General features: G+C 28.2%; 4 protein-coding genes across 4 annotated transcripts; 1 reads left to right on the forward strand and 3 right to left on the reverse strand.

Moving 5' to 3' along the window:
* Nucleotides 1-13,007: 13,007 nt before the first annotated feature.
* Nucleotides 13,008-49,860, forward strand: LOC132932351 (nuclear pore complex protein Nup88). The gene is made up of 10 exons (XM_060998675.1): nucleotides 13,008-13,331; nucleotides 34,042-34,223; nucleotides 44,676-44,995; nucleotides 45,562-45,779; nucleotides 47,023-47,269; nucleotides 48,029-48,294; nucleotides 48,516-48,629; nucleotides 48,724-48,947; nucleotides 49,149-49,400; nucleotides 49,490-49,860. The coding sequence occupies exons 1-10, from the start codon at nucleotides 13,128-13,130 to the stop codon at nucleotides 49,560-49,562; spliced, it is 2,100 nt and encodes a 699-aa protein (XP_060854658.1). The 5' UTR covers nucleotides 13,008-13,127; the 3' UTR covers nucleotides 49,563-49,860.
* A 2,575-nt stretch (nucleotides 49,861-52,435) lies between these two features.
* Nucleotides 52,436-56,864, reverse strand: LOC132926981 (uncharacterized). The gene is made up of 2 exons (XM_060991424.1): nucleotides 55,103-56,864; nucleotides 52,436-53,185 (listed from the first exon to the last, which is right to left on the reverse strand). The coding sequence occupies exons 1-2, from the start codon at nucleotides 55,412-55,414 to the stop codon at nucleotides 52,436-52,438; spliced, it is 1,062 nt and encodes a 353-aa protein (XP_060847407.1). The 5' UTR covers nucleotides 55,415-56,864.
* An 82-nt stretch (nucleotides 56,865-56,946) lies between these two features.
* On the reverse strand, nucleotides 56,947-60,597 carry LOC132932177 (protein ABHD11-like). The gene is made up of 4 exons (XM_060998420.1): nucleotides 60,111-60,597; nucleotides 58,718-58,891; nucleotides 58,475-58,645; nucleotides 56,947-57,491 (listed from the first exon to the last, which is right to left on the reverse strand). Exons 1-4 carry the CDS (start codon nucleotides 60,348-60,350, stop codon nucleotides 57,168-57,170), a joined length of 909 nt encoding a protein of 302 aa, XP_060854403.1. The 5' UTR covers nucleotides 60,351-60,597; the 3' UTR covers nucleotides 56,947-57,167.
* Nucleotides 60,598-63,377: 2,780 nt separating this feature from the next.
* LOC132932178 (uncharacterized) lies at nucleotides 63,378-67,043 on the reverse strand. The gene is made up of 4 exons (XM_060998422.1): nucleotides 66,759-67,043; nucleotides 65,722-66,027; nucleotides 64,318-64,461; nucleotides 63,378-64,096 (listed from the first exon to the last, which is right to left on the reverse strand). Exons 1-3 carry the CDS (start codon nucleotides 66,835-66,837, stop codon nucleotides 64,373-64,375), a joined length of 474 nt encoding a protein of 157 aa, XP_060854405.1. The 5' UTR covers nucleotides 66,838-67,043; the 3' UTR covers nucleotides 63,378-64,096; nucleotides 64,318-64,372.
* Nucleotides 67,044-70,889: the final 3,846 nt, after the last annotated feature.

Below are 70,889 nucleotides of genomic sequence, written 5' to 3' on the forward strand. Positions count from 1 at the left end.
CTGTTCAGTAGGTATATAATACCATTAAAATTATACAAGTATAGTTTTTAAACATGTGTTGTTACTCTCGTAGTCAAAATACCGTAAAAATGTTAGCTTATGCTAAATTATTTATGTTTATAAAATTATATTACTAAAAGTATTTTTCAAACATAACACTTTTAAATAATTATAAATTCATGTTTATGATATAGGTATCTACTAATTATTATCCATCAAATATCAAATATATATAAATATATTATTATATTTACATTATATTATAATATTATTATAGTTTAATACGTTTGACTATTTATAGAAGATAATATTATTTAATTTATAGTTAAAATATAATATTAAAGCACATATACTATATTAGTTAATATAGTTAGTATTTAAACGTGTTTAACAATTATTTCAAATAAATGAAATAATTCAACGACGGGCGATGAGAAAAAAATTTGCAATAGATTTACAATATTTGTTTTTTTATTTTAAATCGATAATGGTCGAAAAATTGGCCTAACCCATTATACATCGCATTCATCAGCGGCTTTATGTAACTACATTTTTTCGATCACTACAATGACCAGCATGCTGCTGTGTAATAATTAACGCAGAAATATAGTTTTCAGTTTTGTTAATCTAAGGTGGTACAAAAAAAGCAATATTTTACCTACTTAAACACTTTTATAAATTATTTTTGTCATATAATTGGGCATTTAAGTTTTTTCTCTTATATTGGTGATGTATACTTAAATATTTTAAATAATTGCTCGACAATTTCAATTGCATCATATTCACATGCATAGGTATACCAAACTTTATTATACATCACACGTATTTTTTACATGTGGCGACTGGTTTTTAAAATTTGTTCAAATCGATTCAACTTACTGCGGCAGTAGTCACTACAGCTTCAGCAACTTTGATTAATGATTATACGATGCCAAAGTCCGGTCCCGTATGGTTTCGCTAACTTTTGAAGCCATCGGCTCAATCTTCCCGTTACTGTCCAAGATTGTTCACGGTCTCCAAACTACCATCGTCCTACAGCAGACAGTACTAGTTGTATAATTTAAAAAAAAATACATGCATATATTATATATATATATATAATTACAACTGTCAGTGAATATAGGTTTTCGGTATGTTATAGGTTATACATATATTGATTAATAATAATTATAAAATTAATATATTTTATTTGTGGTTCGATCGTAAATTTGTAATTAATAAATTATATTATTATATATGAGGCGCATTTATAAATCGTCTGGGTATTTCTAATATCGATTTTGAGCGAAATGCGTGGTAGACAGTCGACTTGTTGAAAGTATTACGGACACTGTAATATTTTAACACGACAAAATAAAGATATGAAAACAGTTAGTTACATACAATAATATAATGCGTCGTCGTTAGTTATATACCGCGGACTGTAATATGTATGTACTGCTGAAGTCCGTAAGTCGCGGTTGTCGAGATGCCGAACGAATGAATTCGACGCATATATACGTATATATATATTATATATGTTATATATAAAAGGACGAACGGACGTCTTTAACGTCTCGACCGCCGCCACGCCACGAATCCACGATCGAACGCGGATATATAAATCTTCGGCCCGGTGCACGGCGGCCGGGTGGTCTGTCCGACGTACTATACTCCTCCTCGGCTCCGTTAAACGGATATCCATCACTATGCGGGCGCGCCCTCTTCCCACCACCATCACTGCCACTTTTGGTAGCACGGGCGAACGGAAAAACCGTTGTAGATTTCCCACAAGACAGAAGGAATCTCGAAGGTGTATAGTGTGTGTGTGTGTGTGTGTGTGTGTGTGTATGTCGAAATAGGAGCTAAACATTGTGGTGCGGGGGTGGTGAGGTTGTGCTAGCAGCGCAGGGTGGCCGAACTCCTTTGATAACTAATTAAGAAGGTTTGGCTTCTGCCAAGACAAAAGGAGTAATTAGTTACCGCCGTGCCGCGGCGGTGGCAAGTTCCTTTGGGCGCAAGCTGGCTAAACAATATCTTTTCCGATGCCCCGAGGGCACACAACCAACAGTCCAAATTAATAGCGCACATCGTAATTGCTTTTAATACAAACTGCCCGGTCACCCGGTGGATCGACAAGACGCGCGGCCGAATCCAGTGGTGGTGCAGGCCCAGAGCAATCAAACTTTATGTGTACTTCAAGACGCGAATGAACCAGACTTTTTGAATTTACGATCTACGCCATGACTACACATCGCAATAAATAAATACATTTATATGTGTGTACTGTGTATAATATATACGTATATGAATGAACACTATATAATTGACAGCGGGTAGTGCATTGTAGTGTAAACAAAAATTCGTGAAAAAATAAATCCTTTGTACGCCCCTATACTTTGACCGTCCCCCTAAAAAAAAAAAAACTTAACCACAAGCACACGGCAATGTTTCAGAGGGAAATAAGCCTTTATTTTTTTTATACCTCTGTGGCTTTGTATGCATGTGTAACTGAATATACCAACTCCATCTTGAACCACCCCATCCTCGGTATTTAAGATGACTACTACACTATAAAATAATGTTTATACAAGTGTATATTGTTGTCCATCATTTCATGGGATGTATGATTTTTCCGTATAGGTTTATAGGAGGAATTATTTAATCTAAAAACTGTATTATTAATAATTATATCATACTGATGATCAAGTAAAACCAAAATAAAATTATTCTAATAATAAACACATTAAACGTTTCTATAATAATTATGCTATAATATATACTAAATATAGGTATGTGAAAAATGTATTAGTTGCTTACTAAAAACTCTGGATAATTCAATATTTGTATATATTTTTAATTTCTAATTTTTAGATTAAAAATTAATAACATATACGCCTGATTTATAACATCTTTATAATTTAGAATGTATTGATTATATTAAATTAACTTTTTCTTAAATAGGTAATTGTTTAGGTACCTGATGCATAAAAATACTTAAATCCATATGAAATGAGCAGTTTAATTTAGTATAATTTTTAGGAAGTATAATATTTCTAAAATATTCATTACAAATATAATTTATTGTTAATACACGCCTGCTGTTTAATAATATTAATAACTGTTTCATTTACATACCGTATTTTATGACAATTTAGTATGCAAAAAAATAATATGTGTCTCTACATACGAAAAAAATTATATCCTATTTTAGTGGAGTTAAAGCAACACTTTTATTTTATAAATACACATAAAGTATAATTTAAGTTTAACAAAAGACTGCATTCAAACACAATAGTTGCATGTTAAACGCATTAACTCATTACTAACGAATCGTAGATTTTATCCAAATCATACACTAAAAGTATACAAGTCTATTTTTTATTTGGAGGGTTTTGATTTATACTGACAAGTAAAAATATTAATGTTTCTTTCTTTTAAAATAAACGAGATAAATCAAATTTATGTTGGAATTATACAAATTTTAATTGGTAAATATTTTAACATAATTTTTACGAATCAAATTAATGAAAATAAACTCAAAATTACATTTTAAACAAATATTTCACTTTTTAGTTTAAAATGATTCCATTATATTATGTTAAATAAATTTAAAAAAATTATATTTTAAAATCATTAACCTAACTTAACCTAACCTTTTATAGGTAATCATATCTATATTAATTATTTGAATATTTATTATATTGTATTAGTTATAAATTATAACTTACAAGTTATGTGTTATGTTAAATGCTATATGTGTCTAATTTTAAATACAATGATTTTTAAAAGTTAACAATAAATAATCTAATAAACTAATATTGAGCATTATGGACACCAAAATATTCACAAAAATATCCACTTTTTAAAACTTTTAAAATGTATACTTACTTAGTATATAATATATTATTGCCGTTTTTAACATATTAAGGTAAATTATTGAAAAATGTATTGTCATGATAAAATTTAGCATATTGGAATGATACAAAAAAAAAAATCTTGTTATTTTTAAATATATTTTAGCATTAAATTGATTTATAGAATATTTAGCCCAATAAATTATATCCGTGCTTAAACATGTTTAAGATACTCAAATATATATTATTTTTTATTCAAAAGCTTTTTAGGAATTTGAAAATATAATAATTAAAATTTAAAACTATATATACTTATTCGAAGAAATAGATTTTTATCAATTTAATCATTTGAAAAATAAATTAAAATCATATTTTTTGTGTATAAGAAAAAGTTTTAAGGTTTATTTGTTTTTATGTGTTAAAAAGTTTATAATAGATTTTAGCATTTCGGTCACTCCCCAATTTCTGCCCACTCGAAACGCCTTTATTAATTTTTGTTTCAATTACAGACCACGGAGTCATCCAGTCGGGACACAGGATTCAATTACCCTATGGAAATTTGTAATACATACATGTATAATATAATACATATTAACAAGTGTTTCACGTGTTCTGTCCGCATAACTTTCATGGCCGACAATGAAAAAAGCCACTTATTTGTACTTTTAACGAGCAAATATCATGTTCTAAAACAGTAGACACGATCGGACGCGATTCGCTCAAAACAATAGTATCGAAACATATTTTTTCAATGGTTCTCAGTCATTCTATAGAAACTATTGAAAATTAAAAATGGCCCAAAAATGATATTCCATGCATAAAAATATGAATTTTCAAGTGTATAATTTAAAATAATTTGTAAAATTTTCAAAATATTTAATAAATAATATATCATCCTTTTATAATGGCAAACAGAAATTCTAATTGTTTTGTTACATTACATTTATATCATAACAATATACTATTACATTACTATAAATAAATCTTTTACACGACTAAGCAATTATTTAGAATTAAATTTATATCTATCAGGTATGATACACACTTTTATAAAAACGTATTATTTTTATTGACTGTTAGTTTAGTAATTATTTGATTAGTTTATTATTAACTCGTTATAAATATGTAGCTTTTTTATATGAAAGTAACCAATAAAAAACTTGAAGAATAATATTTTAGTACTTACGCTTTAATGATTATTATTATTTAACGCTTACAATGGTAAAGAATTATTATCACTCTGGTCAAATATTTTATGTAGGTACTAAAATAGTATAATATTATAAAATATTATTCTGCACATGACATTTAAAGTATTAATGTAAATTATAATGGTATCAAATGTACCAATTATCAATAATCGATATTATTTATCTTATGTAAAGCATTTATTTTCGTATAGTTTATCAAGTTTATTAGTGTATTATTGAAATCAATCAAAATTTAATTAAATAAGGTTCATGAATTGCACTAGTAGAAAAAACACTGCTTTTTTATTACTCAATATTATGTTATATTGTTATCTAATATTTAATATTTGTAATTGTATTTCTTTTTTCTTTTTATAAAGACTACACTACAAAAATGTCAATTTATCACTATAACTCTGTATTTTATTTATTTTAATATTAATAGATCAATGCAATGTTATGCCCAATGGCCATGGATGCCGTGGAAGAATTTTTAATAAAAATAATAATAATAAATATTGTTTGTATTATTATTAATAGTTAATGAGATTTGTACATTTCAATGCTTTATTTTTTGTATAGCCTAAAATTCACTTATCTATTTATATCATACTTTAAATAGTGTTCAATAAAAACCATAAAAGAATCAAAGTTTTGGAACTCCTGACCAACGGTCGTTGACGTAAGGGTCGACTTTAACAATATGTAGGTACTTACCTTTTACCCGAAAGAGAATTGGTATAGTATATTGAATCGTAGGGTTGTAAAATAAAAAAGGGGGTTACGATGACCGCCGATGAAGATAAGCTCACAGTTAATTTATACGAATTTCGCATGTAAGGTCACGTGATCGAAGTAAAAGACATGAAACATATTACGAAACGATATATTTCATGCACGGTTGTTCTACCGAATACGTTTTGCATATAAATAGGCCGGAAAATGATCGTCGAATTCAAATTTTTATATTTCTGACGTGAACCCGCCCCTTCCTCATATAAGTAGAACACAAGTGTCTTGTATTACAATACACGGTCATTGTCTGAAAGTTTTTTTTGGAAAACACGAGAAAATGTATCGCCATCAGCGGCGGAACGCTTCCGGTTTTATTCATATGTACTACAAAACGTGGTGGTATTCAAGACAAACGATATTAGCATTATGTGTTTGTAAGCTTTGACATTTCTTTTCTCATGTCTCCGGTTTTTTTTCATGCCCGTCTCCTTCACGCGCACGTGTGTGTGTATATTTTTTTTTTATTGTAGAAAAACGTTTTCCCGCTTTCCCTTTGACAGGACGAAACATTTGATGGATATCAAATCCTGTAAGGAACGAGACTATGACGTCTGGTCGTATATATAAGTATGTATTACATATAGCATACGTAACGATTACTAACCCCCTCACAATAATTTTGTTTCCGCCTCGTTTTCTCATAGCGTTACGATTTTGACGTGGTTTCTTCTTCAGTTGTATAATAATATACATAAATATATTATATATGTATGAAAATTTATATATAGAAATAATTTCAATAGGACCCCTCTGTAAAGTATTTGGTAAATCTTTTTTATAATATACCTAGCTATATGCAACTAAAAAAGAATTTCGATTTTATAACAATAAAAGTCCACTAACAGATAGAGCTATGTAGAAAGTATAACAGCGATTATTTGATATGAAATTTTACTTTTTTGCTACAATGGGAATAAAACGAACTAATTCTATGCATATATTCCAGAAAAAAAAATTACAAAAACTTAATTGTTTGAACCCATAGGTAGATTGCTAAACTTTACAAGTAGTAACTGAAGATTTTATTTTATCTAGTACCATATATATTATATGTATGTAACGTTTTTGTTTTTTTTTTATCATACAAATTTAAATTATGCAACTAACTCCATACATATTATATTCCACATAAATCGAAACATTTTATTATATTAATGTACAATTAGAAATTATCATGATATGTAAATGGTTGTAGTTAAACTTAAAAAATATGTTATGTGAAATTTATTATTATTTGCTTTTAACAATTGAAATAGTTAATTTAAAATTCTATAAACAATAACGGATTAAAATTACTTAACATAATTATTCGTCTATATTATTATAATTAGGTATTTAGGTATACTGATTATAACTACACACATAATATATTCGTAAATGCTTATTTTTATTTTATTTCTAGTCAAATTTATTTCATATATTATAGTAAACTGTTATCAACACCATTAACATGAACACATTTCCACCTAAGTGAGTTAAGATTTTAAGGTGCAGTTAGCGCTAAACAAACAGTAGGTACACAAGTTACACTCGATTTAGAGCCAACTATATAAGTGGTGTGGTGTTGTAGGTATAATTATACATCGGACCATTATAACCGCACACGGAGTGTTATGAAATCATCCGAATCGATTGATAAAGTTTAGGGAACCCTAAAACACAATTATATATACACACACATATATATATACCTACCTATAAAACATATATTATTATATACATGCACAATCGGTATATTATTTCGGATGGAAGGTTCTTCCACCGTGCGCATTTGATCACATCAAGGCCATAAATTGTCAATGTTTACCCGTTCACCACCCTCTCACAACCACCAATCACCGCCCGGCCGCGCTATATCTATTTTGGACAAGGTACTCGGTGGCAAAAACGTCCGATAACTATTAAACCGGGTACGTATTACCTATATACTTTTGACAATCCTATGTTAAGTATATCTATACTGCCTACAGTATTATATACTGCACAGAGGAAGTGGGGTAAATGTTTGAATACAAAACTTGGCCCAAGTGTGCGTTTAAGAGCCCTTTTCTCCATTAAACCCGCACACATCGATGTCTCCACACCTGTGCGTAAATCATCTTGGAAGTCTAGTCTAGAGACTTAACCTGTTAAAGACGCTCCTTCATACCTACCTTACAACCCCAAGTCTATAGTATATATTATGTAATATACATAACTGGAGCATCTTAATTATAAATGTACGTTTTCTGCAGTTTTTGAAGTTTGTCTACTATACTATATATAATATGTATATACAAATTGTCGTGTTATTTAATTATTTTACATCAGTGTGTTAATAAATATTTTATTACTTATGCAAACAATAATAGTTATAATTAAAATGATTTAAAAACTTTCAAAATATTATTGAATGATAATAATATAAAGACTCGTAATATCTTATAATGCATATTGTTTTATATTTTCTTTTTTGATATTGGGTACATGGATAGTTTTAGATCAAAGTGGATACTCAAATTTATAAATTTTACTAAAAACTCTTATACATTTGCTCCAATTTTGAATACATACAAAATAATAAGTTAAAAGCTACTAAAATAGTAAAATGAATATTTATATATATATAACTTTAAATTTTTTATACTCCACATAGGTACTGCTATAGGTATTTATAAGTTTAATGTTATTCAAATTTCCTGTATCGTCAATCCTACATATGTCTTCATCAGATCAACAAGCATATACCTACGAACACATTATTTATTAACACAATACTGGTTAGTAAATAGGTACTTGTTTTCTTGCATGAATTTTCAGATAGTTATAATTTATTGTTAATGCATAAATTATAAAATAATCAATACCTACATAGAAGAAAATATTAATTCATGCATATATTACTTATACATTTTCTGTAAGGATAGATTTGTACACTAGGAACAAAAATTGAAATCATTTTCAAAAGGGCTATATGAATGTCTAAAATTATTAAAATTGTTAAAACGATAAGCCAACATAAACTTTAATTAATTCAGTTAATACTATATAATACTTATTTTAATTAAATGCTAAATTATAAAATATAATAACCCTTATTATTAACGTTAAATATTTTAAAAGATTATTTAATAGTTGGTATTATAATATTATAAATATTATAAAAAAATCATAACAATTATGCATAGGTAATATTAAATAAAAATAAATAATAAATATTGGATGTTCTTATAATTATGCCTACATTTTTAAAATAGTTTCAATTGTTTATACATATTTTAATTTAATTTTTAAATAAATTAATAATAATATACAAAGACACAAAGTATGTACATATTCACAGATTTTTTATAAATATATTTCATTTTTGAAGTGTACAAAATAATTTATTTTTCTCTTAATTTTATAAATATTAAGTTAAACAATGATTTATAACCAGTTTATTTAATACTTAATTTTTACACGAATAGAAATATTTATTTATTTAAAAACTAACTACATTATTATACTATTTCAGTGTGTTAGAAATTACTATATTATAATATAACGAACACGCAGTATTCTTGTGGTCGATATATCGTATATCGTATATGTGTATATTGTATATCCATTCAGTGGTGTATAAATTATTATGGGGTTAACGATAATACTAAAATATTAATAATACATTTAATTCTTGAGAATATTTGATATCATGATGTAAATTTAAACATAAAAATTTAAATGTGATAAACATCAAATAGTTTCAGAATTTAATATTGTGTATAGTATTATAGGTGCATAATATTACATGGATGATTTTACTCTGACGATGCATAATTAACTGTGTATTTGTAATTACATTTATTTTATATTAGGTTATTATTAATTAAGTTTTTAGCATTTTATTGGGTCTTCTAAAGTTAGTTTTTCCTTATAATAACAAGGCGCGCCCTCAAAAAAAAAAAAAAAAAATCATAAATTTTAAACCACTATTACACTATATGACGTATAATACTACATTAACAAATAATATTTTATCAATCTTTACAAAACATACATGAATCATTACTATCCATATTAAAAATGTATAGGTACCGTATAATTTTGGTATTGTTGGAATACTTTATAGTTTATACACTCATTGAATACGATATGATATGTATATAATTTCAAAATATCTAAAGTGTATTTTTGGCTTAACGTCTGCACACGAGACCAAGATAAACTCGTTGAGCATTCAATCTTCCAAATTGTCCAATTTACGGGAAACGAATTACGTATATATACCTACGGTGTAATATGCGAACAAAAAGTTGGCAAACACTGCTGTGGCAATCGTCTTTATAAAGGATAACCACGTGTCCTTATTGAAACAACGCGCTATACAGAATAGCGAATCCCAGGAGAAGAAATAAAAAAACACGTGCACACATCCAGGATAAGTCGTTAAAGAAGGGAAAATAATGATATATATATGTACTCATGTATACATATTACACATATATATGTCTGCTATACAGTATACGGCAGCTAGTATTAATAATTTAACAACACTTTGATCGTTGTTCAATACATGTATAATGCTTATGGGAAGTTTTTTCAATTTCGTTCCTTGAGTCTATTATCTTCGAAACAATTTTTTCGTCGCCTTAATAATTCAAAATATATTATGCTTTACCCTCCCCTCTTCCTGGCGCTAAATAAACATAATATTTTGTACTTGTAGCAATTGCAACAGGGCACCGAAGGGCTATAGTGGCGGTGATACATACCGTGGGCGCCATTCATCACATAATAGCTTCAGCTCGATTAAAATTTCACTACGAACTAAATCGGTTTCTTGTTTACATTCCATGCTCTCTCATTCCTCCCTCTCACCCTCTGTCTGTCTGTCTATATGTGCATATACCTATAGGTAGTAGGTACACACGCGTGTACTAACACACACACGTACAGACACGCGCATACGTACAAACCCTTATTAATTTAATGAACTGTCCGGTGCGTAGAATAAATGAAAAAAAATATCATACTGTTTTATATATTATATATAACTTAAGCAGGACTTACCATTTTTGTAGTTGTATGTTATTCCATATAAGATCGTTGTATGTAATGAGCTCGTGCACCTACTCCTATATCGTATAGGCTACACACTCCCTCCACCGCATATAGTTCTTAATTCGCGGATGGCGAGGTGTGTATGTTTGTGTTTCTCGAATACGTGACCAGAATTTCACCTGCTGCCGCGTGTCCCTTTTATAATTTGTTTACCGACACCAGTAGCTAAGAAGAAACGAAATCGGTCGTCCGGAACAAAGACAATAACAACCATTTAACTGATCATCATACGCATTCGTAACAACATCGAAATTTCTGCAAGTAAAATAAAATTTAATTACGAATTTAGAGGTTTTTTTTAAGAACATAATATCATAGATCTATTTATAAGGACTTTTAAGTCAAGAACACAGCAAGGTATAAAATATATAATATATCATTTAAATATTATGGCATGGTACTTATATATGTCATTTTTATGGATTTCAACGAAACGTCGCTTGTTTGTATTACCAATATTATTATACAATGTATTATTATGTTAAAATTATCGAATATTTGGTGTTCGTAAGACGAACCTATGTCGTACACTGAAGACCTTCCATTGATTTTATGAAGTCTAATACACAGCGCATACATAAATATTTTAGTTGGAAAATAATGTTACTCATTTGGGACCGACATATACTTTTCGTAAAACTTTACTAAAATATACACGAAAAGGTATTATTATAGACCCTTGAGTTATATATAAGTACTATAACTGTTAAATTATAATTAAAATTAATGCACAAGCGACAAACTATAACAACAAATTTTAGAGTAAAATATTTTTGGTTTAGGTAACTATACTGCAGCTAGTGCAGCTTACATAATTATGAATTTGAATTCAAAGTAAAAAAAAAAGGTGAGTAAATAGGTACCTGGTGTACAGACGTACAGTTGTAGATCGTAGATGTCGAGAAGATTACTGTAATACGAGTAGATGTATTTTGTTTAAATTCAGTGATATCTCATTCATTTGTAATATTGTATACGAATAATGTTTTTGGATTATAACAAAATAATTAACATTTTTAGTTTTTAAAATATGTAATTTCGTAAACATTTTGACTTCAAATGTCTATAAAAAAAACTTTGTATATTTTTTAAACTGTCTGGTTGTATTATCAACAACTTAAGGTTAACCATATATTAACTTTTCAATGCTTAAAACGAAAGCATTTTTATACATTTTTAATAACAAAATAACTTACATTTTTTCAAGGTTTAACGAATTTTATCTAAATTATTATTTTAATTCTTAATAAAAGACCACTGTAGCTTAATTGTTTTTACATAATTTAATAATTGGTAAATGAAAAAATTATCAGGAAACTTGTAATATATACAAATAATTTTTATTCATTGAAAATATATTATTTTTTTTTTGACAGTCATAAAAATAAAACAAACTAAAATAGGAAATTTAAAAATAAAAATTAGTTTTATACAATTTTATGATATAAATTATACTTAAAGCATATTATGTAACATAGTGTGATAAATTAATACATATTTACTAAATTTAAATAAGTTAAAGTAATTAATATATTACTTAGAAATGATTACACTTATCAATTAAATGTTCGATATGTGGTAAAATCTACAAATAAATTTCTAATAATTAAAAAATAAACATGCTTTAACAAATTATATTATATTATATTCATTATAGGAATAACTTGATATATTTTGAAAAAAATAATGTAAGTGTTTAAACGCAAATATATATAATGTTTTCATTTACAAAATAGTTTAATCAGTGGTCATACTCAGATCACAGAATAGATGAAATTTCATCTATTCTGTGCTCAGACCAACTCAATCAAAATACCTCTCTATAGTCTATTTGATATTTGTTCCTAATGACTTAATGCACATAATAAACACATTATAATAGTTAATAACACAGACCTCTATATAATGTATGGTATTGTAATTGTACTATTATATTATAGAAGTTTTGTAAATTATAATAATAATTATTATAATCAAAGCAAATATTCTACTAACACGCCCGCTTTTTTGATGAAAATGTAAGCCGGCCCAAGTGGTAGCACTGGTTTTACAGCTCATAGCTTATCACTATGGCTGGACCATTAAATTCACGTGTGATAAAGATAAACAACGTTATTTAGATAAAATTCATAAAATCGTGTTTATCCGTTTGTTCTTTTCAAATCTAGTTTATCGTAATATTTGTTTTTCTACTATACGTTACTTCATCACTTACGTGGTCAAAATGCCTTCCATTACAGATATGCTAAACTTAAACAAACTGGATATGTTCCAGACTATGAGAAAGGTATTAGAAACCGATGGCGCAAACATCGTTCGAAATCTAATAGCATACAAAGACCAAATATTGTATATTTGGAATCCCGACGAATGCTGTTTGTACTCGCTACTATTGAATACAGTTCATGAGGAACATCCTTTATATCAAGTAAGAAACTAATATTAATAATAGTATTAAATTTATCCTATTATTTGTTAACTGTTATGCGTTGTGTTCACTGAATAATAGTTTTGCTTAACATTTCTTATTTCCCATTAAAGAATGCTTCAAAACTACATAAATTATCATTAAATAATATGTCTAAAAAATATTAATCATTTATAGAATTATTAATAGTTCTACTATTGTAGTACGAATATAGACATGGGCATAGTACAGTGAATTGCTTCAATTCACTATATATATTATTTACTAGATATTATTTACAATCAATGTTTTTTGTTTTTTTTTTGTAACTAAAATTGTTTTACACGAATAACAATAATATTATAGTACAAAATTTCAATAATTATACTAGACATAGTTGACCACGAGGTTAATTGTGTTTGACTTTGCTTGACCAGTATATTATATTATATTTGTTGACAAAGTGGATACATAAATAAGATGAAATTGGCTTAACCGCATTATGATATTTGGTTATTTCCCTGTAATTTTAACATTTAAGTATTTTATTATTATACTAAGTACATCATTGATACTTATAATAAGTCATCATGTTTACTGATAAATAATAGGTAGGTATTTTAATTTTTAAGAATTTTATTGTTATAATTCAAAATTTATACAGATTTTATTTTAAACGTGTGTTACAATAAAATAATATACATGTTATTTGTAGAAATCTTCCTTATCACTAAACAAAATTAATAAATATTAGTATATTAGTTTTAAATAATGTAAATAATAGACAGAGATTGAAGATGACATAGATGTAGATACCTACATAGTTTATGCCTAAATAATTTCCATGTTATTATTTATTAATCTGACAAATGTTAAATAATTAATAAGCTTAAATTTGATTGTTTTATTTCACAGATTAATAACTATACTAAATTTTCATCATATATTGTTCTTAAAATGTAATATCCAAATTATAAATCATGTAGGCAATAGTAAGTAGGTATACCTATTACAATAAAATTATATTACTTAAAGTACCTAGTTGCCATAAATTACTTAAATAATTATTCCAACGTATAATAATTCCTTTGTACAATTAATGGTTAGAAATAGTCAGTAGGTATATTATAATAAAAACAATGTTATAAGTTATACTAGTTATTGCTCTATTAAATTTTATACCTATAGTACCGAATATTCCATGATTTATCTTGAATAAATACTATCTGGACATTGAAAAACCGATTAAAATTAATTTTTCCTTATCTACCGAATAACTCATGTTATCTGGCTGATAAAATAAATTGAAAAACTGGACCTAAGTCGTTAATAATTTCAATAAGATATTATTAATTTTTATTGATACGCTATTCCAATTCCAATTTTTACTTCTTACAGAGTATTTGTTACATTATATTTATATTAATATGTAGTAGTGGACTATAAAAAGTAATTGGCCCATGAAAACTATTGGACTGTGCTAAAATTTGTTTTGGCCTGGATATATAGTTAGGACATAAATGCATGCTAATTTTGAAGTTTTACAGAAAATGTTGTCCTCAAGTTTGTAATTACTAAGTAAAATGACTCATATTTTTTTACTTATAAAAACAGAATATAATGTTCAATTTTATAAACAATGTACATAATATCAATATAAATATTATTCAATACATTTTTCTCTACAGCTATAAAGTAGGAATATCTCTAATTATTAATAATATTATATTAATATTAGTAAATAACAGCTCATTAGAAAATTTGAATTAAATATATTTTTTTTCAAAACATTTAAGTTTAACATAGGTATTTGATATAACATAATTAAACAGTAATATTATTAATATTAATTTTATATGAATATATTAAGTTAGGTAAGGGCGCCAGCAGGGGAGTCCAAAGTGACCATTTCCTCCCCCTGAAAATTTTAAACTGAATGTGTTGTAATATCATGTATATGTCATTCCATTTTACCATTAAATTCTATTCCAGAAATTTGGAATACAATAGTAATTATAAAAAAACAATTAATTTTTTTAAAGAAAGTTTTCTTAGAAATTCAGTTACACCAAGTTTAACAAAATTATGTTTAATAAGATGGTCAGAATTTCACAAGGCTTCAAGAAAATTATACTGCTATCACTGAAGCTTTGAATTATATTACAATTAATAGTAATAAATACATAAATTAAATTAGTGTCAATTTTAAATTAAATAACTACTCTATAGCTTTTAGTTTTTTTAAGGGTAAATGTAAACTATTAAGCTATATTATAGAATCAGTCACTAATGAACTACAAGGTGTAGATGTACATAAATTTTCTGATATTATTTGAGTTGATGGAAGTATACAGTAAAAAAGTTTTTAATATTATGAAGAAAGATATGAAATAGTACTCTGATGATGTTTTGGTATTGAAACTGTGATACCTAGAATTATTTTTAAACAGACTAAGATAAAATTATTTTTATTTATTGACTACTATAGAATTACAGTTTTTCTTCTATATTTGGGCTCAATAATATTATCTTTAAAATTCTGTATTCATAAAAAAATGATGCTTTTTTCATATTTTCTCTAGATTCAAAAAATTTTCAAGAGAGGTAATTATTGAGCAGCTAAATCTAAGTAATAAATTATATGAAGAATTTGTGGATAATATTGTTGACTCAATTTTTTAGTATTATATATTAGTAATGCTATTATTCTACTATTATTTTTTTAGTGGGTGAAAATAAGTAATTTTTATCTTGTCCCGCGTGTATTTTATTCTGCGGACGCGCTCATAGGTATAGGTAGGTACAATTTATATTGTTTATATTGTACATAGGAAAATAATATTATGATTTATGTTCTGTTAAAATTATAGAATAATATTCAATTTTAATAATGGTAAAATTATGTATTTATATGTTTTCAATTGTATTGATATACAATAAAATAATTGTGTGAAATTATAAACCAAAATTTTCAAGCTTTAAACTTAAAAAAATATTATCCTCAGTTAATCACATGAAGTAAATAATGCATAACTAAGTTTATACATGTAAATATTTAATTTACAAAAAAATGAAATCACACGAAACATTTGCTTATTTATAATTAATTTGACGAAACTAAGTTTTTTTTAAGATTATTGAGTTCCGATTTATAAGTGAAATAAATAACGATGAATTTAACGAATATAATATCTTCAATCACATTAGATTACACCTTTTTGGAAAGCCTGCATAATTTTTCTATTATAATCTGAAACACATCTCCGACTGACTACGATTGTGTTGTGTATATAACATATATATATTATTCTACGTTTAGTAACAATAATAATAATATCCATTAATTTGCAAATTTACAGCGCCGCTGGTTGTTCCGCTTGCAGACCCCCGCCGCTACAGTGTTGTGGCACTATGGTTGCAATAGAGAAGGCGGCAGGGACGTTCTTCGCAAAAGTACCATTTGGCGTTGATTCCTCTGCCGTTTTTCCTCGGTTTCCGTTTAGCGGCCATAAATCGGCATGAAATATAAGTTCCTATTCGGAATCGCGCAATATAAACACGAGCCGTTAACACAAACGCGATCGCGGAGACGATGACTATATGCGCATCTTCTCTCTGCTCTCCCCCCACCGACAACCGCCCATCACGACATGGTGTGTGCCACCACTTCACAGGACTAAGGGGTTTTACTTAACAATTATCATAAATATAAACAGGCCCGAACTTCCCTCGGCGACAACTACTACCACCACCACTATTACTACTCTGACTACTACTACAACTACTACGACGACGACCAAAGATGCGGTTTATCTTTTGAGGCCATTGTTGAGTTTATATGTGTGTGTGTGTGTGTGTGTGTTTGAGTGGAGCGTAGGAAAAATGGAATAATAAATTGCCATTATCGCTCCCGATTGTTCCTTATATTATATTATGTGTAATTATGTATATAAGTCCGCGGCTGCGGGTGTTTCTTCTTCGCGTCTCATCCTTTTCCTTTTCCTGTCGACCGCCGCCACAGTCGTCGTGGTTGAAATAAACCGCTAGCAGCAATGTCGTAGGGAAACGTCTTCGTCCGGCTGTTGAATTATCGTTTATTACAATCCTCTTCTTATTATTCGGTGGCGTGGTGTACCTTCCCTCTCACACCTCCTGTACTTGCTTGTCGTCATTCTCTCGACCAAAGCACAGACCTCATGCACGCAAAACGGCTCTATTAATGCTAATATACACCCCCATGGAAGAAACGGGCCCGGTTTGCACAATGGTATTTCATGAAAACGTCGCTGCCCGCCCAACAGCTGCAATTGTTTCTTTAGATGCTCCTTTATACCTCCACCCCACCCCTTGTTCTTCGTGATGATTTCGTATTTCCTACTTCAGCACACTAATATCATTTATGTTCCAACATTTACTGAGCTCGAGCGATTTTTAGTACAATAGTGGGTATATTATTATAACGCGTAATGTTACAGAAAATTCTCGGTCTTACAATATAGACTTCCTGCAATATTAGTCATCACTGCAGTTAATTATACATAAAATTATATCATCTATATATTGTGTCTTCATTCCTCACTTAAAAAATATTGAATGTACGTTACACATTTGTAAACAATTCTTATAGCCACTACCATTAGATATCGGATCCTAAAAAAAAAAAAATAATCAACCTAATCACTTAATATTTTATAGATTATGAAATTAAAAGTGTAGTATTTAAAAATAAATATATATATATTACTTTGAGTTATTCTTATAATTTATTTATATTTTAGAAAATAATAGTATTCATAATTTATAAGCTGTATGCTCAGTACGTATTTATCATTCTTATAATTTTTAGAAAAAAATAAATTTTCATTACTCATTTCATTTAATTTTAATTGCCATATACTATGGATATCTACGTCTTAATATATTTAATATACTGTGAACAAAAATCAAACTTTTTATTTAAGATTATAAAACAAATGTATTTTATTGGTAGAATACATATTTTAAATATTTTACTATCATCATCGAGCTTTTCGAACACCGGAGTAAAATTAACTATGCATTTTGAGACCACGATGTTGATAATTATTAATTATCAATGTGTACCAAAATATATACTGTAAAAATATACTTATAAAATAAATATGTAAAAAAAAATTCATTTTACTCTATTATAGTTATTATATTGAAGACAATAATGATGTATTTTGAGGTCGGAAGTTTAAACATCTAAATTATTTTGTCATTATTATGTAATTACCTACGTCATTGTATTATTTTAAAATAAATTATGACATACCAATATTTTTTTACAATATACCTATTTATAAAGTATAAAATAAATTGTACAAATGTACTATTATAACTCAAAATATTCATAGATATTATACATATATTATTAGTAGCTAGGTTGGTATATATAGCCACTATACATATATGTATTGCAAATAGTAAATTCGGCATTTAACAATCAAATAACATATTATTATAACTATGTTGACTGGATTGAAAATATTATTATTCTGAACATCTATTACACACGCATTCACGGATCATCATAGTTTTCGATCCATTTGGTTTACCGTACTAAAAACCAAAGTCTTTAAATTTACACGCTACATTAGTGTCTTGTATCCACTTGCTCCCTTTCCTTATTCTTCCTTTTATTGTTATTTTAATCCTAAGTGCTATTTCGAAGACTGATGTTTATTATGCACATTTTTAGAATGTAGTGCTGTCGAACCCCGGAGTCTGTTTAATGAACGTTGAATTTTGAAAAAAAAATGAAAAGTGATGGTTGGGGATTAAATCGACTGCGCGTATTGAACATTTTTAAATAAAAATATAGGGCGTGCCCGGGATATTATATTACAATTCCGTATCAGAAAATAATCGTATTAGCTTAATTAAAAAATAAATAACGAGAAAAAATAACATACACCCGTCATTCTATATGATTGGTAATTATCGTTATTACTTTAACGTAGTTACTACCTATAGTTATAAAAATGAATATCGTTTTAAAAAACGAAAAAAAAAGTCGAAACTGTAGAACCACACCCTGTGGGTCATTAGAATATTAGGCAATGTGTCATATGATGTTAATGTATAAAATAACAGTGATAAATAAAATATTAATGACATGACTGATGGAAAGAGCGAAATGAAACTGCAATGGACTGTTATAGTAATCGACTGTGGTCACGCTGACTGTTGTCAAAGAATTCATTATTGCTGGATGGGTTATGTTAATATAACGATGTTATATTGTACATAAATGTTTTTTTTATCCCTTGAATTATTTAAATCTAGTTGAAACTAATTTTAATAAAACAAAATAAAATTCGTCAATGCATAGTCATTTTCGGTCATTTTAATGTGTAAGCATAATAATAATATTGTGATAAAACATTGTATAACATTGAATAGTATAAAATATCTATGTTATTATATACCCTATAAATGTACAGTGTACTCTATATTTACTTATTTTTTAGGTATATTACCTAAGCGTATATAACGTAATATATTTTGTTTTCCCTATGCATTACAAATCGTATATTGAATGTCAGTGCAATTAATTAGTTGATAGTAGTAATGAAGTTTATGAGCCGTATAATTTGTCATAAATTAATCAATAATATAAATACTTCTGTTTATATATGTATATATTACAATACATTTATCGACAGTGAAAGGTTAATGTTTTATGACGATTAAAGGTTAATACGTTCTATAGAATAATACAATAATATCGAAAGAACCTTTTAGATATAATGTACATTTATCAAATTATTATTTATATGTATTATAGCTATGTATACGTATATATTTTAGCCCTACCAATAAATACAAGTCCAGGTTAATTCATTATCCAGTGTCAGAGAAAAAGGCACTCATAACGGATGTGATGCGATTACCCGTTATGTCGGCATTGTCCCGAGAGAAAATCCAGACGGATCGGGTACGCGTTTTATTGGATGAACTTTCTTCTCCTTTTCTTTATTTTTTTGTTTCCTGTGTTTCTATTTCTTTTTCTCCGTTCTTATTACTACTATCGTCATCAAGGACCAAACTTTTACTTATTTATTGTCGCGTTTCTCACTTTATGAAAAATATATCTAAAGATAAAAAAAATATCTCTATCTGGGCCTTGCAATCTAAAGGGGAAATGTTTTATTCGACTCGATTTTTCTTGCTTTAAAACAACACGGAATTAAGTTAAATCCGCGGCCATTAGACCTTTTGCGCCCTTTGTATTGAGTAGTTGGCCGCCCAAATCCGTGACACGGTAATCAACGGGTTTTACTTGGCAATATAATAAATAATGAAAACCATTCGACGTGGAAAAATGATAAGACATTATGGCAAAGATATTTGGATTGGTCAAATATATAGGGTGCGGTAAAAAATAAATGTATACACGTGATCCTCGGTCTGGAAGGAAATATGACTAAATATAAGTGCATGGCATTTTTATTTTTCCATTATGTCGCAATTAGGATTTTATTTTTACCCCTTTGGTTCCCATTTCCTCCTCTCTCGGAGATTAAAACGAAAGTTGCCTTTCGGTAATTAGATATGCAGGTCCGAGTGGGTTTTTGTAATCTGCGGTATTCTTAAGCTCGGACACGTAAAGGATTAACTGACAGTGGGCGAGCAAAAAACTAGTTTAAAGGACATTTTAGGATTAAGTACAGTTTAAAAAGACATTTTAAAAAAACATCCTCGACACTGGATTTCGTGGCAGCTTTTAAGAGCTACTCTGAATTTTTGAAATAAGCTTCAACTCATATCCTGTTTTAATATTACAAAGTCTTTAGTAACTTTTTTTAAATTATCTTTGCATTAACGTTTTACAATTGCAGATGCTCAACTATAAGACTCCTTTTTGTTTTATTATCGACAAAAACCAGTTTATTTATAATTAGTATGTCTTTAACTATGATATAATATTTAAAATTTCAAAATACCTATACTTAATTTATATGTTTATTAAATAAAATAGGTATTTAGTAGATTATAAAGCGGATATATAATATAGTATTCAAGAATATTATCTAATTTTTAGGTAGATTACTCATTTAGTTTTACACTTTCTTGATGTTTTCATTTTAAATTTAAGTCCGGAGTAAAGAAAAATGTTTATGTATTATTTTAATATAGTGATTAAATTTGTTATGTAGTTTTAACTTGTAGATTTATTAAACAATTTTAAAGATGTGGTGTGGTATTTGTAATTCATAATCTCATATCATAATTATTATATAACTTGTATTTCCTATCAGCTTATATAATTTAAATATGATATTTAATACAATTATATATAGCACATTTTCAAAACAATAAAAGTAAAATATGTAAAAGTATTCATTTTTTATTTAAAAATTATAATTTTTGAAATATTGTTTCTTCAAGAATCGTTTTTTTTTTTTTATTATTATTAAAAACAAAACAATAATAATACAATGCTGATTTTCTCTGAGACAATAATAATAATAATAATAATAATACATGAATTGCAACATCACAAGTTTTTACATCACATTTTAAAATTATAATTACAATATTGGTAAGCAAAGCTTATGTTGGGGGAGCAGTTTTTAATAAGAATATAAAAGAAAAAAAATAATATAATAAAAATTGGTATGAATAAATAAATAATATGTAGAGTCAAAAATATAGGAATAATGTGGATCATTCCATTTTAAAGTATCATGTTCAACATAAATAAATTAATATAAATTTATTATAAAATATAATAAGCAGATGTAGATAACTGAAGTATCTGTATTCATTTTTACTCATTTATATATTCGTATAGTCCATATCTTATTTTAATTTTTGAACGATGCAGAAATTGCATAGGTATATACAATATTATGAAATTTAAATATCTAAAGAAATTTAATTAAAAATTTTAATTTATAATAATGTCGAAGTTATTATTTTAAAATGATACAAAAATTAACTGTAGGTTCTAGGGAATGAGACTTTTGTGATAAATATATAGAATTTTTAATTTATCTAAATTATGTATTTAATATAATAACGGCACATTATTTTCTTATACATAAGAATGCATTTGACTTATAGTTTTGAAAATCAATCAGTATTAATTTTAAAATATAAATACTTTGGTTTTAAGTATGTATATAAAGTTTTGTATTTGTATAAATAACATAAGATTTATGCAGATTGTACGAATTGTACATAAGTATTACTTGATATCGGAATAATTAAACGTTTAATTAAAAGTCCGTCGTCTACGGCCGATAGAAAATACCGCTAAAAGCCTCGTATATACGCGCATACAGGCGGCTTTAATTACAAGCCCCCGGGGTCATGAGCGGGTTAGGTGAAGAAGTGGGGTGGCGAACAAATTTATGTGCAGATTTCAGACCTCTGGGAAACGAGACTTTGTTTGCGGTGACAATTTGAACGATTTATGTGCGCTATGCACGCGGTGGAGGTTTAAACCGTCTGCTTTACCTCTCTAGAACCCAATGCTTTTTAACGGAGACCTCTGTGCTTGTTTATTTGGATCGTTAATTCTTAATTTTTGATATTTCAACATCAAACCACAAAAATCATGAATATTTTCTAAAATTATAGCTATTTTAATTTACAAAGTTGTTCTTAATTTAAAATTAAATTTGTTTACAAATAAAAAAATAAAATTAGCACATTTATTTTATTTTAAAATGTAATTATGACCTATACTAAGTGGTGATGTAGGTATGAATTTAATACTTGTAAAAATATGAAATTAACCCGTTTATAAATGTATATTAACTTGGAACTGATTCTTGTTATTATTCTTATGATTATATATTTAGTTTAATTATAATGTATTAATATCTTATATATGTCTTATAGTTATATGATTTACCTTATTTCTAAGCCAATAATTTTATAAGTCAAACACATTGTAGTAATGGGAAATGACAATCATGTACATGTACTATAACAATTTTACTATATTAAATCTCTAGAGATTTAAAAAATATTATATCATATAATATATAATCTATATACATCCTGCAGTTAGTTATGAGATATATCTAAGAGAGGTAACAATGATAATGAAAAACAACCGACATGGGATGTATATGCCCCACCGACCAAGGAAATAGATGAATACCATCGGGGACTCTCATCACGTTCGTGTAATTTGAGGGACAATGATTGAAAAGCGGTGGGTTTAATACTGAAAAATGACTGGAGATCAACGGTAGACGATTTTTCAAAAAAAAAAAAAAAAATACTACGTCGACCAACACTAACTTACGACCTAGAATTTTCAAGAATGTCTAAATTGTTGCAAAATAAAAAATGATACATATAATAATATTCACATTTTATCACTATATCTGGTGGATTTTTATTTATTTTTTAAGCAAACAAAGTGCCTTATCCATACTATTAAAAAAAAAACAAAAACCTTATTGGAGTATATTTACAAGACACAAATAAATCAACTAAGAATATTATAACTTATGAAATATGTAGGTATGTGAACTAAGTAAATCACTATAATTTGTGGTGTTTATTTTCAAACCACAGTTATAGTTATAATATAAATTGTAACTTATAATAGATAACAAATTTATCATTGATCATTTGTTTACTAATTTTCTTTTACATAACTACATAAGTTAAATTTAAATAGTTTTAAAAAACAGTCTTACAAAAATAAATATAAATCCAAATTATCTATTATAATACAAGAGTTCTTATTAACTTTATATGTAAATTTGTATTGTTTTATCAAATAGTTAAATTTTATATCTGAAACTCGTGTATATGTATAATTCTATATTTTTTGATTTATACAGTTTATATATATAAAAAATTATTTATTTATTGTATTTAACATTACATTCTTCAAAACATATCTATTTACGATATTACAATATTTATATTAAAATATCAGAATAGACATGATGCATTTAAAATTTTTAAAATTTGTTCTCAAAACATTTAAATTTGGTTGTTAATGGCGGTTAGGAACTTGGGGTAGTATTCTTATTTTAATAGAAAAAGAATAAAAAAAAAAACACGCAAAACATGTCGTTGAATAGGTCAATTATAGAATCATCTGATTTTCGATTTTATGGAACATGTAAATGTATTTTCCTAGCATCTGGGTTATATTTTATTTCTAAATTTTTCAATTGAAATATGAATAACATATATTTTTTGTCATAATACAACTAAAATGTTTCTTGGTATTTGATATTTGATTTTAACTGTATGTTGTTTTTTAATTAAAGGAAATAATTAAAAAGTTTTTATTTTCTAAAACTTGTTTTCAGCTCCAAGTTGAACGTGAAAAGAAATGGTTATAATGTAATAAAAGGGTTAAAATGATATTAAAAAAAAAAAAAAAACAGAAGCAAACACCCTGGGGTAACTTTTCCACACAAATACGCAAAAATATCCATTCCCATTTCTTAGTTATTTTTTCCACTAAATGCTTCAGGCTTATTTGGCTAAAATTACCAATGTGAATATTCTCCTAATGTTTGAGCTTCAAAAAAAAAAAAACTCTCCAGTGGCAATGTAAATAATGCTCTGTGTTCTAACAATACAAAACTCGTTTTCACTCACAGTTTTTTTATTGACATTATTTCACATTAGAAAAACAACAGTTATTTCAAACAATATTAACATAATGAATTTGGCTAGTTGTGTACCTACCTACCTACCTACCTTGTATCTCGCATGGTTGTACATTATACCCAATTTTGTTTTAATCCATAAATATATGTATATCATTAAATATTTACTTTGTTTAATAAATTATACAACTATATACAATTATAAATTGCATTAAAAGTGTTCTAATATTATTTAAATTTGACTGAATTGGATACCTGCTAAACTTTTTTTAACAATTATTTGCGTGATATAATTAATTTAAATGTGTTGTAGAATTGTATTATTAAAATATAATAATGTTAGCTTTATCAAATATAAACCTGATATGAATATAAACAACACAAAAGGTCAAATATTGCGTTTGTTATATTATATGGTCGCGATAAAAAAAATATACTGCAGTTTTAAATACCAACCCTATCACTTAAATGAACCTTTTTCTATCAACCCTTCACATCAAATGATGTATGGCTATATCATTTCTTCGTTATATTACTCAATGAACCGGTGCATTATAGCGTCGATGATAATAAAAAGCCGACGGATTACGAGTGGTGTACCATTTTTTTTATATTCATCCCATTATTTATCACCCCTTCACCCCGTTCTTTTTCGAACCTATATTTTTTTTTAGAGTTATATTTAATTTTTTTCACTCTTATTGATATGCAAAATACGCGTGTATACATCGGGTAAAATGGAAAACCGTCAACGTCGCTGCTGATCGGATTTCTAGTAAATAAAACAATAATTTTATGGCCATTATTCAATCCGTGATTCTCCACATACGAGTAAACAATAATAATAATAACAATAATAATAAATATATTTTTACTCATTCATACTGTATTGTAAAATTATTTTCAAAGAAATGACATATGTACTTTTTTGTTGGATTTTTCTCCATTTGAACCAATTGTATTTTCACGTAGGTACCTACATCGCGTGTGAATGAGATTGAGATTGCCAAAGTTTAGGCCTAAATTAAGGAGGGTTACCAGATAAGGAAAAACTTTTCCGTGTGCATTTTGTGTATACAAAAGAATCTGATTGTCACGAAATCGTTTTACAACGATTTATTGGGTATTGTATATTTTTTATTTACTCTTTTTTATAAAGAAAAAAACTTGTAAAAACCACAATACAGCCGTGTCACGCAACCTATTGAAATAGGCTGGAATCAATCATCCATGCTTTCATACTGGTCTCATCGTTTCTATAGTTTTATTTATACATTATAGTCCTGGTTGTATTATTTTATTTTATTGATATTATCTAATTTCCTAATCGAAATTAACGTATTATAAATAGCTTTCGGGGTCGACAAACGAATTTATATCATACAATTGGAAAAATATAGCACTTGAATGCGAATTTCTATAAGATAATTGAGTACCATACAATTTGCACTAAACATATAAATAAAAATAGCCACTTAAACTATATTTGGCTAAAAACAATAATTTTAAATAATTTTTACGTATTTATATGCATACTCCTGTATCCAAATATTTTTTTATAAAATGCATTGATTTTATATTCATAACTGTATATATGTACTGTAAAATATATTGTCACCATTTTAAAAATTGCATTACATCTTAACATTACTAAAATAAAATTATCAAAATATTAAATAATGACGCTCCTTCAATACTGGTCTCTCGGATAAACGCGCAGATGTTAGTGTTAATGTAATGGCAAAAATGTAATGCTCAGTACATTTCTCTTAAAAGTGTTTTCAGACATAAAATAAAACAGTTTTTTAAAACTCCTTTATTTAGTCAACGTATAAATACATATTACTATGTAATTAATTATTATTAGATAATAATATAATTAATTTTTATTATTATATAATGTATCTATACTGATTTTATCGTTGTAAGAATTGAAAATTGTTTTTTAGATTTGAGTTTTATACATGTTATTTTAGAATAATAATTAACCTAATCAAATTTTTCGATAAAAAAATTATTTTGACACGTTTCTTGATAATTTAGGTTTTAACACAGTATGTTATTATATAATTATATTCATAAATGTATAATATGATTCATACAATTTAATACCTACCTATTGTTTTTGTTCTGAGATTTAAAACAAATTTTTATTGTATTTTGGCTTTTCTTTCTAATGCATGTATCTTATCATTCTTACCTGAATTGTTTTCAACATATGTAGTTCCACATATACTCCGTATTCGTGAGGTATCGAATTTTTTTGTTTTGACTTATACCGTGATAAAAACGTTTGGCCAAAACTTAATGTTCCGAGGCGTTTTGTAACGACTTCAAAGGAAGACGGATGGCCGTAATAACAGTAAGGGCTTATGGTTCGGACTTTGCACAAAGGTCCTTTGTGCAAGTGGCATCCTTTCAACTCGACCATTAAGCTTTTCCGCGGGGCACACATACTAGTAATATATTGCTGGTAATTATAATAATAATAATAACAACAGCAATATTATCATCGTCATGCGTGTAATCTAGCCAAATCTTGTGTTCGTTCTCTCCCGGAGAGTTTTAAATAATAGCCGTCCACCTCTACAATTAAATTACATCCATAGGGGTAAGCAGGGAGGGTGTCTGTCGTCCGTCGTAATTCGCGTGTCCTGTGATATACGAGTGTACCTGTTGGATTTTCGGACGTTTAATCACAAAGGCTTTTGTGCGCGGGTTTTCGAAAAACTTTTGTCCCACTCTACCCTTCGGGCTCGTTTCATAATGTTTGATAATTATTAATTTTAACTAGTTAGGGAAATTTAAAATAATAAAATAACAATAATAAAAGTTATGAGCAAAACAAAGCGATTTTATATCTTATTGTGATGTCATGCACAATATTATACCCGTTGTATTTTTTATTTTTGACACTTCTACACAATTATTTAATTAATCATAAACTCTACATTTAAATAAAACATAAATGTATTATAGTATTAAACAAACAAAATTGTTTCTAAAAATGTTAAGCATTACGATACATAGAACATATAAATATAATATAGCCTCATATTCCAAATACATAGTCGTATGATAAGTGTATTAAAACCCCATTTATGGCAACAATTATAATAGGAATTTGAATGGGAACATTTAACCCCGAAAACCGCTATTATTTCGCTTCTGTAAATGGACCGAAACAAAATCAAGCCAACTTCGCGGAACTCTTAGTCGAACAACGCGTAAGCAAAATACAGTCAACTGTATTTTATATGTATAGTAAATATGAACTTTAAAAAAGTAAAATATAAAATATTTTATTTGATTTCTGTAAGAATAATGATAACAAATCAGGAATGAAAAAGTATTGTATAACCTTAAGGTTTCGATTTTGTGTTGCCTATACATACGACGTATAATTGAAGAATTTTATTTTCAAATTTAAAGATATTTATTTTTAATACTATACAGTTTACAATTTATTTTAAATTGAGTATTCAATGCGTTATAGATATATTTTTCTGTATTATAATCTTTTGTGGATAGTGGATTATTTCGTTAGTCTGGAATCTACGAGATGTTTTCCGACGAAATCATTTTAGAAAACTTTAAATTTTTAAAGAGAAGTGATAGAAAAATGCTTTCGACGGTTTGAAAACAACGACGTTTAGAAAGAAGTAGTTGCTGGAACAGTTGGTTAATTTATATATCAAATAGTTTCCATTATCTCAGTTTGTAGTTACGTATGTGTATGTTTAATGGATAGCAGAAAGCTTTTATACGGTACTATTTATGTTTGGTTATGTGCACCGATTGATTTATATGCGCCTGAGAAGTCGCGCACACGGGGTCTTCTCCGTGTAAAACTTCTTACGGTATTTTTTCCCCTGCGCGCCATTCCTATCATTATTGTTATTATTTATTCACCGCAGTTTTTCGAAATGAGAAACAAACACATACACACACACACACACAAGCGACCCGAGCCATTAATATGAAATACTGTTTAATCGAAGATATTGTTCTTAAAACTTTACCGAGGGCGTTTTTTCTGCGTTTTTTTATTATTCGTTATTTATTTATTATTTTCCATCCCCCGGTCTTAGGGCTCTTTAATCGTCTACACTTTGAGCCGTCGAACCCTCTTCGGGTAGAATAGGAAAAAAAAATAATAATAATAAAAGGAAATAAATAATAAGAACAACCGACCGAATAATATCGTCTGCAAACGACCGAAGGCCATATTTCGTAAAATTAGGTTTTTATTTTTATTTATTTATATTTGTTGTTATTATGTTTTTTTTTCTTGCGCTTGTAGAATGACTTGTTTTTCCTCTGGGAATTTCTCGCTGTACTATCGATTGAGATCTGTGGTTTTGAGGTAAAACACTAGCTATATACTGATAATATTATACAAATAGCTATGATTGATTTTATTACTTATAATATAATAATGCAATATAATCTAACCATTCGAATGAGAGGAAATACTAAATAATTAGCCTCTTAATTTAACTAATTTTAATTAAAATTATATGTTGTATACTTAATAAATACGTGTAAATTCATTATTGTATAGAAATTTTCTTGTAAAGTAATTTATTTAGAAAAATGTACAATGCTGGAAAGTTCGTGTTGTTGAGCTTGTATAATTTTGATAATTTATCAAAAGACAAATATTTTTTATTTAGTACTTGAAAATAATTATTCATTTTATCAGAGTATAATGTGTTGATGAAGAGATATTTTATATAATCTACCTCGAATAAGTCTCCTCTACTAATTTTAACTGAAACAAAACATGGTGTGAACTTTGTCGTTGAGAACAAAAAGGTAGCAGAGTAGTCTAACGTTTTTGGTGTGATGTTATTATTGTTCCTCTTCTATCACGCCGGCGTGTTCATGCAACCAATTTCGTCTTTATATAGAACATAGAAAGCAATAACCTTTGATGGGGAAAAGGCCGCGTATTGGATGTTTTAATAAAAGTTTAAATTGAAAACGATTCGTAGTCGAGGCCATGAGGGAGATGAAAGTTTTATAATATTATTATAATAAATATCCGCGGAACGTAATCGTTATGCGAAGCGAAAAAGGGCTCTACTCTCCCCGATTGATTATATATGTATACATGTCTTCGTCTTCCAACGTTTTTAAACGAGTTTCGAGCGTATTCTCTCAAGTTTACTGACATCAAAGTCACCTTATATAATAGATATTATATATGTTACACAAGGTTGGAAAAGTCGAACAAATTAGAGAATAATATCAACTTAGCTGGCGAACACATTAATGAAATTTGCTTAAATTCGATTTTCATTGAATGACATAAATTTGACATGCAATAACATTAGTTTTATAGTTGTCCTCTTGAATAACTATTACCTTCACATGTATTTTAAGACCGTATAACTGATGTTTATTTATGAATCATATATATTAATATTATGTATATGTGCTTATTATTATTATTATTATGATTATTTTAATAACTAATTATACTTTGTAATTTATATTTATTCTGCGCAGTCGTATTTCATATTGAAAATGTTAATTGTATCGTTTCTATACACTGCATTTTATATTTATAATAACTACTCTAATTGTCATGAACTCATGACGAAATAAGCATCTCTTATGAGAATGTAGTGTAAATGATATTATAGACTTAGCTAAGATTTTCAAGTATTCCAATCTACAGCTGAAACTATCGTATTATACGTAGTAAATCAACATAAGATTTTTTTCAACAAAATTGCTTTCAAGTGAATAATTACTACTTTTCTATAGTTAAACATCACACTTCTTGCCAAGTCATGTGGCACCCCTCTAGTTTGTACACATTACAATTAGAGTTGTACATAATATTATATATGTCTATATGTACATATGTGTACTTGTTCATATAATATATCGTTTTTATTACACACAGAGTTTTTCAAAATGACTCTATGTTCCAATTAATTTATTTTTTATACATTCGTGTTCATTAAAAACCCTATTCTTGATCGCACTGCACTTCCGTTTGTTCGAAACCACTGAATTACTTTTTGAGTGTGTTTCCGTTTGATTTTTAAAATCATTTATTCGACTTTGATGTCCTTTTTTAAACTCCATTTATTTACGCACCACAAAAAGTCAACACTTTTTTTTCAATTTGCTTATGCCGTGGGTGCTCCTCCTCCTCCTATCATAACTTTAGAAATTTAATAATAATATAATAAAATTATAAAAATAAAAAATGTCACTCTTTTCCCTTTTACTTTGGTATTATAAGTGCGCGATTTTCACTCTTTACCGACGGTATACTGTAATTGGCGGCTTGAGTCCTCTAATGACTTTATCAATAACAAAAATACGTTAAAGAATAAATAGTAAAAATCAAAGCCTGATAACGGTTCAACTAACTCGTAAACGTTAAGAGAAAATCTTTTGATTTAAATAAAAACCCACATCTTTGGACCGTAAAATCAGCGATTTTTATGTGCTTCTCGCCTTTTTTACAAAGCAAGTTTTAAAGTTTTAACGAGACTGCCATTTTTTTTACGAGCGATGAAAATAAAAAAAAATATTGTCATGTGTAAAAGCTAATCTCAGTAGGTATTTGATTTTTTTTAAATTTATAAATACCTATATAATGTTAAAATAACAATCTTAAAAACTGTGATGATCGTTTTAAAAATATTTTAGCTATAAAAAAATTATATTATAATTATTGTATCCTTTCTGTTATAAATGGGTTATTAATGGGTTAAATACTAATAAATAATAATACATATTAATATATATTAGTTAACTCGTTTGTAATAATTGCTCATTTGGAATATTTTTGAATTAAATATTATTTACAGTCTCAACTTATATAGGTACTTAATATACATGCAAGTTTCGTGTATGAAATGTATGAAAATTATAAAACTAATTTTTATTTTTTCACAATTATATATTATTAGCTAAAATATACTATAAGATTGACCATAGGTTTAGTTTTCAACGCATTATATATAATTGTATGCAGCTTACAGATAGTTTATTAATTGTATAATATTTGATTAATAACTTATGTGTATAACTGGAATAGCCTGTATATCGAATTTAAGTAAATAAACAGTAATCCTATATGTCATGCTATTCAGCAGTCGGGGCTTATATATCAATAATGTTCCGCGTGCTTATGAAAATTAAATGGAAAATCTAATAAAACTAACGTCGCTCGGTGTGGTTATTTATAACGGATTGGTATGATAGGAGGAGAGGAGTAGGCGGGTTCGGTCAATTTGTTACCCTTTTAATTAACGTTTGGGAAAACTGGGAAAACGCGAATATGGAGGACCCCCTTTTTGATAATGTATTGCTCTCTCCCATGCACGCATTATAAAATGACACTGGTTAATGAAATTCTTGTTCTTCATTAATACAACATTATGTGTGTACACACTGTACACATATACACCAGGATAGTAATGTGTGTGCGCGGGTGTGTGTATGTGTATGCTTCTAGTTCGGCGGCCTTCTTCAGCAGAGCACACAAAAGGGACGACCCTGAAAATTTATGTCTTCCGAGAGACTGGAAACTATGTGCTATTATCCTTTGGTTACACACACGCGCGCGCACTGGCGCAAACACATTCCGAACGTAACATTTTTGTAGTGCCGATCCATCGTAGTAGGAAGGAGATAAAACACTTGAACTGCGTGTGCACTGATAGTACATTATCGTGTTTAACAATAATTTCTAACATATATCATAATGTATAATAATATAATATGCCTTTGTCATAGTTTATTATTTTTTTTCGTCAGTAATAATAATTCATCATTCATGTATCTTATCTTATTTAAACTATAAATAATAACTATTCATAAAAAGGTAAATACACACTACAATCTAAATAATCTGATTTGAACTAAAGCTACGATCTTAAGTATTAAATTTCTCTTAATCCAAGTTCCAACTGAAACAACTATATTATTGTATTTTAAACTTAAAGAATGTAAACCTACGTTAATATAGGTACCAATCCTGGCTCAATATGTTTATACTTGAGAATCTGTTAGTTATCTAAAAATTCGTTGTAAGTTAATTAGTAAAATATTTTATAGTATACATATAGTTATATTATTTATATGTAGCTATATTGATATTCGATACCATCATTAACTCGCCGAAGTATTTATTTAAAAAGTTTTGCATGCATGGAACCGTTTATTGTAAGAAATAATTAAAATGTATTATAATATTTATAATGCAAAGTCCTATTTAAATCCAAAATAATATTAAAAAGAAAAAATATACGAATTTAATCGCAATAGGCGATTATAACATAATCGATTATCAAATCATATTATATTTTAGTGGCGGCATGGGTAGACACAAGTTATAACTGTATTGTTCAGTAACTTAGTAAGAAGCTAAAACTGATTTATCCAACGAGTGGCATAAATTGATAAGGAGTATGTAATTAACTGAATGCATTGAAGTGAAAAGTTGAAAAGAATATGATGAACGTACTATCGATGCTGTGGCCACCGGTGGAGGTCGGTTAACTATAACAATAATATTATTGTTGTCGATTTCGATTACACACGGTGGTTGTGTATAGACTAGCTACATACTAGTTTGCGGTAAAGTTTGCTTAGGAGGGAAATGCGAATGCGGACATTCAGTTTATCTTAGTAATATAGTCTTTGTATTATACATTATTGTTATTATTTTATATTCAAAGAACTACTCACTGTGGAAACTGAATCGTATTATCGGTAGTTGTGGTGGTAATACAACACGCAGGGATAGGTTTTTTTTTCAGATTTCCATTTTTCTTTTCCTGACCGATGGTAAATTCCGAGCTTTTTAATCCTTTCCCTTTTCAAAAAAGGATTATACGATACGTAGAACAAAAACCTGGAGGGAAAAAACGCACAAGCTCACGCTCGAATACACGTATATGTATATTTGTGTATTTAAAAACGACGCCACATGGCCCTTACTTACTTACTAATCCGACTGGGTCACCGCGATATTCTTTACCCTTCGAGCTAGGCTTAAGTGCATATAATATATTAATTCATGATATATTTTGTTAATATTTTTGTTTTTTTACACAACCAATCGTTTTTTTTTCTAGAAACTCTTTCCTGTATCTCCGCCCCTATTTGACGTTGATGAAATATTGATCAATGAACCGGGCACGTTGTGTGCACTTGTGGGCTCCAAAGGTGTATCGGTGATGAGGTTTCCGAAACGAATGGGGTCCAAATCTCTGTACGACACTGCAGGTGGAAGTCAAGGAGAAGGCGTAACATGCAGGTAAAAATTAAACATAAATTATTATGCAAATGAAATTATGCTATGCGGATAGAAAAGAAAAGAGAAATAAAAATAATAATAATATTATTATTAATAAAACGAAGGAGAAAATATATTATATATTATATGTACGTCTAACGCGGAACCGAGGGAATCAGCATAAATTAGCTTCAAAGCGATATAGCTTTGTGTGACAGAAACATCGGGGTTTTACTTGGGTATGGACAGGAGGACGTGAGGTCTTTGATAGGAAGAGATTTCATTAACGGTCAAAAAGTCCGAGAGCGTTCTTTTGACGTTATGGAAAATAGGAAAAGCCCCCGCGTGTCCGCCAGCCCGGAAAATTAACCCTTTGCCACCGACATCGTATCCATGTCACAAGTATGTATGACAGATCAGATAAAAATATCTAAATTATATGAACTAAACAATATTATGACCCCGATAGTCTATTTATTGTTATACACGTGTTTCAATATGTGCGTTTGATTTTTTTCTCTCGAATCCGATTATCGCCTCTATATGTCTTGTATACATACACTTATTATAAGTTATAACGTTTAATATATTATATCTTTTTGTTTTATTCCAGAATCCTTTCCCAATAAAATACCCTTATTTATATTTTCTATAACCGCTTAACTTTAGTTCATAAGTAAATAATATTAGATTCATCTGTATTTAGCTAAGTATAAAGAGTATACGAGCTATAATTATATAATGTAGATAAATAAACTATTAACAATTTATACTATGGTAACATACTTATATAATTCCGTTGTCTAATACAATTTTCTGTTTACCTTGTTTGATGTACCTACTTGTAATTGTGTCTAAAATGAAATTATGAGTTCAGCTAAGCAAAATAATTATATAATAAAACAATAATGACAAAATAAAATGCTAAAACTACTCAAATTAAAACAGATTTTTTTAGCTTCACAACAACAATCATAAATAATATCTAAAAAACCTCTTTTTTACTTTGTAAGGATAATTTTGAACATTAACGCTATTTTCTGATTATAATTTTATGACAATTGTTTTATTTACGTTCTATCTTTTATACATATTATATAAGTAATAAGTATACAAACAAGGTTTTTTTTTTATGAACACGAGTTTTTCAAAGCATTGCATTAGTTGATCTTTTAACAAAAAAATAGGTTTCAAATATATTGATGTTAATTAATCATGAATGATATTTTCTTTGACTTGATCTTTTGTCTTGATGTCTTTGTCAATTGTATTTTTCAAAATGAAACTTTAATTTGACATTTGACTTAATATAAAAAAAATACGGGTAGAACACGATTGAGAACGGTCCTTATCGGCCGTACCTTTTTTAATAGCACGATTGAGAACGTTCTTACCTGCTAACTTTTATGCAACGTTGTCACATTAATTAAAAATAAAAATAATAAAAATACAATATACAATATATTATATAAGATATCAATCACTATATTTTGGTTACAAAATAAACTTACCTGGAATCTATATTTATATATAACATATTCGTCAGCTTAAGATTAAAAATAAAAAAAATTAATATTTATTTACAATATATTTATATACCTATTTTATTTGTCAGCTTAAGATTAAAAATTTAAAAAATCAATATTTATTTGCCAGTATATTATACACAATTTAAATTTTTTTCCCAAGTACTTATTTCCGGTTAATTTTAAATACCTTATTATGTCCTTATTTTGTTCAAACTCTTTATATAAATTAATTGTTGAAACAATACGATTATAATCTTTGCTGGCCATGGTTTTTGTAATATTATTTTCAATGGAGTTGATTATTGCCACGGTTTGTGTTTGGGTCTCCTTTAAAACAGAAATTACTGCATGTGTCAAAACATCAAAAAGAGATGCTTTTGCATCAAAATACCAGCCCTAAATATTATTACTAAAAGTTAAGATAAATGGCAACGTCGCTAGAAAAATCGTTCTCAATCGTTTGATTTTAAGGTACAAAATATTGTTTCTTTGATCTGCCGACATCGTTCTCAATCGTGTTGCTAAAAAGGTAAAACGTTCTCAATCGTACAACACCAAAAAATACAATTTACTGAGGTATTATTCTAGACTTAGTACCCACATACTTAATATAATTTTATTTGTTACATCATTTCGTGGGTAAATATATAATGTTATGTATAGACCTTAGTCATAAGGATATATTTGGGTACATTGTCCCTTTATACCTTTTATTTTTCAGATCCCCAAAAGACACATTTATGTATCTTAACTTGAAGATTATATTAATCGGCTTATGTATAGATGAAACAACACACACTACACCACATAATTAGCGACTTTTAAAATGATAATCAAACGAAATATTAATATTAAAAATATAACTTGCTTTACCTATATAAAGAAGAATATAATATTTTCAAATTAACATTAAGAATTAAAATATAATCTGGGTTATATGATTGGAAATTTCGTGTTGGAGAAAATATATCTCCATTGAAAGTGAGACTATATAATAAAATCGTGGTTTTCTTAGGGACGTTTAGGGACTGAAATGATAGATAGGTATATATCATGGGGTTATATAATATAGGGTTTTGGGAAAACCGAGTTCCGGATTGGCTCCTGGTGAAATATTAAAATTAGTATTCTAAATCCATACGTATTCTCTGTGTGTAATATACCCATTTCCACCAACCGCAATCTGACCGCAGGAATCGCGAATGTATATGCCTCCTTTCGGTGGCCAGTTTCGCGGTCGCATAATAAATTAAGAATTTATACATTATTGTTGTGTGTCGGGTGGTTGCCCAGGGTCCAAAGGGTATAAATGAAAGCACGTGAGATTAATGTTAAAAATCCCGCAGTAGTTTGTTTAGGACTTTTGGATATTGTTATTAGCCACACCGCCAACCGTCCGTTGGGAAATAACAATATTGCGTTACGATCAATATTTAATAGACTCACAGACAATTATAAATTATAATACTTGAAAAACTTTTGTCTTGCTGTTACAATGCGTCTAATAAAACAGATACGTTCATAAAAAAAAAATAACACTGAAAATATATTAGACATAAGTATGCACCGTTACATATTAACTAATACTACAGTTATGTAGTTATATACAATTATGTGGTTTTTTGTGTCTGTTATCAATTTTTAAAGCAGTAAAAATGCTTTGATTATCAACTTTTAGGGTGTTTATTGATAGAAAATTGAATTTAGTTGATATTTGTGGAGGGGAGGATCAAACAAATATATTTTCAGTACTTTTCTAAATACCTAATCTTGGAAAAAATTAATGAAAAACGGAAATTTTTACGTTTTGTTTTATTTCAAATCAAAAACGAATAGCTGTAGAAACTTGAAATTTTTGTTAAATGTTACAAAAAGTACATTATCATTTTTTATAAGTATATGATATAAATTTGAAAATATTTAAATCCTTTTTATAGACAATTTAAGTTATTATTATCGACTTTTTTAGTGTTTTTTTTTTTTTTTAATATCAATAAAAATTATTGCTTATAGTAACTTTAAAAATACAATATAAGATCTCATATACTGTTTTCTTATATTTGTATAAAAATATTAAAAACTTATTTCTTTTTACTTGCATTTGAAATTTTAATTCTGACAAATTCGTCTTTTATTGCAAAAATTTGCAAACTATTTAGTAGTTACTATACGCAAGAAAATTTAAAAAATATGTAGATTGATTTTAAGATATTTCCTATTTATAATGAGTCTATTCACTGTTTTATGGTAATAAGATGGTATTTATTCAAAATTTAATAACAATATAATGTAATATGGTATAAAATATATATATATTATAACAATTGCAATTTTTTCGGGTAATACTAATAATAAAATAAATTACATTAATATCTACGTATATAAAAAAAACATAACTTAAAATAAACTTGGTGCTTTAGGCTGACAGATATTGTCCCTCAAAATCGAGTTTTTCGTGTACAATGATTTATCGAATTAAAATTTAACACATCCATTACAGTGACCCACTCTGCAACACCTACTAGTACAGTAGAACCATACCCACTTGCACACCTTTTTACAATTGACAATTGCGATAATATTACCAGAGACCTCGGAGGTATTATATTTCATCTATTCATCTTCAAAAATTATTAAAGCAGAATAAAAAATTATATATGTCTAACACATTTTTGCATAATACCTATAGGTATTATAGGTAAACTTTAAAGATAATACTACTGAAAACTAAAATATAAATAATATGTTTACTATATAGTAAATATTTTATATCGGCAGCTCATTAAATATCTAATTTTGTTTTGATAATGAAAATAAAGTTATGATAAAATCTTAGGAAAAGTTTGAAAACAATTAATTTAATATTTTATAAAACCCTAATTTAACAGCATTTTCTTATATACTTATAGTACCTACCTTTATATTTTATTTTTTGCTCATTATTTAAGTTGTAATAAATAAATACTATTGGTAATATCATGGTATACGATATATGTATAATTTATATTATGTAGACTGCGATTCACGATTAAGAATTAAGAAATATGTTTTCGACTAATGTTAGGATAAATGAGAGACCATAGTACGGATTTTATTATTCTATATGAATTGAATCTATGAATCAAAGTAATGAGCGTGTTCCGTGTTTGCATGCAAACCAATACTATAATTATTAATAACGTAACGACTAACTATATAATGTGCAGTGATATATAGTACACATTTGTACAGTTTTAATAGCATTTCGAATACCTATCCAAACGATGTTTATTGAACGTTACAATAATATATTTAATAACCATTTTCGGCAATATTACATATAAACTCGAACGTTGATGTTCACAAAACGATATGTACATGACCAGAAATAATTGTTATTGGCCTTACATATATTTATACGTCATACCTACGGGGTTATGTTCGTTTGGCGGTACAATATATACATGCACATAAATCTAACTAATAAGTAATTATTATTCACGACGGTGACGTTATTATTATTACCGTATATTCGTGATATAGGCGGTTTTCCAAACATCGCGAGCCCTCTATAAAATACCTACTTTTCAGCTGTCTCTATACGCACGCACGCACGCACGCATGTACGTCAAATCCACTATCTTGGGCTTTTGAACGCCTATAAAAACCACACCGCGATCTATATAATATATGTAATATCGCACCGCCGGTTGTCATGGGTGGGGGTGGAGTGTAACCATATTATACACCTATACGCGCTGCTGCTGCAGAGAAGAGCGAGGGTCGCGTCGTTCGGAGAACTTTTAATGAATTCCATAAATAATAGACGAAACTTCTTTCGATAAGAAACGGCGATGACGGGTTTTTATAGGTTAACCCGAGACCGGGTGGAACGACGGATTTCGCGGCGGCGGTGCGAGTTATATAAATCCGCCGGAAGCTAGGGAGCCTGGGGGCCACACGTGATCCGCAGCGATTCTTAATGATACCTCTTCCGATGTCTCGGTGGGACCCGTGTATATAGTGTATAATGTAGTCCCGTGCTTGGCCGGTCGCTATACTTTATCTGAGCGCGAGTGTACACGCAAAGCGTTTAATAAAGAACCGCCGAGTATCGGATGATGCGCATATACTTTTGTTTTTGGCGCGCCGAGTGTATTTTACGAGCACCGGAACAGCGATTAACTTTTACGCTAATGGACCGGCTATTAAGGCACCGTTGCCGACGCCATCGCCACTGACACTATACAGCGTCCACCCGCTCCCGATAATCGATACGACTACTTTTTATACCGCGACCATTATACTACTACTACTACTACTACTACTATTATAAGCATATGCAAAGGCAGAAGGCAAAATCGCGTTAAATAGACGTATCTAATATACTATATGTGTGTACTGTGTACGTGTTTTCCCGTTTTGAACCACTTACACATTCATACATACAACCGTGACTTACAATATTATAAGGAATAATTTTAAAATACTATTCTAATGTACGTATTTAGTCTAACATTAAGAATAATGTATTTGAAACTCTTAAGTATTAAAAATGAATTATTCCGTCATGAATTTGCGTAAAATACTTTATGAGAATAAAATTACAAAAAAAATATCAATCTAGCATTTGAGTGTTCGGATACCATAAATAATTTAATACTGTTAAATTTTATTTATAGTAATTATTTTGATTTCGGGAAATGTAAAATTTAATAGGTACTCAATTTATTTGTGCACAAACCAAATACCTATGATAGAACACATTTATTTAAGAAATAATTACTTACAACTCTAATTATATTTAATTATCTGTATGCATGGCGGTGTCGTGGTAATTTATGTTCTTCGGTATTTTATTTATCTGTGACAGGATAAGCACGAAATTTTTAAGGTAGGTACCCAAAAGTTTTTATTATAATATATTTCATTTCACGTATTTTCTAGTTCGTTTGGTTCTTTTTCGAGAGGGGTGTGTACAGTCGGCTGCTTAACTCGTGTTTTATTAAAACTGGGCCAAAAATCTTTTGCTCCGATTACTTTTCATCCAATTTTGGCCGGAAATAACGCGCAATCAAATCCGCGCGCTTATCAACAAAGCGGGACATCCGGCGTGACTTGCCAAGAGTACACCCCCTTTTTGTACTCCTGACGTTTTCGAAATATCGGTAAAAAGAGGGACGAATTGACGTTGGCTCGGTGTCATTCAGCACTAATTGACGGCCGAGAACCGAGTGAAAAACAAATTAGAGTTTGTACATAATTTATACACACGAATAATAGATACTCAAACGATATTGCGACAATGCGATGGACGTGATAAAAACAAAAGTAGATTGCTAAAAACAAAAAAGGGGTGAACAGTTAGCTTATGGGTGCATAATTGATTCGAATGAAATATTTATATTATAATCTCGATCAATCATCAATAGGCTTCTGACTCTAGTTCACGTTTCTATTGACGATTTTCGTTTTTTTTATGTAAATAATTGTTATGGTTTACTATTATTTTATTGCGTCGCTTATTGTAATGCTTAAATAAAAACTAAATTAAATACTTTAAACTGACTAAAATCTATACATTCAAAAATAATGTGCATGCACTTTTCACAAATTATATAATTTAAGAAATATTTTAACTAACATTACCTAAATGCAATATTTAAAAAAAATATATATTTAATAAAATACAATATATATGTAATGAAATGGTAAAGAAAAAGTGAAGGCGTTTTAAATTTAAAAATAGGGATAAAGATTACTTACATGTATAATATAATGAGAATATATTCTTTAGGCTAGTGTAGACTATGTCTACGTCTTAAACGTCTGGGTTACCTGGAAGTTGTATTAAATGAAGTTACGCGATGAGGCTGTTAGAATGATGTTCCATTTTGTATTGGTGGATGCGGGATAGTATGTGAAGCTGTTTGTATTATGGTATAGATTCGTATAGATCGTTATGTAAAGATATACTGATGATGTATCAATGAGCATAGGCAAATGTGTTGGCAAATGGCTTGGAATGCTTGAATGGTTTTTGTATTCGACGGTTTCGCCGAACCCCAAAAGGCCAATATAGGATCAAATGGGTTGCGGTAGCCGGTAGGTAGAGTTTTATACAATTATAGTAGACCGTGGTTGAAGATGATCATACATAATTTCAGAATAGACCTTAGAATATTTAGGTAGTTATTGAGATGTTTTCGCTTTTTTTTGAGATGGGAATTAAAGGTGAATCTTCTCACGAACAGTTGACAAAGATGCTCGACTCTTCACTAGTTTGGGGAATGTATATTAATCCATTAGATATGGATTAGAGCAGTCACCGCAGTGGAGTAAAAAAGCGACAAGAGTTGATTTGGAATCGTTAATTTTAATTTCCAGGGTTTGAACCAGTAGTAGGTATACACTATTCAAATGATTTAGAAGAATGTAGCTTCGACGGGATCGTGATAGGTTGATGGTACGGTGGTATCGTGAGCATAGGTCCCAGTTAGAATGTCAGTTGATCATAATATGTTTGCCATGAATAGTGTATAAAGGAAAGGCTTGAAATCGCTTCCCTGTAGGACGCTAGAATTGTAATGTTTAACAATTTTTTTTACGTTTTCGACGACAATGTGTAGGTAGATTACTCTACAATTTTTCACTATCGCGTAAATATATATAATCAAAAACGAGTAAATGATATGTATAATTATTATAATTATTTAATCAACTGGAATTATAATAATTATCCATAAGCTTTGAAAAGGAGTAATGCAAATTCACTCCATAATATGGAGTTTATAATATATTATATTCTACAAATTCGTCTATATTATACTGTAATATGCTCGTTTGGTTAAGTCCTGCCGTTGCGGCGTTCTATAGTGTTGAGTGTTATAAGGTTATCATCACTCGCCGCCATGGTGCATAATTGTTTATTAAATATTAAATAATAATAACATCCACTTTATACCTATTATGTAATATTTTCCGATGACTATGGAAAATACTACAGAGGCATTTTGTCGTCGGGTGAAATTTTATTCGAGTCCACTTTCATAATCATAAACTCCGCGGTACAGGTACAATAAACTATAATATATGCCTATTCCTGTATATGTATATGATATATTAAACCATCATATCCGCCTCTGTACCTCGCGGCGGAGCCACGCGAACTTTGCTAATAACGTTAAACTTTATTGACTTAACAAATTGTAACAACTGTGTATATGGTTTCTATTCGAAATTCGGCTGATTTATTAATGACTGTAAAACGCATGGTTATTCCTAATGAATTTCACTATAGAATGAAAAGCAAATTCGAATCCCCTCGTATTTGTTTACGAACGAAAATACCAGCACGCAATTACATTTCGACTGAGATGAACCCTCCAAATGAATATTCTGCAAATTATCTTATGTGCCTTACATAACCGTTGTTAAAAAAATACAATAACAAAAACATTTTTGCTCTATCAACGAGCGACTTAGTTCGTCCTCGCAATTTCAAATTTGCTTCGTTTCGTAAACTTCCAAGTGCGCTTTAACATCCGTTACAGAAACCAAACGCACCATGTATGTACGACGTAGCCTTCTTCTGGCATTATTAAAAGTTACGGAGCAAATTACTTAATTCTTTTACAATTTAATATATGAAATATTCTCTTTCTAATTGTTTGCAATTGTCTATACTCTAACTATATATTATATTATATTGACAATTTTCTCTCTATTAAATTTTTTGCTTTTAGTTAATTTAAGTTTTGTGATCCTAAAATAATCTATTTAATTACGCTTTTTTGATGCAAATTCATATAATTTATACAACTATATCAAAACAATACAGCATCACGAGGTACAATATAAATTTTTTTTCTGGAGAAATTGTGAATATAATGTATTTGTTATACGTTTTAATTATAATATTTCGATATCGTTTGTGGGCGTTTTAAACTAACAGAGCCAGAAAATATTTTTTTAAAACATAATACGCTCTAAAAATAGTATTATAGTAAATTCATGCATTTTTAAGGAAAAAATTATAGAAAATTTAAATTAGTAGTTCGTATTCAAGTTTTAAATATTATAATACATACATACATTAAAAAGTATGAATTGAAACCAGAAATAACCTCAAAAAATATGTAATTTTTGAAAACCAATTTATTTTTAAATTTTAACCAAAAGTATTTATTTTTTACGAAATTTGAGTCTTAAAACCGAATTTTTTTATAGCGTATTTGGATACATCCGGACCATTCTAGACGATGTTGAGTCTAATAAGCGAGTCTTATAAGCGACGTCCACTGTATCATTATATTTTAAGGGGCCTCGCTACTGCCGTCAATTTGAGCTCAAAAGACGTAAAGTTTCGACAAAATTAAAGTTAGTTTAAGATGTCCGATTTTAATTCTGAAAAAAATTCTGAACTCGGCAGAAAATTGTCTATAGATCCTACGGAATACTTTGTAAAAATTAAATTTTATATTCTAATGAAGTGGTTATAACAACTTGAAAATATGAATTAATTTTGTCAAATCAATAAGTAAGTTGTCGTAAAATTCGTTTAGTGAATTTTTATTGTTATCGAGTTATTGACATGTGCATGCGCGTACTCCAGCCGGCACCCGCGTCGCATTTCACTTAAACTAATAATCATTTACACCTAACACATAGATCTCGGGCGACTAAGATGAGATTATGAATTGCCTAAATGATGTCCCTTAAATAATAACCGTAGCGAGGCCCATTAAAAGATTTTGGGATAATCATATGATTAGATTTCATACCCAAAAATCCATAAAAATATAAATAATATCCTTTGTAGTAAGTATATTATGTAATATTAAGAAACTTTTCGCTAAGTTATAACAAACGTGGTTTTTATATTATATCAAATTATTCTTATTTATCGATACCTCAGTGTTTATTTACGTGTATATATTATTTGTATAATATTATTTATTCACAGCACGGCAATTTTACAAGATAAATTTTTCATAAACAAACACTTGACGGATGTGAAACGTGTCCGTTGGTATCCAGGCAGCCCCGAGGACAACCACCTCGTGGTACTCACCAATAACAAGAACTGTTTGCGGCTATTCAAGGTAGACAAAGGTACCGGTAAGCTCGTGTCCATTTGGCGACTGGGCCCACAGACTTCTCGGATATTGGCTTCGCTGGGTGATACTGCTGTAGACTTTGATTTCGCGCCGCCTGTACTCCTCGGCGACCGAATCCGGTCGGAACCGTCTATCATGTGGCCCATACTTGTGTTACAAGGAAATGGTAAAATAACTCAGTATAATATAATAGTTCCCACACGAATTTTTCTCAGTGAGACACTGAGCTACCCTATATAGTAGCCATAATAATATATATATATAATAGCACTCTCATCATTGTAAAATCAATATATTTAACAAAGTATTTAGAATTTAAAATATATTTTTAATAAATCTATGTATACCTACACAACATTGTACGACGTATATAATTACAGACACTTGCATTGCTTAAATATAATTATAAAACATAATTTATTATGATTACATATTAAATTTAAATTAATTAAATAATTCCCGATTTTTGATGTTTTGATGTGTACAAACTTTTGGATATTCCGAGCAGTAAAAAAGTAAATTTGGTAATAAAGTTAGCGTAATGTAATGAGGTATACTCATAATAAATTATAAGTTAACCTTTATATATATAAGTAAACTCGTGTGTGTCAATATGTGTTATTGAAGTATATCGAAATATGCCACCCTTTAGTATATTCGTTTTAATTTTGAAAATCTTAGAACTTTTATAAAAATTTATAAATTACCTATGTATTATATCGTCATTCTCAGGCGAAGTGTTGTGTCTGAACACGACCGTCGATGACTCGATGAACATAAAGTCAGCAAAAATAACCGGTCCATTGACCATGTACCCACCAGCCGACGACAACTATAGCGAGGACGCCTGTTCCATTCTTGTCATGGACACCGTACCACCATCGGTCGTCATAGCATCCAACTTCGGTGAACTGTACAACTGCCTCCTGTTGCCAGACACCCAAACCAAAGTCAGTGTTTTATATAATCGTATTTGGTTACTATACTTGTATATAATTATTGTATTATATTAATTTATTTCTTGAAGGGTGAAATATGGAATTTTAATACAGTTTCAAGTTTTGATTTTTTTTTTTTTACTTTTCATATCAAAATGTTACTTGAATTATACAAAATAATAGTATTAAATTATTTTTTAATAACTTGTAGAGCAATTTAATTTTTTTAAATTTTAAGCTAATTATTTTAATGTATTGTACTGTTTTTCTTGAAATGTTTGCATATTTTTTTTAGTTGGTGCAAGTCTTTAAGACATCAACATCCCAGTCTTATGATTAGGTATTACAGTTAGTAGGTATCAATCCTAGTCAATGAGGCCATAATGATTTATATGCTTCGGGGTTTGTTGTATATATTACGTATAATAGTAATTGATGTACCTGTGTATAGAACAACCGATTGTTAGTATTAAATGTTAAAAGTTTAGAGGTCCGCAAAAGTTTGTGATCCACTAAGATCTAGAAACTATTAAGTGAAACCAACCGTCGAATTAGTTTGTCAAACGAGCTTAACCCCTATTGTGGTTAACGATAATTAACGATGGTTTAATCTAACCGTAAAATAATACATTAACCGTTAACGATGTTTCTTTATTGTTTTCTAACCCGCAGGTGCTATGTACGCCGATTAAACGAAACAAAATATTACGTTTCAATTTTTAAACTAGATACCTTTTAGAAACAATTTTTCTATAAAATTCCATATATTTTTCACAAAAGATTTTGATAATTTGTTACTATCATACTAAAACAAAGAATTTTTTCTCATTTTGTTTGTATTAGAAGGGTAACAATAACACATTGGGAAATACCTTTTTTTAAATCCTTACTTGAGTATATATGACACAGTATATTATACAATACATATTGTGCACAAAATATAGAATTCAACAACGCAGAAAAGTACAACATAGAAAAAAATAATAAGAAGAATCATTTAAAAATACATAACCTAAATATAAAATCTAATATAAACACCCATAAACCATTCATAGCTCATCGAATCGTGTAACGTTTTTTTTATGAATAAATCTACTAAATATTGTTAGAGTTTACGTCCACCAAACTGAGTTGCTTTCGTAGTTTTATCTAAAATTTAGATTCTAAATAATCTAATAAATCTATAAATTATATTATTATTGTACAATGTACGCATAATATACATCAAAAATTCTTAATATTATTCGTGTTTTAGAACGATGATGAATATGAGCCTAGTGAATACCAACACGAATACAGTTTACACATAATCGAAACCATCGAATTAGAGTTGGGCTTGAACATTGAGGACAATGGCGAGTACGACAGCTCCAACACAATACATTTGAAAAGAGATGCGGCCGTCACGTCCAGATATTGGTGTTTACACAACACTGGTGTACACTCGGTCACAGTACCACTTGCGGAATTGTTGGACGAGTTTTCAAAAACCACCGCTACAGGTAGATCATACCTATTATTAAAAAGTCAATAATAACTTTAGAGATAGGATTCTGATAATTCATGATTGATAGTATTAAAATATATACAATATAAATTTTATTTTATTTTTTATGTTTTTGGTAAGTATAATTTTTTTACATTGCCTACAATTGTTTGTAATTTTTCTTAAGAGGATGTAGAACTCGCATATGTTGACTCCGTCTTACACACGTGCGACATAGCAAATTTTCGTTCTCAAGTTTCAATATTGTGCTGTTAGTTTTGATATTAGAGTGAACTGACCTATTATACATTTATACAATTTAAAGGTAAGATTATTATCCAGGGCTCTACCTAACCATATTTATTGATATTGTTATTTTTAAGTAAGTTATGATCATTTTAAAATTTACAGTTTCAAAAAGATCATAACTTACTTAAAAATAATAATATCAATAAAAGGTTACGTGGGGACCTGGATAATAATCTTACCTTTAAATTGTATAATTATAGGTCAGTTCACTCTAATATCAAAACTAACAGCACAATATTGAAACTGGTGAACGAAAATTTGCTATGTCTCACGTGTGTAAGACGGAGACAACACATGCGGGTACTACGTCTATTTCAAAGACATTTATAGTATAAACCCGATATAATAAACATTATTAAATTGACATTGACGTATAGAACGTTGTATTATTAATTTTAAAATTATACAATATTAAAACTTGTAAAAATTATTTTACTGCCTTAACTAAATTACATGTATCTTTCAGACGACTTCCGTGGATCGCCTGACATACAAGGACAAAGTTTTGTAGAATATTACATTTGCACAGGTCTTATGAACGGCGAAACGAAACCTATCAAAGGGTTCGCCGTCCTAAGCTTTCCTACAGACTTACTAGTCACTTTATTAAGCAATGGCGAAGTCGTAACTCAAGCTGTCCCAGATTTCCATTACAATAAACTGTCTATTGCTAATACGTATATGAACGAAGATAACGCCACTTCTGAAGATCAAGTAGATAATTCTGAAAACGTAAGATCGTCCATTCAAATTATAATTCACAAATAGATCGTTAGTAATCGTATAATTAATTTTGATCACTATATAGATTCGAATTACATTAAAAAAAAAAAACAATTCAAAATTGTTTGTTTCTCAGTGACTTGATTTCAGTGTATTTAAATACAAAATCTAACACTTGACAATATGTATGATTACTTTGCATATTAATGATTAATGTATGTTTTATTTAGGTTGACAAAGATGACTTTAGTTCATTTATCGCTGCATTACTACAAAAAGAAAATGGTACAAAAAATACAATTCTAAAATTAGGGCCAGATGTTCCCAAAGAGATTGTAATACAGGTAAATATTACTTTTACATATTTAATATGCAGCAATATTACAATATTTATATTTTTTAAATAAAGAAAGCTTATTTTTGAATCATTACATTTAGATGGTCTTACAAACTATGAACATGCGAAGAGTCACATTAAATAATCACAAAATAGTTTCTGAAGAAATTGAAAGAAGAGTGCGCATGCTAGCTAAGGCAAAGGAAAGGCAATTACAAGAGATGCAGCGATTGGAAGAAGCTCGACAAAAATTACAAGATGATGTAGAAAATAAAGCTGAAAAATTAGATGAAATTAATAACAAGCAAGAAGAATTGACCCAAAGGTAATTTGAGGTTTGCTTTAAGTACCATTAAACAGCAAACTAAGATGTGTTTTCTTAGTTTTGCAATAGACAATAAACATGTTTATGCTTTTTTTTAATTAGTATGGACATTTGAGTTATATGTCTAGTAAATTTTGTACCAAATAATATTTCAATGAACACCTATTTATAACCTTTTTTTATGCAATTTTTTTTATTTAGAGCTTCTTCAATCCTGTTGAAACTCGTCTCAGCATCGCCTGATAGTATATCAATAAAAAAGAAGAGAGAACTGTTGGAATCATATAAAACTAAGATGGAATTGATGAATAAACGCATCGAAGAAGCTAGAGAAAAATGGAACATTGTGCAAACCGAATCAACAGCATCTGCATATAAACAATTATATGGAACCCGTTCATTAAAATTAACTCTTGAACAAGAACTAGTTATTAAAGGAAATTTATCCGAAATGTATGTACACATAAGTAATTTATTTAATAATATATAACATATTATACTTGTGTTTTAAACGAAGAAAATAAATGTATTATTTTTTACAGGGGATCTACAATTTTGGATTTAGAGAAAAAAGTGAGAGACTTGAGAACCGTAATTAATACTATTGCCAGTTAAAATACAATATTTATGAGACTGACTGACTGGTTACAAGATATTTTTTTTCCAAAATATTTATTTTTCATATGTTTAATTTTTTTTTTTTTTTTGATAGTTCAAAAACTAAAATGTAAATATGATAATTTAAAATTCATTATTAATTAATAAAACATTCAACAACCATTGTCTATAGTTTATGTGTGGATATACCAAATAAACTACAATACAATTTTTCATTACTCACTGCAATATTATACAAACAAATGTTTTTGTTAATTATAATTTGAAATTGTAATAAATACTACTTTTACCTAGATTAATGTTTTACATTATAATAAAAAATAATAATAATAATGAAAAAATATATAGTTTGTAAATAAAATATTTTAAAATATAATGATAAAAATCAATCATATTGTTTCAACTGTGGTGTACAATAACAATTAGAAAGGCAAATTAAAAATATGTTTAATTCAGAAATAATACTATTTATTAGTAACAACACAAAAGAATGCATAATGGAAAACATGCTGACCCAATGTAGACTGCTATGCAACATACCATTTAAATATTGTTATTATTGCTGTTGTCATCCACAAATGGCGACAATACGACCAAGAATAATTAAAACATAATAAATTACATAATATAAAATATAAAATTAAAATTATTATTTCTACACAAATAAAACTAAAAATAATTTGAAAATTTTAGATCTACTTAAAATTTGAATACTGCCATTTAAAAAAAAATAATAATATCACAATGTACATTTTGAGATTTGTTTTAATTAAGATTAAATATTTTGACAGTAGCTCTATTTAAAAAATTAAATTTTTAAAATACGCTCATTATACTATTGTATGCGGCTGTGTCTATGATCCAAATACTGTTTGTATGGTTAAGTATTTTAATCAGCTTTAAAAAATGTCCATCAGTTTAAAAATAGTTATTTATTAAATAAAAACATAAGTTGTATATTATGTAATAGTACAAGTTTTTTGGCATATAGGTACAATATTTAACAACTATGGCACCTACACCTGAAAATTATGTATTATAGACTACCTTATAAATAGTATTTCCATTCCTCTTTTCTTAAACCAAAGACTAAAATTAAAGTTTTTTTTCTCATATAAATGTTGTTTACATATTTGTGAATAGAATAATATATGCTATAAATCAAAATACAATGGGCGCACCACTTAATATATTGGGTGGATCATTCTAGTTTTGCAAAATCAATTTATAATATTTCTATGATAAACAATTTTTTAGAGTATTTCTGATTAACTAATATTCAACAACATACATAACCCCCTAGATATATGTCAATGTTTATGTTGATATTAGGTTTCGAGTGTACCTTGTTATTGAATATATAACACTAATAGAACTTAGACCATATATCAGCCTAAATTTCAAAGGATATTTTATTAAAAAATTATTAGTTATATATCAATAATTAATTTACCTAACTATTTAGTATTTACTATTGGGTAGTAATTTATTTTTCAATTATAGTAACTCTTTATTGAACTTTGAACTTTAAACACTTATAAGACAGATTGTGCTTTTTAAGTATTCCCAAAGGAGCAACTAATGACTTTTGTGGGTTTTGTATTAAATTTTCAAGCTTTTTGAAATAGACTAATTAAAATCAACTGTTAAAAAAAACTAAACAAAATTACACAACTTCAAAATACAGTCAATTCCGCTTTATCGGGACACATCGGTTACGTGTTATTTTGTCCCAATAAAGCGGTTGTCCCAATAATCCGAAATACAAAAACAACATATAAATTTGTTGAAAAACTGATTTTTTTTTTTTTATACATTTTTAATATTACAAATTACAAATTATTATAGAAATTAATTGATAACACAAAAAGAAAAACATGGTATTACATTATCAATTATGTATATCACATATGAACATACGATAAGATAAAATTTAATCTAATAATCGATTATGCAAGACGGTCGCGATTGTCAAACTATTGATCTATTAATATACTCGATAAAAATGTCCCAATATTACCCGGATTCGTGGCCCAGATAAGCGGTGAACGTTCACCCTACAAGACGTATACGTTTGTTTTCGTAATTGAAGAATTGTCCCTATTAAGCGGAATCGACAGTATTATAAATAAGATAAATATTTTGAAAATTTCAATGTGTATAATAAATGAAAAAGAAATAATATAATGTAAGTATGTAAATAAATATATTTATTTTTTCTATAATTAATAATTATTTTCTTTCACTGTGTCGGTCTTTCCTCCTGTAAGGAGTGCACCGCCGCGGTCGGCGAACAGGTGGTCGCTTCGAGTTCGTGGTCTTGGCGACTCGGATTTCCGTATTTTTTCATTATTTTTATTAAATACGACGGTAGTGGTAACATTTCGTAGTCGTCGGGTTCGAAGTTCGGCGAGGTGGCCGTTAAGCTTTCGCCGTCCCGAAGCTGCGGGCGCCACTGTGACAGTGACGTGGACGGTCGGTCCCGCAACACTCCACCGCCGGCGAACTGCCTGTCCCAGGACTTCGCGTCCACTTCGCTAAATTTCGAACCCGTCTATAGGTATTACGAAACGTTACCACTGCCGTCGCATTTGATAAAAATAATGAAAAAATACGGAAATCCTAGTCGCCAAGACCACGAACTCGAAGCGACCACCTGTTCGCCGACCGTCGCGGTGCACTCCTTACAGGAGGAAAGACCGACACAGTGAAAGAAAATAATTATTAATTATAGAAAAAAAACATATATTTACATACATCATTCTTTTTCATTTATTATACACATTGCAATTGTATACACAATGGAATGTAAGTATGTTAATAAATATATGTTTAATATATTTTTCAATAATTAATAATATTATTTTCTTTCAATCGTCCGTCGGTCTTTCCTCCTGTAAAAAGTGCACCGCCGCGGTCGGCGAACAGGTGTTCCCTTCGAGTTCATAGTATTGGCGACTACTCGGATTTCCGTATTTTTTCATTATTTTTATTAAATGCGGCGGCAGTGGTAACGTTTCGTAGTAGTCGTGTTCGGAGACCGGCAAGGTGACCGTTTTGTTATCGTTGTCCCGAGGCTGCGGGCGTCGCTGTGACAGAGACGTGGACGGTCGGCCCCGCAACACTCCACCGCCGGCGCACTGCCTGTCCCGGGACTTCGCGTCCACACGCAAGTGACATTGCCGCAGCGCCGTCTCCAGCTTGGCGGCCCTGGCGTGGAGCGCGGCCTCTTCCGCCAAGTTGGCTTCCAGTTCGGCTTGCAACCGGCATTTGTCCTCGCGCAGCCCTTCGCCACTGCACGTGATCGGCGCCGGCTTGTTCCCCGTTACCACGTCCGACATATCTTCCACGGCCGTCCGCATCCGACCCAAGTCGCACTGCGCGTCACCCAGCTCGGCCGACAGCCGCTTGGCCATCGTCCGCAACTCCATCTCCTCGCGGTCCCGCTTCGTCTGGTCCGCTTCGGCGAGCACCGTCAAGCTGGCCGCGCACCGCTTCAGATGTTCTTCCATCTCCGACGCTTTGGTCAGCTGGTCTTTGGCACCCGCCAAGTCTCTGGACGCCACCTCGGCCTGGTCCCTGTACCTCTTCAATTCTGCCAGCAGTTTGTTACTACACACCTGTAGACGCGGACATGGTCAACAGAGATTTATAGTGTCGTAAATGTATTTGACCTGCAGACTACGCGTGAGCATAGGAGGGCATAGCTTTTTCAAAGTAAATTATTTTTTGTCTTAAATAATAATATGTGACTCGGTGTACCTTATAGGTAGGTAGTCCTCAATAGTTTGGCAAAAAAAACATTCGTTGTGTCATTTTTGTTCGAATAAATTTGTTTTTTCTTTTCTTTCGACTATCGAGGTATTTAATTTGTACTCATGATAGGGTCTTTAAAAACAAATTAAAAACCAGAAAAGCAGTTTTTGGTTCCTAATGAAAACTATTAAAAATGTATATAGCTGATATAAGGCCCAAAAAAGAAAAAACAAATGTATAATACATAATATGTACCATTATGTATCCAATATACCTTATGTAGGTACCTAACATTATTATACCGATGTCGGATGTACTAATCCGACTAATCGCATATTGATTCTTTGATTGTAAGCTGTTGTTCGATATATAATAATGACTACCACAGTACCACTAGGTATATACCATAGGCGTGACTACTGACTAGACTTCATCCGCAGCGGCAGCCTAGCTAATGACCGGCGCCACTTTATGAATCGAAAAATGCCCCATACCCATCTTAAATTTCTATGATGGGAAGGGGGTAGCTCCACCAATTTAATATTTATATAGTTTAAAAAAAGTCTGTATTATCTATTTACAATTAATAATATATCATATATTCAGTAATTTTAAATTTAACTCCAGAAATATTATTCATTTGTATTATACAGGCCTAGGTTACACTTAATATATATTATATAATATATATATATATATATATATTAGGTACCTTATAATATATTATTATACTATAGTATACATTACCTATATAACCTTTATAATACAATTAGAATAATTAGATAATAAACAAAATATATGATATTTAAGTGTATAGAATAACAACATTTTTTAAATAGTAAGTATATACCTAATGAGTTTAATAATAATAAGAACATTGAACAACACATAATATTAATAATAATATACCCAACACGCATACCTATATCAAAGAAAGTCTTCTTTTTGTAGGAACATTTTTAAAATCATCAATCACACTTGCAACATTTATAATACTTACATAATCTTGTTCTATAAATAAAAATAATAAAGCATTAAGCTTTTCTTGTGTCATTGTATTTTTTAATTTGGTTTTTACTATTGACATTTTTGAAAATTTTTTTTCGCATCCACAACTGATCACTGGTATTACCACAAAATATTTTAGGCAGCTATAAAATGTCTTAAAAATATCTGATCTTACTTCTATTGCTAACCAATCAAGCCACTTATATACATAATCAGATGATGTTCCTTTAGGTGTGTCCTCAATATTTTTTTAAAAGTTTAATTTCTACAAAAAGATCTTGTGTTTGAATATTTAGTAAATTGTTTAGAATGTATAAGGTAGTATGTATATAAGGTGAGTTGCTATTCAACTCTTAATTAATTAATTGTCCAATCACAGTTATCAAATCCACTCAGTGCCATGTCTACAGTAATTATTTCGCTTCAATAGTAATAAAAATAATTCATATTTCCCTTAAATTGTATTTGTATTATTAAATTATATTATTAGTTGGCGGATACCCATATTTTATTATCCCGATTTCCGATAAGAATCATAAATGAATGAAGACATCAATTCGACAGTGCAATAAATTATTATTATAACAAAATAAACAATGCAAAATATCATATTTTTTTTCTAAATAAAAATTGTAAACCACTAGATTTAAAACTCGGTTGTCTAGTCTTTCGAAAATTGCGGGGGCAACCCAGGCACCCTAGACTGCCACCGTAGACACGCCTATGGTATATACATATGAAATATAACACAAACACAACTTAATACGACTCACTTCCAATTGTAAAGATGTTTCAGCATCGTCTTTGTCGGAGCTGGTCGAACTTTTTGCGAACTCGCAACCGGTTAATTCTATAACTTTATTTTTCAAACATTGTTCTGCGAACTTGTAACGTGTATTTTCCGAGCGAATCTTTTCTAATTCCTTCTCATACACATCACATTTTTCGGTCATTCGATGGTAATTTGCTTCCATAATGTCGCGCAAGAACAATTGTTGAGTCATTTTCAAATTAATATTCTCCTGGAGCTCTAGCAGTTCAATTTTCAATTTATCGGTTTTACTTTCCTCATCAACAATACTCATTTTTTATGTTTTAAAACTTTTATAATATAATTACGGAAATTTAAATATATAAGCTATAATTGCTTAGTATATTATTTATGAGGTATATATTTATATGTAGATTGGTTTACTATAATAGACTAATGAAAATTATAGAGTACAGTATTTTATTAGATAAAATTTAATATAGGAAATACACTTTCACATGACAACAAGATTCCATGGAAACAAAATAAATTTAATTCGATGCATTGTATTTTAACAATCTTCAAGGAATTTAAGTATTATTGTTGATATTTTTTTTTCTCTTAAATCATTAATAGGTATAAATTGTAACTACTAAGTATTTACTTGGAAATGTTATCATAACTTGTATATTACGTATAGATTCTGAGCGGAGCGATGAATAATATAATGCTCTACGAACTACGTATAGTTAATAAAATGATTTGGTTCACAGCTTGTCAGCTTAGAGAGTGATTTTAGGTAAAAAAAAAAAAAACAATATAATCTAATTTTTACTTTAATAAGAGTTCAAAACAAAAAATTCCCTATCATTTTTATTATAATCGAGAAAAACAAAAACAAAATTAAAAGAAAACGGAATTTTTTACAAAAATCCAATTTTGGTTTTTTTGTGTAACTTGAGAATAAATTATTATTTATAAGTCAAGTATTAACACCTAATTAAAATAATAAAAGTATTTCACAAAGACCACAGTTTGCTCATTGTTGCATTAATCATTTAATTCCAATGCATTAGACCTAACTATTTTATTTTTTTTCTTGGAAATTTTTAATTTATGATTTAGTTTAGTATTTAAGTTATTTTCTTATATCAATATACTTGATAGGTATCTACTTGTGTAGACATTTTAGATATTTAATTATTTGTTATACATTAAATTATTATCTAATAATGCTGTTGGAAGAGAATACCTAGTGAAAATATTAAATAGGCAATAAATAATATAAAAATTTTATTTTTCTATTCTTATATAGTTATATATCAACTATTCTAATTGATTGGATCGTCCTTCCATTTTACTGAAATAACATGTTTTATTGGAATAATGTTTGATATTATGTACAGGTAAAATAATTAAGTTGGTTAAGGTACATTTTTTACTTAGTATTTAGTGTCAACTAGCAATCCTAGATATATTCATTAAATATAGTAGTTAATAAATACAAATTTTCATTTATAGTTTTAAGATAGAGGTTCTTTTAAAATATAAACATTTTGAAATTTTTACAAGAGCAATTACACCTATCATAAAATTTAAAGCAAGTTAAAAAAGAGAAAAGCTAAATAAAAGGATTCCATTTAATCATGCATCTCTATAACTGTTACCTGTTGATGATGTGTCTGAAATTACATTTTCTTATTTACTACATATACACTATGAAAGGGTCAGTAGATATTATTTGTGTTTCATAATTTAGTTAAATTATATTTGTTAATTCCAAGAATAATATGGTCAAGGTGTGGACTACATACTATAAACACTATAGTATTTTCTTAATTTTATTGTTTGATAATAATCGAATAATAATCATAACAATAATATTTATCAAAGGAAAATATAATTGAAATTCTTAAATAACAAATTTTACTATAAAGTTAATAATTTTTCAGACTTAAAAGTTTGAATGAACAAACAATTCTATTTTTTTACAGAGCATGTTATACCTACCATAATTAGGTAACATTTGCAAGTTTTAATTTGAATACAAAATCTATTCAACATGTTACAATATTAAAATTATATGTCTATACAGTAGCTAAAAATTGTGAAACTAATTTCAAAAACTCGTGTGGTTTTTCAGCATGTAACCAATGACCAGCACCAGCTATATATTCAAATTTAGCTGAAGGGAATATCTGTTTAATGGCCTCGTGATCTGACGGCTTCAAGAAAACTGAATCTCCGCCTCCAATGAAATATGTTTGACCATCAAATGTTGATTGCACAGGCGGAAACACAGCAATATTGTTTTTAAAATTCACATTGATGGATTCTAAATTTATTCGCCATTTATATTTTTTGTTCACTTCAATAAGATTGGTTAGGAGGAACTGTCGAAGTATTGGACTCTGTATAACATAAAACAAAATGTATTAATAAATTATTCTATACTAAATAACTGAATTATCTATCGTTACCACATTATAGTAAAAATAAATATAATTGAATAATTATAAAAAAAGTATGTAAAAATAACATGATTTGACTTCTATAATTTTAATAACAGTTATACTATAGATATCGGGAAAACATTCAAATTTCTATTAAACATGTTAAAGAAGCTTAAATTTATTTTGTACCCGACTTGATGAAATTAATTAGTTTCTTTCTACTAAGTATTAAAAAAATACAGAGAAAAATAAAAATTAGATATATAATTATATACAATTTTTAGGTATATAGATAATAATATTATACTTGATGAAACAAACTCTTATATGAGTAGATTTTAGATACTTATGTTAAATTACTATTTTTTTAAATTAAAATTTTAGAAAATTACCATCAGTGTTTATAGCAACAACAACTTTATAAATCATAAGACTACGTAATTGAATATTTTTATAATATTTAGTAAATTAAAATATATCGTAAAATATTTTCCTTAAAAATCTTCTTTGAGGTAACTAGCGATTTAAACAAAAACATTGTTATAGTCATAAATAATAAAAAGTATTAAGAGTAGTAGTATTATCCACACATAGCCTTCTTGGCTGCTAATTAACCAGGAAAAAAATAGTAACCAATTGCTTAATAATACGTAGTAACTAATTTTATAATTCAACAAAGAATGAGCAAATAGTATTAGTATATTATATAAATGATTGTAAAATTTGATTATCCATGTAACTAAGAGAAGTATGATAATATAATAATTATTAGCAGTATTGTTATTTATCATCATATAATATGAATATAAAATAAATAAATAAGATTAATATAGTTTAAGAATAAATTATTAATTAAAAAATAGGTAACCTTATTGGCTTAAATTATTATTTGAACTCAAAAATTAAAATTGGTTATACTTTATACTTATAATTTAACATACCTCTATAGAACTTTTCATATGTTCATCTGCCAATTTTCGAACTTTAGATATAGGTCCATTAATATCTAAATTAACACCTCTTAAAACATCTATAACACTTTGGATATCACTCACTTCTTTGCTGTTGATTGGTGATATATCAACTGGTATTAAGGATTCCACAAGTTCAGGCTAAAAATATTTTGCTGTATTTTTCAGGTGGCATATAATTAATACAAATTGTAATATTAAAACAAACCTTACATAGATGACTGCTAAGTACATCATTGTTCTACCACCCATGCTGTGACCAATTAATGAAGCTTTTTTTACACCTAAATCTTCCATTAAAAATTTTACGTCTTCAGCCATAAGTTGATACGATTGCTCTAAAGTATGAGGTGAGTCACCATGATTTCTTGCATCAACAGTGATTACCTTAAAACGAGAAACAAAGCATAACCATAAAAATCATGTGATATTATTTAAGAAGTTATACATTTTAAGAGCTTTGTAATAATTATAGTTCTTGATAATATTACTTATTAGTAATAAACAATAAATACATATATTATAAGTATCTAATTAAAAACAAATTCATAGGTTATAGGTAGATTTTATAATCTTGTTTATTGCATTATTTTGTAACTAAAAATTTTAAAATTTTCTCTGAGACAATTTGAACTTTTACACATTTTATTTAAGTAAAAATTATATATAATACGTATTGCAGACATGAACAATTTTTTTTTTGTGTCAGTAATAGTTATGTAATAGTAGAAACTTGCACTTAAAATTATATAATTGTGTTTTAATATACTGATATATTTCTATGTATCAAATAATAATAACAAAAAAAACAACGTAAAGTAATCCCCGTAGGCAGGAAACAATTGACCAAAATATGATATTATATTAAATTCAATGAATAAAATTTAAAAAATAGACAATTCAGATACCTAACAAAAGTAATTAAGAGATAAAATAACAATAAATAATTGTATTAGAATAAATATGATTCAACAATCAATTATAATTCTGTAAATTCACTTTGATAATTTATAAATATAAAATCAATTTATTTAACAAAATGTAATAGTTATTACATATATTAGGTAACTAATAAAAATTAATCGAATATACAATTATACTAGCCATTAAATGTATTTTTAATCTAATCTGAGGTTAATATTTGACCTTTTTACTAAACATTTTATTAGTATTCTATACATTTTAAATCTTTATACATTTACTAGAATATGTTAAGATGAAATTATAAAAGAGTAAATAATAACCATAATTTACAGCACTACAAGTTTAAACATACAAATTCTTATACCTAATAACTTATCATGATTAATAATTAAAGTTAATTTTTGAATTATTAAATGTTAAAAGACAATGAAATTGTTCAATAAATGTATTTAAGCTAATAAAAACACAATATGACAATAATTGGTGATATCAACTTTATTTTTATAAGTACCTAATTATTAATTACCTATTAAATTAAAATGGTTAGGTAGTTATTTAAAGATTCAAAATAAAATTATAACATTACATCATTATAATAAAATTAATCATATTTTGTTTAAATATATAATAAATGTTTGCAATTTGTTATGGTACACGTTTCAGCAACTGTTTAAATACATACTTTTCTGCGGGTCATATTGTGGAGGGTTTTGGACAAACTATTCCAATTGGACTTGCAGCCAAACAGACCATGCATGATGATGATCGGCGGTTTTTGTCCACCATCTGCAGCCGACTCGTACGATGTAAACGACATTTTGATGGGTTCCAATTTGGTGCTCAACGACCGGCGACATTCCGAAGCCGTTCGGCTCTCTTTAAACAAGCACGTCCTGGACAGCAATGCCTTCGACTTGATCATAGTGACAACAGAAAGACTTAGGCGTAAAAACGGTGTCGTACAGTCGACTATTGGTGGATAGTGCGTGATGCACAGGAATTCCAACCAGAAATTCGACGACGTACCAGTTCGTCCAATTCGAAATATTGAAATGAAATGAATGAGATGATGTAATGTTTTGTAAACTACCTACTATAGTAATTATTAATAAAATAATAATCGTTCGAACGCGTGAAAAACTGCTGTTCGGATCAAAGATAATTAGGTATGATAAAAAAAATTTGCTGATAACGTCGAAAACTATTAACAGAAACGGTTTACTGATAACCGGAAGCCGGCTTCAGTGCATTACGGAATTTCGATCAGCTAATCTGTTTTTTTTTATGAATGGATCTGGATGGTAACGCAGTGCCCTCTACCGATGTCGTTTCAAAAAACCATTAATGAATGACGGCCTCTTAATTTTCTCCGGCACATAGCGCTGCAGTATACAACTTTTGTTTTTTATGCACTTTTTACCTTCTAATTTTTTCCAATAAACAACTGATCTGTCTTCATATTTATTAATTTTATAATTATTGTTTTTGTAGTGAGCAATTTATGTTTTTATTGAAAACCGAATAAAATATAATATTGTTGGGTTCAAAAATTATTTTCCGCTGGTGAAAACTATGCACGTGATGGCGTTCGAGTTTGTAGTTGAACAAAATCGACGATAACATAATAGTATATTATTTACTGGCAATATCGACGATAATAATAATATAATTACAAAAATTCATATCCAATATGTTATGGTGACGACGTTGTTAAAGACTAAATCTATTTTTATCACAAAATCATCATTTTGAAAATTACTGTTTACTGTATATAAAATATATAGGTATATATATTATATAATATGCACGTGTATTTAATATTAATAATGAATATATTATTATTTATTATTATATGCAGGTCGCAGGACGATTCGTTTATCGGACAACACTCATTATTTTATATTATTCATTAAAATATTACTGTTTTTGAAAATATTTATTTTACAATAGTCCCAATCGAAATTAAAAAAATACAACTTAATTTTTTAAATTTTTACTTTTTAAAGACTATATTTTCAGTTTCATTTTTTGAAGTAGAATATTTTTTAGAGTATTTTGGTACATACAAGTCAAAATTTAAATGAATTAATTATTATGAGTAATAAGTAATAATTTTATAACTTTATAAGTATACGAATATACAATTTGTGTAAGTATAGTGGTGAGGTACGGGTATCCTCGTAAAATGTTGATTTATTATACTTACTACTTATTTGAATTTAGATTTGTATGTATTAAAATACTCAAAAATATTCTACTTCCTAAAATTAAATTAAAAATATATGTTGTCATTTAAAAATTCAAACGACTTAAAAAAAAATATGACGATAGAAAATATAATTTTTTAAGAAAAATGTTATTTTATTTCGACTGAAAACTATGCAAAAGATGTTTTTAAAAACGTTAATAGATTTAGAATGTTGTTATTAATAAAAGAACCACTTAGTATATTATAATTTATAAATATAAATAGGTTTATGAGTTTTAGTAATATAGTATGCATATCGTACATAAATAAGTGTCTCGTGAGAATTTACCCATTGCGATATCTCCCAAAATAATGGAGATATCGTAATTTTGGTTTTTTAATAAGTTTCACAGGGACAAGAACTACAAATATTTGATGTTTTAATTTATTTTAATGTTTTGGTAAAAAAATTAAAAAATATTTTTTTTTATTTAATTATTTTCACAAAATTAAAGATAGTCATTTTATAGAGTTTATTTTTCTGAAAATATTGACGTTTCAACATTTTAATTTCATTAATCTCCTGATTTTTAATATTTTTTCTAATTTCGAAATAAACTACGAATTATGTAATACTATAGTAGTATCAATGTATCAATATCAAACATGTGGGTACGGCCGCCAAACGTTTTCAGTGTAATTCACAGTTTTTCTCGAAACTAGAAAAAATATTAAAATCAGGAGATTAATGGAATTAAAATGTTAAAACGTCAATATTTTCAGAAAAATAAACTCTACAAAATGGCTATCTTTATTTTTTTTGAAAATAATTAAATAAAAAAATATATTTTTTAACTTTTTTACCAAAACATTAAAATAAATTAAAACATGAAATATTTGTAGTTCTTGTCCTTGTGAAACTTTTAAAAAAATCAAAATCATGATATCTCCATTATTTCGGGAGATATCGCAATGGGTAAATCCTCACGGGACACCCTATATTAATCATTAGCCTATGTCTAGTATACATATATGTTTTGAATAATTGATGGGCCACGGGCTTATAATAATATACTTATTATAATTTATTTATATATTTTTATTTTGGGAACTACTCATATTTTATTATTTCCTGTAATTTTTATAGATTATAGAAATAGAAAATTATAAATATACGACTACACGAGTATGTATAGTATACATTGTATACAATATCCTTCAAATGTAATTAAACAATTATTATTACATAAGTATGTAAAATAGCTAAATTAAATTGAAACCAAAAAACCAAAAAATTTCTACCAACAAATATTAGTTCTATTTCTGGTTTAGGTTCCTAAGAAAATCGAAAATGAGTTTTAGAAAGTTATCGGTTTCTATATTTTCAAATGGTTCCGTTTTAAATGCCGATATTTTTAATTCCGGTTCTAAGCCATGATTGTAAGTTTATTTTTCATACAAATAGTAGTTTAGTACAATAAATTAATTATATTAATAGTACTTCATATTATAGAAGGTACCTATTATTTCATCTTTAGAATTAAAATTCTTTAAGTCTGTGAAATGATCTATTTACATTATTTTTCAATTATTTATAATTTATTTCAAATTTATCAATTTATAATAGTTAATATACTACACGCTGGAGTCAAGGTGATCGAAGCAAGGTGATGATATAAGTTTTCAACAACCGGTCTCGATTTCCTGAGTTGCCGTCTTGCCGACTATAGTTTATTATTTAACATAATATTAATATGATAATAAATTAATAAATTATTTTTATTTCAATGAAATGTAGCACGGCGTAGCGTATAGACAATTTAGGTACAATACTAATCTTTTGTTAAGAATAATAATATAATCAAAAAAATTAATTAGTTTGTTATTACATACCACTCTCAACAAAATAAGAAAATTTGCATAAAAAAATGATTAAAAGAATTAATTTAATTAAAATTAAAAATATTTAAAAAAAAAAAATAACAACTAAAATGAATAATTATAAATATTATGTTTTAATTTATATAATAATACCATGAACATATTTTAAAACAACTTATGTCCTTAAAAAAAAAAAAAAAAAAAACAATAGCAATTATATTTACATTGACTAGGTACTTATATAATATAATACAGTCATACATTTTTATATACCATTAAAATAAATAAGCATGGATGTTAAAAATATTGTATTGAACTACGTAAAGGTATGTAGGCACTGGGCATACATTACATTTATGCAATTCAACATTACCACATTGTCTAACACTGATCAGAAACAAATGCTTTAGATTGGTTGTTATCTCATTCAATACTTATTATATTTTGCTTTTGAACTAATAATAGTACGCATAGTGCAATAAAAAATTGTATTTAACTAAACATATAATATCACAGCGTGTAGTTGCTAAACATCATTCCATTACCTATTGAATTTCAAGGTTCAACGATATTGCAGATTTGTACTTAGCAATAATTCTCTGTGAACACATAACGTTGTTTCCATTGTTATTATAGTTACATATAATATATAATATACATTTATTAAAAACATTAAAATTAGCGTTATATTTATAAATTTATAATTAATCAGTTTTTATTCATAGATCAAATTATTTACGCGTAAGACTTTAAAAATGTACACTGTACACACTTTTAAGTTTAAATAACAGATCGCAGAACGAAAATATATTGTACTTACTTATTAGTATTACATTTAATGCAAACACGATTTTGTCTTAATCTCAGTGTAATTCTTATCCAAGTCGCAACCTGAACCAAGTTTTGGGGAAGTCACCAATTGAACGTCGAGGTTTTTTGGGCGTAGGAGTTAATAAATCACTAGCTACATGAAAAAAAAAATATATTTTTTAAACCCATAATGATTAAAAAGTTTGGATTAGATAGTTTCTCGTTAGTCATTGATATATTCATCGTGTGTTCAATCAATACGTAAATATTTCAAACAAGATACATTGTTCTGTTAAGCGGTAGGGTACATATTTTTGGAGCAGTGCTATTAATATACAGTAAGCTCCTAAAAGTGTTTATCTAAAGACAAAACATACAAAGTATTTATATTACGTAAACGAAAATTGTAATTTTGTTAATAATGTTAACCGATTTTATTTAAAATTAAAATTTATATAGCTAGTATTAATAGGTTCTTAAACATTTCGTGGGATTCTCTCTTTTACTATTAACTATAAATTTATATTAACCACTCATAATGATTATTACTTCTGAAATACAAATTAAATATAATTGGCTATTGTCTAAATCTTTTTTTGTTTCGTTTTAAAATGATAGTTAGAGGTATCGTTAACAATATATAATGAGTACTTATTTCTATTTACAATCTTACTGATAGGACGATGGAACTATAACACATATTATATTGTATACCTATAAATCAAATTGATGCAAAAATCTGGTGAGTAATAAGTGAAACAAAATCGTATAATATTCAACACGCCTACGTGGCTCAAAACTACCAATAATACGAGTAGGTACATAGAAAGTCAATCGTAGCATGAATACCATACTGTTCCCTTTTTATACCATGTTTTATTGGAAATAATAAATATTATTTGAATATTTTAAATATTAACGGTTTACGTGGAATCATAGGTTAAAGTGTTGATATTCTTTAATCATATTATGTAGAGTCGTATAAAAGTATATAGAAAGTGTGAATATTAATAAACGCGGTGCATATACGTATTATTATTATATACTATACATATTTTATATTAAGTATATTATGTACATATATAGGTAATAGGTATGTATATTATACTACGTCGCACGTATAATAACTAATAATACGAATTAATCATTTGGAATCGACACAGTTCAACATTTATACAAATGTACACATATATATTTTTATATATTATGAATATTTTTAGTAAATAAAAAAATATTATAACTATTAATATTCTTTTTTTTCATTCGCAATATCGTGCTATAGTGATACCGTTACACGTATTTGAAAGTTGTATGAGGTTAGGTTATTATGGAATTTGTTACTTAATTAATATAATTGGTTTTCGTTTTATACACATATGTACAGTGTTTTTATAAAAAAAAGAAAATGTCTTACGTTTTTTACCAAATTCCCGTTGTAGACGTCGAGTATTCCACTTTCGTTTCACTTTCATGACGTTTGTCACCATCCATGCAGCGATTTTCTCCTTGTAACTGCTATCCTTCGCTATCACTCGCTCCCACGCCTGTGTTTCCAATTTCATGTCGGCTTCCATTCTCAGTTTAAAATCTGTACTATTTGTATAAACAGAATCATGTAATCGACACGCTTCGTCTAGCTTATTGATGCCAAGCTGACCGCGAGCAATTCGTTCCAAAAAGTCCGTTCCCGGTCCACAGAAATGATAACCAGGAAAATGAGCTGTGCGCAAAAGATTTCAAAAATGTATTATATTTTATCATATACATTTATATAGGGACAATACGAATTTTTTGAGCTAACAATGATCTTTATTCTAGTTTAATATAATTTTATATATTTTTGTTATGTTGTAGCCTTGTAGGATATAATACTACACAATAGATGTACAATTCCAATACTAGATTTTTCCAGATTTCAAGGTATTGTAGTATATAATTTTTATTTACGCATTAAGAGAAATGTTTTATTAGTTATACGAGTATATTATTCATTATTTTTCTGGTAGAAAATACATTATAGTCTAAACAATCTTATCAATAGGTAGGTACACACTAAAAATTCCAATTTTAACTCAAATCACATTAATATAATATTATTATAAAAAAGTAATTAAAACATAATATAACACGAATACGTATAGAATTAAAATATAAATTATAATTAACTAAATGTTTTTTATTGATTTAAAATTATTTGTATGTATAGTCACTGCTGAGTAGGAGCTTATCAAAAGCATGCAATTATAATAAGAGCTATTAAAATAACCATCCGGCATATTTCAAGTAAAATGCAAATAAAAAATTTAAAAAAAAGTCATTCATATAATTATTATTGATATATTATTTAGAGTAATATATTACTATTTGTTATTAATATATATTTTATTTTCAATATCGTGGTACTATGAATGTACCTTACTTATATATAGGTATATATTTTTTTTTGCTTACTTTCTCTTGATTCTGTTTGTCCATGGCAATTAAATGTAAACCAAATTAAAAAAATCACAGGAATAAATTTCAAAACCATTGATTAAATAATTTTAAAAACCGTTGAAACAAAAAAAGTATGAAAAAAAAATCAACTAAAATTAACCGCGAAAATTACTGCGTTAGTACCTACGAGGTACCTATATAGTTGTAGCCTAGGAGCGTCACGCGCTTCGACCACTGCTACGTCTATGTGAAAACTAACACGCGATCTTGAATGTATTACACTCGTACGTGTATCCACTAAACTGGTTCCAAATCGACTTTGATGTGAATTATAAGGCCATTTTATTTAAACTTCAAAATGACCGCCGCGGTACGTTACAAATATTGCATGTACAGTAATACAATTATATGGAGTGATTTTCCAATCGTAGGGTTTTCCCACGCACGTGTATTGTGTAAAAAAAATCTAAACGCTTTGCAATTTTTCAGATGATATTCACAACTATTTACGATATGTTTAACACTGGCGGAATGCGTGTACATAATGCATTTTATTTTTGACGCGTAAAGTATTTGACCATTTTTTTTTATCAAGCGGTATCACCGTACGTACAATCAGAGATTTGAATTTTGAATAGTTACCTATCAAATTCCTTTATTATTTTTCAAGAAATTCCCTGAAAACGTAAAACAAAATAAAATGACTAGAAAAAATGCCTGTAAACACTGAATAGTTTCAGTAGGTACCTAATGCGGTTTTGTAAATTGTTATTGTTCAATACGTGTTACACATAAAATGTACTAATAAGTACTATAAACCTATATACGCAAAGATAGTTAAAATCTTATAGTTATTCATTCATAGTTGACAGTTGTACGTAAAAGTTGTAATATTTTACACAATATGTTACATGTGAATTTCGATGTTAATTGTTAATAGTTACTGCAGTCTGCAGAAATAAAACAATAAGATAACTGATCAAAAGTTGGTTTAATTTATAATTATTATGGTCGTGATTGTTTTTTTAGTGCGTACAAATTAATTATTTTATATCATAATTTGGTATTTATTGCGTTTTTTTTTTTGTTATAAGTAATTAAAAAAAGTGGATACATAGACTCGTTAAGAAGATTTATTTTTTAAACAACATTTTTGTACAATTTTCTTTTAAAATTTGTTGGTAAAAAAAATATGAAGTTTTTATTATACGTTTTAAGTTAGGTTAAAATATACATTTACATTAAATTATATTATTTTATCTGTTATTATATAATCAGAATTCTGTCAGTCTGATGTATTCTATATTTTTATTGAAAAAAAAAAAACATGAAATTTATATTTTTTCCATGTTTATACTTTTTAGTACTATGAATCATTAGTTTCTACAAATAAAATACGATAAGTAGTTTATACAAATATATTATATTTATAGAAATCAAAAAAGGAAAGAATCTTAAGAATAGACCGTCCTTTGGCAATTGATGATACGCTTATGACTTATACGAGTTAATATAATGTACTTATAATATTAATTATACTTTGGACTACTATATAATGTTTAATGTTTATATATTATATGTAAGAGTGTGTTTATTTCAAATCTTTGTATTATCGAATAACGAGGTATCCTACGTGTAAGTCATGAGTTTCAATATTTAATTTAAATTTATTCCAGTAGTATCTTTGTTGACTCCATGGCTACGTTTTAATTTTATCGAGTAGATTATTTACATATACGGTGGGGAAAAACGTTTTAAAAAGCACTGGTTTTTATTTTCTGACAATAAATAATGATGTATGTACTTATTTACATAATATCATGTTAAAGTTGTTCTTATTCTTTTTTTTTTTTTGGCAACGTATGCATGATTTTTGATACACAACATGTATTGTCAAGTGCGGGGCGGAGTGCCAAAAAACAACTGTGCCTATAATATCGTCGTAAATACCTGCATATTATTATAATATTTAGATTAAATAAAACAATAACATCGAATACATACATGGTATAATGCGTTTCGGCATTCTAATACGAGTGGCCCGATAACTGAGTCTCTACAATTATATCGGATTCAGAATTTTCGAACTATTTATATCATTTAGATTTTCCCGTCATTCATCACGATGAATAAATTACTGTGTGATATTTGCAAATTTTTTAAACACTATTTGGTTTTTTTACGACAGATTGTGAGCGGTAATACCAATACGTGTGATACGACGCCGTAGTATGCGGTTCGTTGACACCTGACGCGGTTGTCAGTTGAACTATACAGACGTAAATTGGCAGACAGAACCACGCGAAGGCGGCCGATGCTGCGTTCGTTTCGCTTGAGTCTGCGACGCCGGCAAGTGGCCGAACACCTCTAAACAGTATCATGATATTTTACCACCGAGGCCTTGGATGGAGAATAGATATAATTTTCATTAATATCGGTATTATATTATTATAGACACGAGCGTTTGATCGAGGCCGACTCGATCGGTTTCTCGACTGACCCGACACGAGGTCATGCAGTGCGTTAGCCGACCCGATTCACGGCCAACAACGCTCGCCAACTTTTCATAATATTTCAAAACTCGTAAGCTCCAGGCGATCTCGCGACTCAACAATATTCCCAACCCGACCGTGTTATCGGTATGCGCATATAATGATAATATGCTCTCACTTCGTTGTTTATATTCACTAAATACGTGATTGTACTCGTGTGGCGCGTAATTCGGAAGTCGTGGCGATGGAATGAGGCGATGTTTACATTATTGTTATGATTATCGCAGTTTTATTTTAGTAATAATTTTTGTAACTTTGAAATTATGCATACATATACATTAACAGAGTACATCATGGTAATCTGGGAGCATTTTTAACATAAGTCAGAGTTTTTTTATTAAACTTTAAAAACTAATTATCTACATTTTTTTACCAATTCGACATACGCAATTGTTTTTATTTAGTCAAAACATAATTTATCAAATACAACAGAAATGTCTTGATAACTAAATTTTCTCTTTTTGTAAACGATTAAAATTATCAAATAAAATTCACTATAAATCATCGCGATGTCAAACAATAATAACATGTTTAATAACAATTAATAAGCACGATTGAACTGGTTGGAAGTAATGAGTAATGACTTTTTAACAACCATATCCACGCAATAAGCATATGACGTGTGCATAGTGTATTGATATTTGATAAAAGATAACGGCAATACAAGCATAATTAAATATTGTATAATTTTAACTACAATTTGTATATCTCTATATAGATCAATTACAGTTTTGCCATTTACGTATTACATAATAATATTATATTAATAGATTACAGCTCATACTACTTTAATGCAGCAATCGTATCAACTGTATACATGCACACAAGGATGTAGTTCATCTTGAGATAAATGTGCTTACATAGTAACGAATATTATAATTTATAAGTTGTAATAACCGTGCCGATTACTGATAGTATATAGCGAGTTTGGAATGCAATTAAATTTTTAAATCTTAAAATATCAAATATGTTTAGAATTATTGATAATCGGTTTATTGGTCTATTCCGTGTTTGTGACAAAAAATATAAAGAAACTATTATAAAAATAATCTTTCATTCATATCTTTTAACATCATAATGATGCCACTAGTGCCACTAGTGGTAATGAAGTACTGACTTCCTCTCTCCAAAATATGTCAGTGTCCCGCGTGATAATTATTGGTTGTACGATTATAATAGTAACTGACGCTAAGATTACAAATAGTAAAATTTGTACCTACTATTTTTATTTTTATTTAATTTAATTTAAAAAAAAAATCTATTATTACGTCGTATTAATAGTGTTATATTGATATGATATAAGGTAATCACAGTAAAAACAAATGGACGGTAAAAAAAAACTGTTTCGTACTTTTACGTACTAATGTACGTATTAAATAACAATTTTAAGCCTATCTACGTTAAACATTTTTTGAATTACAACAAATAAATCGAATACATTTTTTTTTTAAATCGAGGAACCAAAAAAATTCTCATTTTCCGTCACTTTTTGATAGATTTTCATAAGAAACTTTCCTAACAGTGTTTTTAATACAATATAATATTATAATATTATTGTTTTAAAGTGATATATATATAATATGAAATAATAATG

This window comes from Rhopalosiphum padi, chromosome 1, assembly GCF_020882245.1.
Source record: "Rhopalosiphum padi isolate XX-2018 chromosome 1, ASM2088224v1, whole genome shotgun sequence".
Taxonomy (NCBI): domain Eukaryota; kingdom Metazoa; phylum Arthropoda; class Insecta; order Hemiptera; family Aphididae; genus Rhopalosiphum; species Rhopalosiphum padi.

What these genes read in the sequence shown, in the direction of transcription:
- LOC132926981 (XM_060991424.1), bottom strand. Translation starts at nt 55,414, where the DNA reads ATGAGTATTGTTGATGAGGAAAGTAAAACCGATAAATTGAAAATTGAA. An exon ending in AAACATCTTTACAATTGGAA is followed by an intron (nt 53,186 to 55,102) that starts GTGAGTCGTATT and finishes CCGCGTCTACAG; the next exon opens with GTGTGTAGTAACAAACTGCT.
- LOC132932178 (XM_060998422.1), bottom strand. Translation starts at nt 66,837, where the DNA reads ATGGTTTTGAAATTTATTCCTGTGATTTTTTTAATTTGGTTTACATTT. An exon ending in ACAAACAGAATCAAGAGAAA is followed by an intron (nt 66,028 to 66,758) that starts GTAAGCAAAAAA and finishes TTTTGCGCACAG; the next exon opens with CTCATTTTCCTGGTTATCAT. An exon ending in ACGGGAATTTGGTAAAAAAC is followed by an intron (nt 64,462 to 65,721) that starts GTAAGACATTTT and finishes TTTTTCATGTAG; the next exon opens with CTAGTGATTTATTAACTCCT.
- LOC132932177 (XM_060998420.1), bottom strand. Translation starts at nt 60,350, where the DNA reads ATGATCAAGTCGAAGGCATTGCTGTCCAGGACGTGCTTGTTTAAAGAG. An exon ending in ACAATATGACCCGCAGAAAA is followed by an intron (nt 58,892 to 60,110) that starts GTATGTATTTAA and finishes TCTCGTTTTAAG; the next exon opens with GTAATCACTGTTGATGCAAG. An exon ending in TGTACTTAGCAGTCATCTAT is followed by an intron (nt 58,646 to 58,717) that starts GTAAGGTTTGTT and finishes AAATATTTTTAG; the next exon opens with CCTGAACTTGTGGAATCCTT.
- LOC132932351 (XM_060998675.1), top strand. Translation starts at nt 13,128, where the DNA reads ATGCCTTCCATTACAGATATGCTAAACTTAAACAAACTGGATATGTTC. An exon ending in TTCAAAAACCACCGCTACAG is followed by an intron (nt 47,270 to 48,028) that starts GTAGATCATACC and finishes TGTATCTTTCAG; the next exon opens with ACGACTTCCGTGGATCGCCT. An exon ending in CCAAAGAGATTGTAATACAG is followed by an intron (nt 48,630 to 48,723) that starts GTAAATATTACT and finishes CATTACATTTAG; the next exon opens with ATGGTCTTACAAACTATGAA.